The 71502-nt window shown below is 43.4% G+C and overlaps 2 protein-coding genes and 2 long non-coding RNA genes across 12 annotated transcripts in view; 1 reads left to right on the top strand and 3 right to left on the bottom strand.

The window, feature by feature from the left end:
• LOC134294808 (germ cell nuclear acidic protein-like) overlaps positions 1 to 10506 on the bottom strand; it is a 16238-nt gene extending 5732 nt beyond the window's left edge. Inside the window, exons 1-6 of one of the 3 annotated variants that reach the window (XM_062966545.1) lie at positions 10323 to 10506; positions 10159 to 10225; positions 3511 to 3575; positions 2124 to 2585; positions 1139 to 1289; positions 1 to 83 (exon numbers count right to left, since the gene is read on the bottom strand). The exon at positions 1 to 83 is cut by the window's left edge and continues 62 nt beyond it. In XM_062966545.1, coding sequence (XP_062822615.1) covers positions 1 to 83; positions 1139 to 1289; positions 2124 to 2585; positions 3511 to 3575; positions 10159 to 10225; positions 10323 to 10386 — 892 coding nt within the window. In that variant the 5' untranslated portion in view covers positions 10387 to 10506. Of the gene's footprint in view, positions 84 to 1138; positions 1290 to 2123; positions 2586 to 3510; positions 3576 to 10019; positions 10121 to 10158 lie in introns of those variants that run through there. The other 2 variants (XM_062966547.1, XM_062966546.1) reach the window with 2 other exon arrangements.
• Positions 10507 to 15221: 4715 nt separating this feature from the next.
• LOC134294809 (uncharacterized) lies at positions 15222 to 17342 on the bottom strand. The gene is made up of 2 exons (XR_010001495.1): positions 15896 to 17342; positions 15222 to 15786 (listed from the first exon to the last, which is right to left on the bottom strand). It is a non-coding gene; the product is annotated as an uncharacterized LOC134294809 (long non-coding RNA).
• LOC103280840 (uncharacterized) lies at positions 17230 to 64194 on the top strand. Of its 7 annotated transcripts, none has more exons than XM_062966541.1 (25): positions 17253 to 17329; positions 22962 to 24364; positions 28940 to 29010; positions 31311 to 31468; positions 31894 to 32121; positions 32614 to 32949; positions 35763 to 36161; positions 36776 to 36946; positions 38367 to 38524; positions 39818 to 39958; positions 41131 to 41269; positions 42183 to 42373; positions 42633 to 42758; positions 43339 to 43540; positions 44563 to 44716; positions 46125 to 46239; positions 47088 to 47348; positions 48661 to 48804; positions 49691 to 49933; positions 50022 to 50054; positions 50617 to 50817; positions 50899 to 51066; positions 51825 to 51968; positions 52102 to 52278; positions 58525 to 64194. In XM_062966541.1, the coding sequence occupies exons 4-25, from the start codon at positions 31345 to 31347 to the stop codon at positions 58720 to 58722; spliced, it is 4053 nt and encodes a 1350-aa protein (XP_062822611.1). In that variant the 5' UTR covers positions 17253 to 17329; positions 22962 to 24364; positions 28940 to 29010; positions 31311 to 31344; the 3' UTR covers positions 58723 to 64194. The 7 variants fall into 7 exon arrangements, with proteins under 7 accessions (XP_062822609.1, XP_062822611.1, XP_062822610.1 ...); XM_062966540.1 differs by lacking the exon at positions 58525 to 64194 and adding an exon at positions 52367 to 53372 and having other exon boundaries at positions 28943 to 29010; XM_062966537.1 differs by lacking the exon at positions 58525 to 64194 and adding an exon at positions 52367 to 53372.
• Positions 46090 to 47153, bottom strand: LOC134294810 (uncharacterized). The gene is made up of 2 exons (XR_010001496.1): positions 47064 to 47153; positions 46090 to 46515 (listed from the first exon to the last, which is right to left on the bottom strand). It is a non-coding gene; the product is annotated as an uncharacterized LOC134294810 (long non-coding RNA).
• Positions 64195 to 71502: the final 7308 nt, after the last annotated feature.

Raw genomic sequence — 71502 nt, 5'->3', positions numbered from 1 at the left:
GACTCCGGAACCGCTTGCAGTGCTGGGTCTCTGGGTCAGACAGCTCCTGCAAGAAGCAGCCTTGCACCCGGCAGGAGCCCCCCCTGCAAGAGAAAGGCCCAAAGGATGACTGTGTGTGTGAGTGCATGCAAGGGGGGAGGGGGCTGCCACGCTGGCATTTCAGGAGGGAGACGCCTTGTGGGCCCCAGGCACAGCCCCCTCCCCTCCAGAGCCCCCACCTGCAGGGCCCTCTCCGGGTATCCCTCGGGTGCCGGTAGAAAAAGGAATGCGCCTTCTAAGCCAAACAGCCCCAAACCCGGCCACCTTTCCTCTTGGAGGCTTTCCCTGAGGTGCTCCTCCACTCAAGGTGCCACGGGAATTTGCCCCACGGCTGCACAGTGTGGTGCCTGCTCTGCCGACCCTGCTTCCCGTTCTCCTGATTTGGTTGCCCAACACGGAGGTTGCCGTCTTCAACCAAGCACGGGCCCGGCATGCTCATCCAACGGCCCGCCCTACAAGCCCCCAGCCCCTGGCTCTGATTCCACCTGGGCGGCCTTGGGACCGGCCCACTCTGGTTCTCAGGAGCCATTTCCACCTCCATTCATCCACTCAGGCGAGGCAGGTCTCTCTGGGGGTCTTTGCGACCCCTCTTTGGTCTCAATGTAACTTTGTGCCACCAGCACCTCACAGACTCTTTATGAGAAAGTTTAAAAGCCTCAGCCCCACCCAGAGACCGCCTCCCCCCGGCCCCTCCTTGGTCCCTCTTGGGCCAGAACGGCTCAAAGGCCCTTCAGAAGAGAGGCCACTGCCTCTCCCCCTTTGCACCCCCCAGAAGCAATCAGGGGGACCCCTTCCTGCCCATGAACCAGAGGAGAAGCCTGGGCGAGGCAGGGACGGAGGGAGGGAGGGGTCTCGCTTGGAGAAATGGCTCTTGGTGATCAAGGCCAGGCTCAGGCAGGAGGCAATGGTTGCGAACCTCTGCTCAAAATCAACCAAGTGACCTTGGGCTGAGAGTCCTCCCTGCGCTTCTGGGCTGTTGCTGAGGCAGGTGGGAGAGGGAAAGCCACGCACCCAGCCCCCTCCTTGCAGAAAGGCCAGCTGGGGAGCCCCCAAAACGCCGCTCCTCTGGGTGGGAGGGGACGGAGGCAGGAAGGCTCACCTGGCGGGTGGCGTCCTGTGCCGCTGGGTGATGTTGGCAAGCACCCTGCCCTGGGGGGGCCCGGCCGGCGGCGTCGATGGGCAGGGCCCAAGAGGCCGGGGCTGCTCCCTCTTCACGGATGGGCAGGGGTGTGCGGGGGAAGGCCTCTCTCCTGCCGGGAACAAACCCAGGCAAGCGCTCAGCTGAGGCGAACCAAGCTCCGCGTCAGACCAGAAACGCCTGGTTAATGAAGCCTACCTGCATTTGCCACGGAGAAAGTACCCCCCGCCCAGCTCCTGCCTCCCCCCCCCTCCCAACACTGGCTAACTTTATTCGCCTTCTATGGCTGCTATGGTTTATTTTACATGACAACTGATATTAGGCACTTTTTATACATCTTAATCGTCTAATTGTCTGGGGTACATGCTTTAGTGTAGCTTATGTTATTAACATAATTATGTTTTATTTAAATCTTTGTACTTGTTTTTATTATCCTACTTCAAATTTTTATTTTCTCACTAGTTTCTGATGTTATTATGTTGATTTCTGTGAAACTTCGGCATTGATTGTTTGCCTTTTTTTGTATGTAAACTGCCCTGAGTGCCCCCAGGGAGAGAGGGAGGGCAGTTCATAAGTAAAGCTGTTGTCATTCTTAATGCAAAGGCTTCCAAAATCCCCCTCCCCGGGGCACTCCCTCCTGTCCCCAAGGCAAACTGAGGGGCCTCACCTGCCTCTTCCCAACGTAGGAGCAGCTCGTCCATTCAAAACTGCCAGAACAACAACAATAATGATAATGTTTCTGGACCAAGGGCTCTCTTGCCCCCTTTCACCAGGGGAATGGATCTCCAGCCAATGTGGCTGAAGGGCTTGAGAAGAAGAGGGAGCACAGCAGGCCCTGTTCCGTGGCACCATGGATCAGGAGCAGCACACGCACAGAGGCATGCCCTCCTTCCTTCCCTCCCTCCGGGCCCAGAGCATGAGTGGTGGGCGGGGGCCTCTCACTCACCAGAGGTGCCCGGGGTGCGGAGGCCACTCTTTTCGGAAGAGAGGAGCATCCTTTGCTTGATGCGTGTGGCCAGGCTGCCGATCTCTTCGTCGGAGCTCCCGGATCCCGACCTGGCGCTCATCGCCGTCCGCCAGCTGTGGGCTGCTGCGCCCGGTGCCCCGCTTGCGTTCCCTCTCCCGGAGCCCCCTTTGTCCTCCTCCTCCTCCTCATTCGAGGAAGAGTCGGGACTCTGCCTGTGAGGGACACGATCCTCCAACGAGGAGGCAGACGGGCCTTTCCTCCAACCGCCCTGCTGGAGGCCCGACCGCTGGGGCTGGCAGGGGTTCCTCGGCGTGAAGTCGACAAAGACCTGGTCGTCATCGCTGTCGCTGAAGGTGAGCGGAGGCGGGAGCGACACGGAGCGAGGGGCCCTCTTCTTCCAGGGCATTCCCGGCGTGCCTGCTGCAGAGAGAGGCCTTGGTCCTGCAGGGCGAGAGGAGGGGAGGGTTCAAGCGGACAGTTCCTGGAGGCAAAACCGGGTGACGAGCAGCCTTTAGAGAAAGGCGGGGCCTCAGGACCAGGCCAACACTCTGCACACGTCGCATGGCAACCAGGACCAAGAATGAGGCCCAATCTAGGAGGGCCCACATGGTGATCAAGGATTTATTGACAGCATTTCTGTATAGTTTCTCACAAAAGCCACAGAAAACAACTAAACGTATTCAAAGATAAAACTATAGTAAAATGCACTGTAAAAACTCCTAAAACGAGTCCTGAATCCAGTCTTGAAATAGTTAAAACACTTGTTTCAAGCCCTGAATGCCTTGTGCCAAAGATGCAGAAGAGACAGGCCTGGCCGGCCTTCCCTGGGGCGCGACAGAGAACCCACCAGCCTTGCTTCAGGCAGCAGGGCCTCTGGCAGAGGGAACCAACAACTGAATGGAAAACTGCTGCTGAATTTCTCCTGTTGTGGTCTAGACAGTGTCTTAACCTTCTGCATCTGCGCATGGTTTGGTAGCTGCACAGTGGCAGACAGGAAGGGGCTCCAAAGGGTCACCCTTTCTGCACAGAGAATCATGAGATTCTCTTTCTCTCTCTTTCTCCCTCTTCGGAAGAACTTAATAAGTCCTGCAGCCTTAAGAAAGCTCAGAACACTCTTGGGATCCATCTCAACCCGAATATTCTTTCTTTGAATTATTGCCATCAGGCAAACAGTACAGGGCGACAAAGACAAGGACAAACAGGCTGAGAGATAGCTTTTACCCTAGAGCTGTGTCTGCGTTGAAATCTGTGGTTTCGGACTGATGTGGCACTGGGGGCTGTAAGGTGGTGGTGGGAGTGCAGAGGGATTTACATTTACTTTCATTGTACAATGACAATAAAGTTATTCTATTCTCTTCTCACTTGCCTCTTTGGGCGGATCCGTACTTGTCAGCAAGGTAACTGAGGAAATCCTCCTTGGGCTCCTTCACTCTGGGAGAGAAGACACAAAACCAGGAGGTAAGAGGTCGACAGAGAGCAAGCGGCCACGTTAGCCACTTTGACTCTCTATAGAAGGGAAAAGGCGGGTTAGACATAAGGTAAATAAACAGATAAGCAGGGATGCCCAAGGGAACACCCTGCAGCCAAGAACCATCTTTTGGGGCTCACCTGCAGGTTGGAGGCAAAGGCCCAAGTGCTATGGACTGGTTCCCCAAGCCCACCCCACCTCCGCAGCCCAAGCCCCTGCCCCTCCCTCCCTCATCCCTTCTCTTCCCAGTAGAACAAGAGAAATGGGAGAAAGGGGTGAGAACCACAGGCTCATGGCGCTGTAAGAGACTACAGGAGCCATCCAGTCCAGCCCCATTCTGCCATGCAGGAACGCAGGCTCAAAGCACTCCTGACAGATGGCCATCCAGCCTCTCCAGAGAAGAAGACTCCATCACACGCCCAGGCAGCATCTTCTACTACTCTAAGGAAGTCCTTCCTAAGGTTAAGGTGGGATCTCTTTTCCTGCCGTTTGAGCCCACTGCTTCGAATCCTAGTTTCCAGGGCAGCAGGAGACAAGCCTGCTCCCTCTTCCTTGCGGCACCCTTTCACATATTTATACATGAAATGCAGAGATACAAAATGGGTGACACTTGACTTGACAACAGTCCATGTGAGAATGAGTCTTCATGGGCAACAAGTTGGGCACGAGCCAAGAGTGTGATGCAGCAGCTAAAAACGCCAGTGGGATTCTGGGCTGCACCAAAAGGGGTCTAGTGTCCAGATTGAGGGAAGAGCCAACCTTAAGACATGGGGACACAAAGTGGAGTCCACGACATGCAAGTGTGAGGAAGAGCAAACCACAGATCATTTACTACAATGCAGCCTGAGCCCTGCCACACGCACAAGAGAGGACGTTCTCGCAGCGACACCAGAGGCACTCAAAGTGGCCAGCTTCTGGTCAAAGGACATTTAGCATCATACCAAGTTTTTAACAACAGCAGCAAGTAATTCCATTGCTGAACAGCTTTAAGTACCTCCTAATAATGTTCAATGGGATCCATTGAGTCCTATTTATTTAATTTATGTACAGTAGAGTCTCGCTTATCTAACGTTCTGTATTATCCAATGGTCTACCTTTTAGTAGTCAATGTTTTTGTAGTAAATGTTGCAATATTTTGGTGCTGAATATGTAAATACAGTAATTACTGCATAACATGACCATGTATTGAACTGCTTTTTCTGTTGATTTGTTGTATAACATGATGTTTTGGTGCTTTATTTGTAAAATCATAACACAATTTTATGTTTAATAGGCTTTTCCTTAATCCCTCATTATCCAACATTTTTGCTTATCCAACGTTCTGCCAGCCCATTTACGTTGGATAAGTGAGACTTGACTGTATTTAAAACATTTATATTCCGCCCATCTCAACCCGAAGGGGACTTAGGGCAGAGCACAACAAATATACGGCAAACACTCCATGCCGGGACACAAAATAACTATAAATATACACAAACCTTAAAATCAGTTATATCTACTTTAAAATCAGCTGTTTAACCCAACTCAGGACACCATGCTGGCTTGGTCAGCGGAAGAGGTTTTTGATTATTGCCTCATGGCCCTGCCCCAAAGGCTTGGTCCCACCGCCAGATCTTTTCCATTTTTCTAAAGGACAGGAGGGAGGGGGCTGACCTAATCTCCCCAGGGAGGGAGTTCCATAGCAGGGGGGGGGGGGGGGACAAGGACCACGGAAAAGGAAGGCCCATCTCTCGTTCCCGCCAAACGCGCCTGTGACAGTGACGGAACCGAGAGCAGGGCCTCCCCTGAAAATCTTAGTCTCCGCGGTGGTTCGTAAAGGGATATCCGTTCTGATTAAGGAAAAACTGGTCCTTGTTTCCAGGGCAGCAGAAAGGAAGCCTCTCCCTCTCTTCCTTAGGACACCCTTTCCTATATTTATCCATGGCTCCTCTCATGTCTCCTCTCCACCTGCAGGCCTATCTCTTTAAGATGCTCCTCAGAGGGATTCTTCAGTCTCTGGACCTTTGATCCTTTGAGACGCCCTCTTCCTCTGGACACCTTCCCATTTTGTTCATTACTATATTGATGGGTTGCGGTGAGTTTTCCGGGCTGCCTGACTGTGTTCCAGAATCATTCTCTCCTGACATTTCACCCGCATCTATGGCAGGTGTAAGGTACCGATGTGGCAGAGGATGGAATCCCTCTGAATCCCACCGCTGCCACCAATTTGTACAGATGCTGAGGTGACAGGGAATGGAATCCCTTTTGAATCCCTCCGCTTGCCACCAATATGTACAGAGGTGAGGTGTCTGACAGGAATGTGTGACAGAGATGGAATCCCTCTGATCCTACACACACACACAGATACCACCAATTAATAAAGATGTTTTATGAGAGATGATGTTAATTAATTATTTGTTTGACTATCTTCTTCGCTGCCACCAATAGAGGAGACGTCAGGCAGATGGTACTGGTTCTTATAAGCTTTCTCTATTTGTTCCACTTCAGGTGTTGATGTTACTTAACTTAATATGAGAGTATGACAGAGGCTTGATTTGAATAAAATCAAAACAAGTTTATTGCAGGTACAGAGCTTGATGGTTTCAGATAACTTGGTAAAGGCACTTCGCTTAATGGTTACAACGGTTATGAGGTGGTTAAACTTTCAAAAATACTTCTTTCTTTAAGTTACATTAAACCCTGATCCTGCTGGATCCCCTGGGATTAATGTTCCCTAATCCACAGACTCTACAGATGACCCTAGACAAATCACCTAACTTGCCTAGTCTGGTCTAACCTAAATCTGACTCAAATCTTTCTATTTAAGCCAGTCTGATTCTCCACAGAAGAATCAGATCCACCACTGTGACTGGAAAATCACAGACTCCTAAAATAAATCCTTTTATTTTAGGCCTGACTCAAATTCTTCTGAGTCACCCTGATTCTCTACCTGAGAATCAGTTCCTTCACTGTGGATGGAAATCACAGACTGCTGGGTTTTAAAACATTCCCCTTTTCCTTTCCAAGCGGCGGTTGGCTCCGCCCCTGTTGCTATGGTAACCTGTTCTAGCATTCCAAGATGGCTACCTTCCCCCATACATATGGTCAACTGAAATACTCACCATTTTAAACTTAGCCAAACCTGACTGTTTAAACAAATCAAATAAACATTTCATCTATATACAGAATATAATTATACACTTCTTCACAGCAGGGATCCTCAGAGGTCGTGAGGTATACTAGAAACTAGTCAAGTGGGGTATATATATATACACAGTAGAGTCTCACTTATCCAACATAAACGGGCCGGCAGAACGTTGGATAAGCAAATTTGTTGGATAATATGGAGGGATCAGGGAAAAGCCTATTAAACATCAAATTAGGTTACGATTTTACAAACTAACTACCAAAACATCATGCTATACAACAAATAGTTCAATATGCAGTAATGCTATGTAGTAATTACTGTATTTACGAATTTAGCACCAAAATATCACGATGTATTGAAAACATTGACTACAAAAATGTATTGGATAATCCAGAACGCTGGATAAGTGAATGTTGGATAAGTGCGACTCTACTATATATACAGTAGTCTCACATCCAAGCTAAACGGGCCGGCAGAAGCTTGGATAAGCGAGTATCTTGGATAATAAGGAGGGATTAAGGAAAAGCCTATTAAACATCAAATTAGGTTATGATTTTACAAATTAAGCACCAAAACATCATGTTAGACAACAAATTTGACAGAAAAAGTAGTTTAATACGCAGTAATGTTATGTAGTAATTACTGTATTTACGAATTTAGCACCAAAATATCATGATATATTGAAAACATTGACTACAAAAATGACTTGGATAATCCAGAAGCTTGGATAAGCGAGGCTTGGATAAGTGAGACTCTACTATATATATATACTAGCTGTGCCCGGCCACACGTTGCTGTGGCGAAGTCTGGTGGTATGGGAAATAAAGTATTGAGGAATTGGTGGTAGTTAAGGTAAAGGGTAAACGTTTTCCTCTTGACATTAAGCCCAGTCATGTATGATTCTGGGGGTTGGTGCTCATCTCCATTTCTAAGCTGAAGAGCTGTCGTTGTCCGTAGACTCCTCCAAGGTCATGTGGGATGACTGCATGGAGCGGCGTTACCTTCCCACCGGAGCAGTACCTATTGATGCACTCACATTTACATGTTTTTGAACTTCTGGGTTGGCAGAAGCTGGGGCTAACAGTGGGGGCTCTGTCAGTTCCCCCAATTCAAACCTGCGGCCTTTCGGTCCAGAAGTTCAGCAGCTCAGCGCTTTAACATGCTGTGCCATCAGGGGATATTATTTCCTAAAGGTTGTGAATATGCAATATTTCTGATTGTTTTTTTTTTTTGTCTGTTGGAGGCAAGTATGCATGCTGCAATTAGGAAAAATGATTAGGATGTAATGGCCTTGCAGATTTAAAGCCTAGCTGTTTCCTCCCTGAGTGATTTGTTTGTTGGGAGGTGTTAGCTGGCCCTGATTGTTTCCTGTCTGGAATTACCTTGTTTTCAGAGTGGTGTTGTTTGCGATATTTATATGCTTCTACTGTCTGTGGCCCTGAGAGAACAGAGGATTGGCCAGACTTTGATGATGGGAATCCTTTGTTGGGAGGTGTTAGCTGGCCCTGATTGTTTTCTGTGTGGAATTCCCCTATTTTCAGAGTGTTGTTCTTTATTTAGTGTTCTGATTTTAGAGATTGTATTCTGTTTTATTATACCACATTAATTTTTTTATATTCTGATTTTAGTGTTTTTGAATACTTGGAGCCAGATTGTATTCATTTTCACGGTTGACCGCAACACAATAATAATAATAATAATAATAATAATAATAATAATAATAATAATAATAGCAAGGATAGTAATGATAGTAATAATAATGACTTTGGTAATACATAGTGCTTCACTGCCTTCTCAGCTTCCTTTCTGGAAGAATCCTTTCTTGGGAGGTGTTAGCTGGCCCTGATTGTTTCCTTTGTGGAATTTCCAATTTCCTTGCTTTATTTACTTTCTTTATTTCTTTATTACTGTCCTGTTTTTAGAGATTATATTGTTCTGCATTATTCTATCCTAGAAATTATTTCATATCAAAGTAGAATCTCACTTATCCAACATTCGCTTATACAATGTTCTGGATTATCCAACACAGTCTGCCTTTTCATAATCAATGTTTTTGTAGTCAGTGTTTCAAATTCATTGTGATATTTTACTGGTAAATTTGTAAATACAGTACAGTAGAGTCTCACTTATCCAACATAAGTGGGCTGGCAAAATGTTGGATAACCGAATATGTTGGATAATAAGGAGGCGTTAAGGAAAAGCCTATTAAATATCAAATTAGGTTATGATTTTACAAATGAAACACCAAAACATCATGTTAGACAACAAATTTGACAGAAAAAGTAGTTCAATACGCAGTAATGCTATGTAGTAATTACTGTATTTATGAATTTAGCACCAAAATATCACGATATATTGAAAGCATTGACTACAAAAATGCGTTGGATAATCCAGAACGTTGGATAAGCGAGTGTTGGATAAGTGAGACTCTACTGTAAATACTACATAGCATTACTGTGCATGGAACTGCTTTTTCTGTCAAATTTGTTGTATAATATGATGTTTTGGTGCTTAATTTGTATAACGATTACCTAATTTGATGTTTAATCAGCTTTTCCTGAATCCCTTCTTATTATCCAATATATTTACTTATCCTGCTGGCCTGTTTATGTTGGATAAGTGAGAGTCTACTGTATATTTCTAATCTTATATTATCTGCTCAGAACTGGATTATATGAGGCCCTTTCTTCACAGTTGTATAAAATGCACACTGAAGTGGATTATATGGCAGTGTGGAGTCAAGATAATCCAGTGCAAAGCAGATAATATAAGATTATAAATGGGTTATATAGCTGTGTGGAAGGACCTTGAGTCTACACTGCCATATAATCCAGTGCAAATTAGATAATCTGTGGAAGAAGCCTAAGTGAGGCCTAAATTTGCCTGTCCCCTAACTGAAACCTGGCTGTCCCTTGGTTGCTAGGCAACGAAGTGGGCAGAGATTAGCCCTCTAAACTGGCAGCAATTGGATAAAAACAATTATTGCTCTCCCTCTAATTAGGACTTTATTTTTCTTTTCTTTTTGTTGTATCAACCTAGAGGCGTGGATGATGGGTTGTGTTGTCAAATTTCGGGGTTGTGGGGCCTGTAGTTTTGTTGTTTTGTCCACTGCCCTGATGCCATCACTCTTTTATATATATAGATATATATATATGTGTGTGTGTGTGTGTGTGTGTGTGTGTGTGTGTGTATATATATATATCCCTGTGGAATGATGCCCAGGGTGGGAGAAACCCAGCCTGCGGCAAGTGGAAATGTTGCCATGAGCAAGCTTGAATACCATTGAATGGCCTTTTAGCTCCAAGGTCTGGCTGCTTCCTGCCTGGGGGGGGGGTGCTTGGTTGGGAGGTGTTAGCCGGCCCTGGCCTTCTCCGTTCGGAGGGGAGCCCTCCCAATCCCCTCCGAGGCCCCAGACCCACCTCCGGGCGCTGCTGGGGGTTTTGCTTCCGCTGCGGGGCGCCCTCGCGTTCTTGATCCGGGTCAGGACTGAGGGAGAGAGAGAGGGAGAGAGCGGCGCTCACCGGGGAAGGAGGGGGAGGGAGGGATAAGGAAGGAAGGCGCCTCTCTCCCTCCGGCCACTCACACAGCTCGAAGGCCTGGTCTTCCTCGTCGCTGGCCCAGCCAGGGAACGGGGCCTTCTCCGCCATGACCGGGAGAGAGAGAGAGAGGCGAGGACAGCGGACGGCAACTGCCCTGAATTTAAAATTCCCGCGTGCCCGGGCGGGCGGCACACGCGCAGGGAAGAAAAGTGGAGCAGGCTCCGCCCCCTGCCTGGAAGGCGAATCGGAGGCGGAGCAGGGGGAATTGTGGGAGTTTATTATGCCCACACACTAATATTAAATTGGGTTTTTTAAAAGAAAATAATATTTTGTTTTAATGCTTATGAGGTTATTCGATGCCTTGAATCCTGATGGGGAGAAAGGCCACGTGCAGGGAGGCGGGCCGGGCGGGAAACAATGAACCGGGGATGGTTTTTCAGTGCATTTTTTTTTCGTGTCAGTCAGGAGCAACCCGAGTTGCTTCTGGAGTGAGAGAATTGGCCGTCTGCAAGGACGTTGCCCAGGGGACAATGCCCGGATGTTTTACCATCCTTGTGCGAGGCCTCTCTCATGTCCCCGCATGGAGCTGGAGCTGACAGAGGGAGCTCATCCGCGCTCTCCCCGGGTGGAACTCGAACCTGGTAGCCTTCAGGTCAGCAACCCAACCTTCAAGACACGAAGCTTTTATCCCCTAGGCCACCGGAGGCTCCGGATTAAAGTGATTCATGGAGGATAGAATGGCTGGTGAGGTCCCCTGGGGTGCTCAAGCCAGCCAGATATTGTCTTGCAGAAGTGGGAATATACATCTGTGTCTGGCAGACACGCTACAATCCGGCTTTCTAAAGGCTGAATATTGAAACAAACGGGTGAGGCTTTTGACAGTAGGATCAGCCAGGCGTGTGGACAAAGGAGCGAGACAGTTTGGGTAATCTCCGCTTTCCGAGGGCGGAGGGTTTTACCCCAGTGGAATGTGGTTATCTTGCCCACAGGTGCCCTACCTTGAGTGGTCATATCCGAAGCCCAATAATAATAATAATAATAAAAAAAACCTTTATTTATACCCCGCCACCATCTCCCCGTGGGGACTCGGGGCGGCTCACAACGTTACAAAAGTAACAGCGCGAATACATTAAACAATATACACAGTTTAAAACACAAGAAGATGATAAAACAGAAGTTAAAACAAAGGTTTATACAACAGTAATAATATCAAACAACCACCAATGCAAATCCGTCAACTTTAAAGGTGGGGGGGGGGGGACTATAGCAGCAATATAAGATAAAATCATTAGATTAAAATACTCCGATGAAAGGAACCTAATAACATTCAGAATAGAATTATAATGAGGTTGGTCATCCAATAGCTGTCTCTCCAAAGGCCAGCCCAAACATCCAGGTTTTCAATTGTTTCTTAAAGGATGGTAGGGAAGGCGCCAACCTAATCTCCCTGGGGAGGGAGTTCCAGAGCGGGGGGGGGGGGGGGGGGACAGCCGAGATGGCCCCCTCTCTCTCTCTCGTCCCCACCAGACGTATCTGTGAGGAAGGCGGAAGCGAGAGGAGGGCCTCCCCGGAAGATCTCAGAGAGCGCGTAGGTTCATAGGGGACGACGCGGTCATGAAGATAGGCAGGTCCTGAACCATTTAGAGCTTTATAGGTAATAACCTGCACCTTGAATTGGGCCCGGAATATTATCGGCAGCCAGTGAAGCTGCTTGAACAGGGGGGTTGACCGCTCCAAGGGAAGAGCCATTCCTTATTGCTCATGCAAAATGTCTTGACTGAGTACTTTAAGTGTGCGTGATTAATGTGCCTTGATGACGAAACGCTGGGGTTGTGCCAAGGTGACAATTCATATTTTAAAAGTCCATATATGAGGTACTAGCTGTGCCTGGCCACCTGTTGCTGTGGAGAAGTATGGTGGTATGGGAAATAAAAGTATTGAGGAATTGTTGGTAAAAGGTAAAGGTTTTCCCCTGACATTAAGTCCAGTCATGTCTGACTCTGGGGGTTGGTGCTCATCTCCATTTCTAAGCAGAAGAGCCGGTGTTGTCCGTAGACATTTAATGATATAATTTAATGATATAATGATATATAATAATATTATACTATACTAATATTATAATATATTTATATACATGTAATATTAATAATAATATTATGTTGTAATACAATGTAATAATAATTATAATTCACTATTATAATTGTATATTTATATTACATGCAATATTACTTATAATATTGCAATATAGTTGTATAATATAATATATTGTATGTATATATACTTGTAAACCGCCCTGAGTCCCCTTCGGGGTGAGAAGGGCGGTATATAAATGTCGCAAATAAATAAATAAATAAATAGACTCCTCCAAGGTCATGTAGCATGACTGCATGGAGCGCTGTTACCTTCCCGCAGGAGCAGTACCTATTCATCTACTCTCTATTGACACAAAGACAGAGTATGACACAGCAAACAAGATCTATATGCTGGATTTTGTATCACAGAATCACAAGTCCAACACTTCCCAAGTGTTTAAGATTGTGTGATGTATTTTCGGATGATGTGGCAGATCCCAGTCGGGTGGCCTTTTGCAGCTGACAGATGGCGATTTTCTCAATATGTATCGTTTCCAAATGCTGGCTGAGATCTTTTGGCACGGCACCCAGTGCTGGGATCACCCTTACTGGTTTCTGCCAGAGCCTTTGCAGTTCGATCTTGAGGTCCTGATCATGGCTGAGTTTTTCCTGTTGTTTTTCGCCAATTTGACTGTTACATCAATAATCCTAATTTTTTTTCTTTTCCAGAACCGTGAGGTCTGGATTCGAAAGTCTCATAGTATCTTTGTGTGGTCATTTTCCACTCCCTTTGCAGGTTTGCGATACCATCAGTTCTTTACTGCTGGGAGGTGGTACTTGTGGCTTAAGTTCCAATGAATCATTTTGACCACACAGTTGTGCCTCTGTAGTCCATCTGCGATTTTCTTACAGCAGCTGAGATGATCAATAGTTTCGTTGGTTTCCTTGCACAGTCTGCATTTTGGGTCATTTGCTGAATTTTCGATCTTGGCCTTGATTGTATTTGTTCTGATGGTGGTTATTATTATTATTATTATTATTATTATTATTATTATTATTATTATTATTATTATTATTATTATTACAGACATGAGAACCAGCATTAGTAATGTTTTTACTAAAGTTAAGTAACTTTATTTTGTCTGTCTACTATTTGAAATGTGTTACCTTCAACAATAAAAATAAAAACCGTATTGGTGCATAAGCTCATGTTTAGCACTGGCTACCTTGTACTCTATTATACAGACCAAATATTCCTACACCAAACTGACTTTTATTCTATGTATGTACCATGGTTTGGAAGAGGCAAAGGATAGGGAGAGGGGAGGCAGGTCAGGTGTGGTTGTTGGGAGGACAAACAGAAAGACACAAACAAAAAGATACTGAGGGGAAGGGGGGAGGGGGAAGGGGAGGTGTGAAGTTGGCCCATGCCTGGCATATACCTACATATCTTTAAAACAAATACTTTTACATAATGAGAGATCTTGGAGGTGGGACACATTTAATGCCAATAGTCATTCATCTTTGAAGACGGCTGATTCTCTTACACCATCAGTGACTTGCCTCAATTCGCTTCCGAGGTGACGAAACTATATATTTCACCAATACCCATATACACATAACAGAGTAATTTTGTACGATATTTTGCTATATGTTTGTGTAACAGTAAATGGCCAGAGAAGCTAAGTTGTTGTTACTTCAGCCACTCAGATGGAATATTTTGGAATTCCTGTTGTGGTGAGCAACCCAGAGGTCTGCATGAAGTCTGAGCGGCCAGCCAGGAGAAAGACTGCTGGCAGGCAGGCAGGTAGGGAAGGAGAGACCCCAAGGGCCATTTAATCCAACCCCCTGCCAAGAAGCAGGAAATCGCATTCAAAGCACCCCGGACAGATGGCCATCCAGCCTCTGTTTAAAAGCCTCCAAAGAAGGAGCCTAAGACTCCCTTATCCAAGGTTCTGGATTATCCCAAAGCAGCTACTCTACTCCGAACTCAAGAACGGGAAACGGAATGTTGGTGGGCAGGAAAAGAGATTTAAAGATGGGCTTAAAGCCAACCTTAAAAACTGTGGCATAGACACTGAGAACTGGGAAGCCCTGGCCCTTGAGCGCTCTCATTGGAGGTCAGCTGTGACCAGCAGTGCTGCGGAGTTCGATGAGGCACGAACGGAGGGCTTAAGGGAGAAACGTGCCAAGAGGAAGGCCCGTCAAGCCAACCCTGATCGGGACCACCTTCCACCTGGAAACCAATGTCCTCACTGCGGGAGAACATGCAGATCAAGAACAGGTCTCTTCAGCCACCTAAGAACCCATCCTCAAGACAACAGGAACGGAGGACCATCATCCTCGAACTACGAGGGATCGCCTAAGTAAGCAAGTTCTTGGAATCTTCTCGTAGTTGACTACAGTGTGTTATTGTGGATATATTGATGCCTCACTTAATCTTAATTAGACTTACTTAGTCCTGCTTCCATTCAAGGCCTTTTCGTGTTCTTAGTACAGTAGAGTCTCACTTATCCAAGCTAAACGGGCCAGCAGAAGCTTGGATAAGCGAATATCTTGGATAATAAGGAGGGATTAAGGAAAAGCCTATTAAACATCAAATTAGGTTATGATTTTACAAATTAAGCACCAAAACATCATGTTATGCAACAAATTTGACAGAAAAAGTAGTTCAATACGCAGTAATTAATTCATAATTACTGAATTTACGAATTTAGCACCAAAATATCACGATATATTGAAAACATTGACTACAAAAATGGCTTGGATAATCCAGAGGCTTGGATAAGCGAGGCTTGGATAAGTGAGACTCTACTGTATTCTAAATGTTGGAGACTAGCCCGGAGGGAGGAAAAGGAGAGAATTCCAGGAGAGCAATAAAACAAGCATTTTATTGTTATCACAGCTGATGATAAGGCAAAATAGCAGATACAAATAGCCGTCACAACATGTGCGTAGCAAACAAAGAATTTATATCTCGGCTTATCTAAAATTGATCTATGGCTGAGGGTCTTCCCCACCTTCCACACCTATTTTGGCACAAGTGATACCAATGACCTAACTTGTTTACTCCGAGCTTTCTTCTCTCTTTGAAACTTCCTGGAGAAAGGCACCAGCTCACAGGAAGGGAGGGAGGGGCATATGCACAGGCAAAGCTACATAGGCAATAGTTTATTTATTTTATTTATTTATTTGCAGCATTTATATTCCACCCTTCTCACCCTGAAGGGGACTCAGGGTGGATCACATTACACATATAGGCAAACATTTAATGCCTTTTAACATAGAACAAAGACAAACAAACATAGGCTCCGAGAGGGCCTCGAACTCATGACCTCCTGGTCAGAGTGGTTCATTGCAGTTAATTGCAGCTGGCTTGCTCTCCCGTCTGCGCCACAGCCCCGGGCTAGTTTACTATTTTTCTGGCTTATGGTCCCTACATAAACATAAACATAGGCACATACTTATGGTGACTATGATTGTTGTACCAATCCTGGAGATCAGGAACAACGACTTCAAATGACAGGAAAGAAAGGAGATCCCACCTGAACATCAGGAAGACATTCCTGACTGTGAGAGCTGTTCAACTGTGGAACTCCCTGCTGCAGAGTGTGGCGGAGGCTCCTTCTTTAGAGGCTGGATGGATATCTGTCGGGGGTGCTTTAAAGGCGATTTTCCTGCTTCTTGTCAGAATGGGGTTGGACTGGATGGCCCACCAGGTCTCTTCCAACTCTAGGAGTCTATGCGATGGAGTGATGAAAAAAAAAAAAGCCTTGGTCGGGAGACTTCTCTGGGACTGACTCCAGCTCCCAGCATCCACAACCCTCCTGCCAAAGCCTTCTTTCTGCAGGGATGATGGGAGTTGTAGTCCAGAAGGGGGCACGCAGCAGGAGATTCCCAGGCTTCCCATGTCACTGTAGTCCTCTCTTTGGACTACAGCTCCCAGAAGCCTCTGCTGCCTCAGGCAATGGCCCGGGATTCTGGATGATAGAGTCTAAAGGAGCTTGGGAAGGACGAGCCTCATCCCAGCCTCCTCTCTCTCATTCTCTTCCTACAGATCAGGGGTCCCCAAACTTTTTAAACAGGGGGCCAGTTCACAATCCTTCGGACCGTTGGAGGGCCGGACTATAGTTGGCCACTGAGCAATAATAATTAATAATAATAATAAGAGCAATAATAATAAAAAGAGGGTTGGAAGAGATCCCTTGGGCCATTGCGTCCAATCCCCTTCTGCCTTTGTGTACCAAAAGCACAAGCAAAGCACCCCTGACAGATGGCCACCCAGCCTCAATGTTAATAATAATAATAATAATAATAATAATAATAATAATAATAATAATAGCAATAGTAATAATAAAGGGGTTGGAAGAGACCCTTTGGGCCATTGAGTCCAACCCCCTACTGCCTTTGTGCACCGAAAACACAAGCAAAGCACCCCTGACAGATGGCCACCCAGCCTCAATGTTAATAATAATAATAATAATAATAATAATAATAATAATAATAGCAATAGTAATAATAAAGGGGTTGGAAGAGACCCTTTGGGCCATTGAGTCCAACCCCCTACTGCCTTTGTGCACCGAAAACACAAGCAAAGCACCCCTGACAGATGGCCACCCAGCCTCAATGTTAATAATAATAATAATAATAATAATAATAATAATAATAGGGGTTGTAAGAGAAGAAGAGACCCCTTGGGTCATTTAGCCCAACCCCCTTCTGCCCTTGTGCCGTGGGGGCCGGATAAATGGCTTCAATGGGCCGCATCCGGCCCCCGGGCCTTACTTTGGGGACCCCTGCTACAGATCAATACAGCCAGGCCACGCCCCTCTATGGTTCGCCTGCCCGCTGCCGCCATGTTTAGACCGGGCGGAAGTAGAGAGGAAACGGAAGAGAAGTAGGTGACGCAATTCTCTCTGAGCTCACTTCCGGAGGAGAAGGGAGAAAGACAGGCCTTCCGGAGAGAGAGGGAGGAGGAGGTAAGGCCTTTGTGCTCCCAACTCCTCTTTCCTTCTTTTTTGGGGGAATGGCGAGGATTGGGGGGAAGGGGGAAGGCCTCTGAATGCCTGCCTTGATTGATCCCAACTAGTTTGTGGACCCGGCGGTGCCCGGGTTCTTAGGCGAAGGCCTTGTTTGTTTTGGGATGTTGAGTAATACCACTTAAGTTTGGTCCAGATCCGTCGTTGGCTGGGTTCTAGGCTCTCTGGATAAGGGTGAACTACAACTCCCATATGCCAAGGAAAGTCACCCCGAAAGCAGGCCTGTATGCACAGTTGGTCATGTTGGGTCTGTGTGCCAAGTTTGGTCCACATCTGACGTCAGAACTGGGTTCAGTGCTTTCTGGATGCAGGTGAACTACAATTCCCAAAATCAAGGTCCACTCTATGCCAAATTTGGTCCCGGTCCATTGTTGGTGGCGGTCACAGTATTTCTGGATGCAGGTGAACTACAATTCCCAAAATCAAGGTCCACTCTATGCCAAATTTGGTCCCGGTCCATTGTTGGTGGCGGTCACAGTATTTCTGGATGTAGGTGAACTATAACTCCCAAAATCAAGGTCCATTCCCACTAACCTCTGCAGCCTGTTCAGATGGTCATGGGGCTTCTCTCTGCCAAGTCTGGTCCCAGTCCATTGTCGGTGGGGGTCACAGTTTCTTTGGATGCAGGTGAACTACAATTCCCAAAATCAAGGTCCACTCCCACTAACCCCTATAGTATGTTCAATTCGTCATGGGGCTTCTCTGTGCCAAATTTGGTCCTGGTCCATTGTCGGTGGGGGTCACAGTATTTCTGAATTCCCAAAATCAAGGTCCATTCCCACTAACCCAGGGGTCCTCAAACTTTTTACGTGGAGGGCCGTTTCATGGTTCCTCAGATTGTTGAGAGGCCGAAGTATCATTTGAAAACATAATGACCAAATTACTATGCACACTGCACACACCTTATTTGTGGTGCAAAAAACCCTCCCAGCAACAGTTACTTATTTATTTACTACATTTATACCCCACCCTCTCTCACCCCGAAGGAGATTCAGAATGGCTTACAAGTTGTATGTACATACAATATATTATATTATTAGGTAAAAGTCAAGGTTTCCCCTGACGTTAAGTCCAGTCGTGACTGACTCTGGGGGTTGGGGCTCATCTCCATTTCTAAGCCGAAGAGCCGGTGTTGTTCGTAGACACCTCCAAGGTCATGTGGCCACTGGCATGACTGCATGGAGCGCCGTTACCTTCCCACCAGAGCGGTACCTATTGATCTACTCACATTGGCATGTTTTCGAACTGCTAGGTTGGCAGGAGCTGGAACTAACAGCAGCCGCTCCCGCTGCTCCCGGGGTTTGAACCTGGGACCTTTCAGTCTCCAGCTCAGTGCTTTAATGCACTTCACCACCGGGGCTCCTATTAGCATATTATTAGCATAGCACAATACAGTAGAGTCTCGCTTATCCAACGTAAACGGGCCGGCAGAACGTTGGATAAGCGAATATGTTGGATAATAAGGAGAGATTAAGGAAAAGCCTATTGAACATCAAATTAGGTTATGATTTTACACATTAAGCACCAAAACATCATGTTATACAACAAATTTGACAGAAAAAGTAGTTCAATAAACAGTAATGCTATGTAGTAATCACTGTGTTTACGAATTTAGCACCAAAATATCACAATGTATTGAAAACATTGACTACAAAAATGCGTTGGATAATCCAGAACGTTGGATAAGCGAGTGTTGGATAAGTGAGACTCTACTGTATTACTATATTGTACTATACCATTATACTGTAATATTATTAGTAATATTACATTTAATATATAATTAATATTAATATATTATACAATATTATGATATTTTTAAATTATTATTAGCCACCCTGAGTCCCCTATTGGGTGAGAAGGGCGGGGTAGAAATACTGCAATAAATAAATAAATATTATACTGTATTACATTATAATATCATTATCAATATTGTATGTATACACAATATATTATATTGCCATATTATTCATTTACAATATTTCATTTACAATATTAGTAAATGAAAGAACAATACAATATTTAAAAATAAAAACAATTTTAACCAACATACTGTAAACTTATCAGGATTTCAGTGGGAAGTGTGGGCCTGCTTCTGCCCAATGAGATAGTCAAGTAGGATTGTAGTTGTTGTGTGCCTTTAAGTCATTTCAGACTTTGGCCGAGCCTAAGTGTAAAACTGAGGGCGGGGGCCAGGTAAATGGCCTTGGAGGGCCGCATCCAGCCCCTGGGCCTTAGTTTGGGGACACCTGCACTAACCCCTGCAGTATGTTCAGTTGCTCATGGGGCTTATTTATTATTAATTTATTTATTTATAACATTTATATCCCGCCCTTCTCACCCGAGGGGACTCAGGGCGGCTTACAAAAATTGGCAAAATTTAATGCGCAAAGAATACAATCATAAAAGCAAAACAATACATATAGATCTATTAATAACACTGTTTATTTTTCTTCTTCATGTCAGGAGCAACCAGAGTTGCTTCTGGAGTGAGAGAATTGGCCGTCTGCAAGGACGTTGCCCAGGGGATGTTTTTACCATCCTTGTGGGAGGCTTCTCTCATGTCCCCGCGTGGAGCTGGAGCTGATAGAGGGAGCTCATCTGCGCTCTCCCCGGGTGGGATTTGAACCTGGCAGCCTTCAGGTCAGCAACCCAACCTTCAAGTCACAAGGCTTTTATCCCCTAGGCCATCAAAGGCTCCATTGTTAAATACATTATAAAAACCGTAAAAACATAGATATATAATTAATTCGATACACCCAAGATCCTCATGCTTCATCCTTAAATCAGGGCATGTCGACTTTATCATTTACTCATCAACAGCTTGGGCACACAACCATGTTTTCACGGCCCTTCTGAAACCCAGAAGGGTAGGAGCCTGTCAGATATCTCCAGGGAGGGTGTTCCACAGCTGGGGAGCCACCACCAAGAAGGCCCTGGCCCTCATTCCCACCAGCCGTGCTTGTGAGGCAGGTGGGACCGAGAGCAGGGCCTCTCCAGATGATCTTAGTGATCTTATTGGTTCATAGGAGGAGATCCGTTCGGACAAGTAAATTGGCTTCTCTGTGCCAAGTCTGGTCCCAGACCATATACATATATTTAATCACTATCAAGAGCAGGGGTGATGAGGTTGTGTGGTAAGCCCCTGACTGAGGCTTCAGCAAGCTAAAATGAAAAACACGGTGCAAATGTTGAGAGTTTTTGAGGAGGTCCAGTTTGGCGGTTAGAGAAAGGACCGTAAAAGGACTGTAAAAGGACCAATATACTTGGAAGCCTTGCTTTAAAAAAAATTGAAAGCAACTACACAGATTGCAGGGGTTTCAGATTCCCGTTTGCTCTTCCTTTTCCCTCTGCATGTCTTCTCCAAATCTCTTTGGCCTGTTCCAGTTCCTCTTCTGTGTGAGGCCAGACATCTTTGACCTTCAGTGCCCAATCTGACGATGCCAGGAGTCAAAGGGGATGGACATCCAGTCTTGCAATTTACAGGGTTATATTATTACAATTATCATCATCATCATTATTTCTATCTTGCTTTATTTCTCTTGAAAGTAGACCCAAAGCGGGTAACGATAAAAGCAACACAAAAACACACAAACATTGAAATAGAATCCAACATTACCACTATTTTAAAAAAAAAACAGCTTAAACCTACAAGGAACGTGCTATAAGTCATCTCAGCAAAAGGGAGCAGTCCCAGCCAGTCATCTCCTTGGAGATTAAGATAGCAATGCAAGACGTACTGAAGCACCTGCTTGAAGCTTTCAGTTGGGCCAATAAATTTGAGAGCAATAAGCAGGATGTATAGCTGGCTGTATTTCCAATAATCGTAAGAGTCCTCTCCAAAACTGAGGCAAATTGGGCCGTGTGATCTGTAATTATTCTAAGAGGGATGCCATGGTATTTGGGAATGTGGTCAATAAATTCACTGGTTAATTGGGGGGGGCACTGGTCTGATGGTGCAAGCTATACAATGCGCTGCTTAGGAAACAAGCCTGGCACTACCCAGATGACGGTCTCAGCTCAGCTGACAGGTGATCTTCAAAAAAATAAACCCTGCAAATGGGCCTTTTGTGGTTGTAGTGAACTTGATGGATTCCTTCCTGCCCCTTTAGCCGTAACACAAACATAGTCTTTAACACATCATCATAGTTCTGTCCACAATATGGTCCCCTGAGCAAATCCAGGATTTTTACAAACCAAAAATGTCCTGCTGTCTTTACATTTTTAACTTTTCCCATCATTTCCTTTCTCTGAATTGGCTACAAATTGTCCTTTCTAAAATTGGCTGAATTGAGCAGAACTAGACAGACAACATTTCTCCCATCCCAACCCCAGATATTACTGGACTCCAGTCCCCATTATCCACTGTCTGTTTGTGTGGGAAGGGTTGAATACAGCAACATCTGGAGGGCAGCAGGATTCAGACCCGCTCTGGGGGTGTAGAATCATAGAATAGTAGAGTTGGAAGAGACCTCATGGGCCATCCAGTCCAACCCCCTGCTAAGAAGCAGGAAATCGCATTCAAAGCACCCCCGACAGATGGCCATCCAGCCTCTGCTTAAAAGCCTCCAAAGAAGGAGCCTCCACCACAGCCCGGGGGAGAGAGTTCCACTGCCGAACAGCCTTTTTCACAGTGAGGAAGTTCTTCCTGATGTTCAGGTGGAATTTCCTTTCCTGTAGTTTGAAGCCGTTGTTCTGCGTCCTAGTCTGCAGGGCAGCAGAAAACAAGCTTGCTCCCTCCTCCCTATGACTTCCCTTCACGTATTTGTACATGGCTATCATGTCTCCTCAGTTTATCCTTGTGTATCCACCAGTTTCCACTCTATCCTTTCTCTCATGTACTAATGCTAGACCCAGTACTCTCCATCCTGTCCTTCTGCATGCATGTCTCTGTTTTTGTTGCCTAAGTATAGAATTTTGCCTTTGCCTTTCACTTTGTAGTTGTTTTATGTCTGCATTTGTTCATACATAATTTTTGTATGACGTGGCATAATTTTTGTATGACTGCAATCTATCAAAGGAACTTTGCTGTCTGCTGTGCTGTCAATATCTCCATGTATTTTGCTTTAGAAACAGGGGACAAGAACCATACTGCAGTGATAAAGAAGACCAGGAACGTCTTTTTTCTGGCTCAGTAGAAATCCACACAAGGCAATGAAGTATTTTTCTCCCAAGACTGATTGCATGGGGTAGTCTGTTCATTCATCTGAGTTGTGTTGTCAGAAAGCAGAGGGTCTAGAAAGGAAATGTTTTTCCAACCTTAGCTTCATTTTGTGCTGGCCATATTGTAAGATCTCATTTTTTTTACAAAGGTTAGGTTAAAGTGTTAAAGTGCAGTGCAAAAAAAATCTCACAAACAGAATATTGGGTCACTGTACCCTTTGTATCTGGGCAGGGGTTGTTCTTTATTGAGCAGGTGTTACAATATTTCTCACCAAGCAACGGACTCTTCTCAAGTGGTCCAGTCTTTCTCTTCTCTTCCCCTTGGTTTGCTACATCATTAGGCTATTGTGCTTGATGTCCAATGAGCTCTTTCCACGTTGAAATACTGTTTTTCTTCTCGTTCATCTGGCAGGTAACCTCTGAACAAATCTTGCAAAGAACACCTTGTGAGAGCTCTGCCCTAGGGATGCTCTAAGTCTGAAATGACTTGCAGCTACACAGCAATGACAAGACCAAGAAATAAATAGAAGAAAAATATATTTCAGGCTACATACCTGTCTAATCAAGGGGGAAAGGGAAGCCTGTGCTGTGAAAAAAAGGGCTTAGGAAAGAGACCAGAAGACAGCAGCAATACAAAGACTGAGAAGAAGAAATATTATTCCCTTCAAGAGTTCATATCTGTACCCTTCTGGCTAATATTTGAATCATAAATTTAAAGGAATGGAAAGCCTTCTGCATCCCTATTCCACATTACGCTCAGGGGGAAAGTTTCATCAGTGTATGGAATGTGGAAAATGTTTCACTGGGAGAAGTTATCTTACTGTACATGAACGGACCCACACTAGGGAGAAGCCCTTTGAATGCATAGAATGTGGAAGGAGATTCAGTCGAAGTGACAATCTCTTTACTCATCAGAGGACCCACACTGGGGAGAAGCCATATAAATGCACGGAATGTGGAAAGAGCTTCAGTCGGAGTGACAATCTATATTCCCATCAAAGGCGCCACACAGGAGAGAAGCCATATAAATGCATGGAATGTGGAATGGGCTTCTGTCGCAGTGAAGATCTGTGTTCACATCAAAGGACCCACACAGAGGAGAAGCCATATGAATGCACTGAATGTTTAAAGAGGTTCAGTTCTAGTAGCAATCTGTGTTCCCATCAAAGGACCCACACAGGGGAGAAGCCCTATAAATGCATGGAATGTGGAAAGAGCTTTGCTTCTAGCACCAATCTGTGTTCCCATCAAAGGTTCCACACAGGGGAGAAGCCACATAAATGCATGGAATGTGGAAAGAGCTTCTGTCTCAGTGGAGATCTGCGTTCGCATCAAAGGATCCACACAGGAGAGAAACCATATCAATGTATGGAATGTAAAAAGACTTTCAGTTCCAGTAGCAATCTGTGTTCCCATCAAAGGTTCCACACAGAGAAGAGGCCACATAAATGCATGGAATGTGGAAAGAGCTTCTGTCTCAGTGGGGATCTCCGTTCGCATCAAAGGACCCACACTGGAGAGAGGCCATATCAATGCATGGAATGTGGAAAGAAGTTCAGTAGGAGTAGCAATCTGTGTTCCCATCAACGGATCCACACAGGGGAGAAGCCACATAAATGCTTGGAATGTGAAAAGAGCTTCTATCACAGTAGAGATCTGCGTTCGCATCAAATGACCCACACTGGAGAGAAGCCATATCAATGCATGGAATGTGGAAAGAGCTCATTGGACATCAAGCACAATAGCCTAATGATGTAGCAAACCAAGGGGAAGAGAAGAGAAAGACTGGACCACTTGAGAAGAGTCCGTTGCTTGGTGAGAAATATTTCAGCCATTGGATAAACAAGAGAATATTTGTCGAGTAAAAATACTGTGTTAACAATTCTATTCTTACTGGCACCTACTATCCATGTTTTAATTGTATTGTTCCATTTTTTAAATTATTTTAGATGGAATGCTAAAAGGGAGGGTCTGAAATAAGTATAAAAATTTGGGTAATATCATCATTTTATATGCCTTCAGCCTTGTTGTAATGTCCCAATTCCATTTTTTCCAATCATTAATTTGTTTACTTACTTTTTTCCACAATGGATTATATTGTTTAAATTTTTAGGCATGTGAATGCGTAGATATTTTAACTTCTTTCCCCCCAGTTTCACCCCTAGATTAGGCTTCTTTTAACTCCTTCCAATTCAGGTTTTTATATAAAATTTCTGATATTAAAAGTTAGGCCTGAGATCTTTTCAAAATTTTTGATTACTTTTGTTACTGCCTTTACTGAGTCCTTTATAATGCCTATTAGGACTATCGCATTGTCTGCGTATAAATTAATTTTTATTTCTTCTCTATCTCTCTTATACCCTTTTATACTTTTATCTGATCTAATTAGGTTGGCTAGAGGTTCTATTACTAGGGCAAAAAGGAAATCAATTGAAAAATTTGGCAGCACTAAAAGTTTTCCAAACAACACTCATTTACACAAATCTGTTAGCAATGTGTGTATTTTGAAAGCTGTTTCTCTTTCTTGCACAGTTTTCTCTATTAGTTTTGGCCCAAGCTGCAATTTTGTCATGTTTGCTGTATTCTTACAATCCACTATTAGGAAATATTTTGATAAAACCTTTGAGGTGGGGACTGTGCTTCTGAACATACTGGAATATTCCGTGTATTTGTTAAGGATCCGATAATCACAAACCAACCTGAGGTCCCCAGTCTTTTTGGCAACAAAGAACACAAGCGCCGCAGTTGGAGAGCTAGATGGGCGAATAAACCCCTTAGCTAAGTTCTCATCGAGGAACTCTCTTAAAGCTTGCCTTTCCGGTACAGTCAAGGCGTACAACCTTCCTGCTGGCAATCTTGCACCCTCCGCTAGTTTAATGGCGCAATCATACGGCCTATGCGGTGGCAACTTGTCCGCTTCCTTTTTACAGAATACGTCTGAGAATTCCCCATACTCAGCAGGCACTCCCTCCATATCAGGCTGAGTAGGGTTCAGAGTAAAACATTCCTGCCTCTTAAAGGTCAGCTTACGCGTCACCCAGTCCACTTGTGGATTTACTACAGCTAGCCAATCCATTCCCAGGATCACATCGTATCTGGGTAAGCTCGTAATATCCCACACAAACGTTCCCGTTACTCCCTGTACTTCCCACATTACTGCTGAGGTCTCATGGTTAACCACCCCAGTCTCCAATAGTCTCCCATCCGCTCCTTCCACCCACACGTCGCATGCTTTGCGCACTATAGGAATGCCATGCTTCCTAGCAAATTCAATATCTACATATGAGACGTAGCCCCTGAGTCCAGCAGTGCCAAAGTAGAAACAAGTTCTTTTCCCCCAACAGATAACGAAATGGGTACAAAAACATGCTTCTTCCCCTCAGTTGACTGCTTTAAAAGCCCTAATGCGTTGGACTCACGTCGCACTAGGGCTGGCCTTTTCCCGAAAGCTGGGAAGGTTTCGCATTACAATTTCTGGCAAAATGCCCAGCAGTTCCACAATACAAACACAACCCCAGCTGTCTCCTACGGTTCTTTTCTTCTATAGACAGCTTTTTAAACACCCCAAGCTCCATAGGCTCGTCCCCCTTTACCACAGGTGCCTTGGGTTCATACATAGGTGGCGCACACATTGCTTTAGATTGTTTACGGGACTCGAACCTGGCGTCCAAACGCAGCACTTTAGATACTAAGGCATCCCAATTTTCTGCCGGCTCCAAGCGTGCCAATTCGTCCTGGAGGTAATCATTTAAACCAGCAGTAAACAAAAGCATAAATGCATTTTCCCCCCAGTCTAGCTGATGACGGTACAAATTAAACTTATTTAAATAATCCAAAACAGTCCCCTTTCCCTGTTTCAACCGATACAGAGCCCAACCAGCATTCTCCGTACGGAGAGGATCCCCAAAAGTGTCAATTAGTAGCTTTTTGAAATTATTCAAATTGTCCTTGACTGGGTCATTTCCCAAAATCAAATTAGTGGCCCATTGTCCTGCAGGACCAGTCAACAAACTCAAAATAAATGCCACCTTGCTAGTGTCCGTAGGAAAAGCTTGAGCACTAAGCTGGGAAAAATAAAGCTCAATTTATGCCAAAAAAGTTGGCAGTTTGCTTCTCGACCCATCAAAGCGTTCAGGAGTTATTACATGTCCTTTAACTGACTGTGCTACTTGAGTAGCATTAAAAGCCATTTGTAATTGCTCAAAACGAGCCTTTAACTCCTCCATCGTCTTCTTGACGTAATTTACTACTGCAGTAAAACTTTTTTATGGGCGTTGGGCAATCTGTCAAGGACAGAACGCCACAAGATAAAAGATAACAGAGTTTATTGGAGTTACAGAACTCAAAATGCCCGTAAAAGACAAGGGCTAGGCAAACACTGGCCTTAAAAGTAAAAAGAGGCAAGAAAAACGTTCAAAAGATAAACCGGATTAAACCGGAGTTTAATCCGGGTAAAATCAAAACAGCTTGCTTCAGCCTGGGAATAAACAAAACAGAAACTGGTGAACAAAGAGTTCAAAGGAATGCAACTAATTGGCAGCAGATGCTTCTCTGCTGCCAAAACTATGTTTTGAGTAACTTTAAAGGTTACTCCTCCACACAGCAGGCAGGTTCCCGATACAAACACAGCAGACGAGGGCTTAAGCATTCAGCGAGGTCCCAATCCGTTCCGAAGGTCGTAAGGTAGATGCAGACGTTTGTAGTTCACCAGGTCCAATACAGGTAGGAGTATCCGAGGCCGTAGTCAAGCAGTCCGTATGTCCAGTACAAGCAGATGGCGTCCGTCAAGAAGACGACGGAAGGTCAAAGGTAGTCAGCAAACGAATCACACCCGTCTTCAGGAAAACTTCCCACACAGATCCCAAGCGTTCGTCCAGATTACCTTGCCCAACGCAATTTGCTATTGCTCCCAAACCCCATTTTATGCCAGTTACAAGTCCTCATCGCTATCAGCTGCCCTCCTTAGCCCGGGCGTTTCCTCATCACTTTCCTCATCAGAACTGGAACACCTTTGACTACGCCCCACAGCATCCCCAGCTGTGGATCCCGTCCCATCCCTCCAGCTTGCCCATGGGTCTAATCCTGAAGGTCCCCAATCACCTTCCATACTATCATTGCCAGTGGCACCCAAATCCTCCCTTACACGAGTCCATTCCATGTCATCCTCTTCCGAGCTAACCATCTCTTCCTCCATTCTCTCAGTAAACCCTTCAAAAGAATCCTCGTCAGATGGTTCTGCAAAGATATCTCGCAGCCGCTTTCTTTCTCGCTCCTCGAGAGTATCTGACTCTCGAGGAGTCTTACGCCCACGTCTCCCAGTAGCAGAGCCATGAGGCTCAACCATAACAGGAAAGCTATGTACACTGTCAGCAGCTCATTAGAGGAAAAGCAGGATATAAACGTAACTAAACTATCAAATGAGATATTTAATAAATAAGTGGACATTTGCACATTTGTTGCATTTCAATGGCACTACTGTAGCCAACATTGGATTTAGCCCATTATAGTTTTCTTGCTCCATTAACATTTTCTTGGAAACAAATTCTACTGATGTAAATATTTTCCATTGGGACTAAGTCTGGGCTTGGACCTTCATATCAATCTCGTAGTACTCTGCGTTTATTTGTATTTACTTAGAATTAAGTTGTATTAATGTGAATATAACTTATCTCTTATTATTCTGAGCAAATATGATTTTCTTGGAAATAAGTTATAAAAGTTATATATAGTGTTTCTATTATGGATAATTTTGGATTTATACCATTGTATCATTCTTCTGAATAGATTTATTTTTTTAGCAAAATAAGTTATACTGTATTCACATCAATGTAGTAACTTATCTGTGGCCATGATAATGATTGTCACTTGCTTTAAGATTGCTTTTGTAGGATGGGTTGTGTGGAATTTGTACATTCTAGCCTAGACATTTGTACACACACACACACAAAGAAATGAAAAAGGAAATAAAAATGCACTGTCAAATAATTACTACATTTCTACTTTGAACTGATCCCTCATTGAGATTTACTTCTAATAAACATGTTTAAGATCCAAACAAAAGAAAACTATTATATTCATTGTAACTTATATTTTAATAGCCATGTAAAAAATTGTTCAGTACGCAGTTATGTTTATTTTAAAAGTGGGTTTTAAGAGGTTTGGAGAGGGGGTGTAGGCATCTCACTGCCTTCCCAGAAGGTTATGGGAGGGCATCTAGATACCCAGTGGCAAGTGCAAGTTTTTCAGTCTGGTGTGGGGACAGAAGCCCATCCAAATCTGGGTTTATTATACCTGGGCTGGAGCAGACTTTTTTCCTGTGTGTAACCAGCCAGAAATGTGCCTAGGAAGATGTCTTACTAATTTCTTCCTTTTTCTTCCGTCCTTCCATAGCAGACGCCAGCCAGATTCCAATAAATTGTTCAATCTGCAAAGAGGAGGACTGAGACTGTATGGCACTTTTAGTAAGTAAAACACTGTACACTGCAGGGTGGATCCCTTCCTACTCAAAATGGAAAGCATATCAATTAGTTTAGAGGCTGGAAGGCCATCTGTCAGGAGAGTATGGATGGTGCCCTTCTGCCTGGACAAAAGGATTAGATGGACCTTGGGGGTTCCCACCAATGCTAGGATTCTATGAAAATGTATTGGTATTGGCTTCTATTGGTTAATATGTGAGACACTCAATGAGAGAGCTGCTGTGACTTTTTTTAAAAAACTTTTTTTTGTCAAAACTTTAAGAATTCCCTAAAATCAGTAGCTGTATTAATATTTTGGAACATTGGGAGGAATGATCCTCTGTTATCTTGTGTCATTGTATAGAAAATTCAAAGAGATGGCTCTTGCAGTTTTTAACAATTGTTTTTTTTTAAAGATGAAAATTCCCCAAAAATCTGTGGATAAGTGAAATGTTCTAAAATTTGGTGGTCTAACAGTTTCACTCCAATAGCTGTAAAATGGGGGAGAGAGGGGCCCCTGAAGTTTCCCCAATTAAAGTAATTAATGAGAAATTACAATAATCAGAAAGTAACGAAATGTCATTGCTCTCATTATAGTAATGAAATTTTCACCAATTATACTTTAGAAACACTTTAGAATTGAAATGCCAGGTCTCCCTAGTTTTGAAATGCCCTTTGAACCATTTTTATGGATTGCACATGCCTAATATGGTTGTAACACTGTTTATCATGTTTTATATATTGCTGTTGAAATTTCTGTGTTTGCGAGTTTATGTATTTTTATTAGTATTGGATCATGTTGAATGCCATCAAATCGTTGCCGAGTGTTAGCTGCTCTGAGTCCCTCAGTGAGGAAGAGAGGGCAGGTTATAAAACAAAGTAAATAAATAAAATAAAATAATAACTATAGCAACAAGTCTTTCCACTACATTGAAACTATAAAGATAATTGTCCTATATGTCACAAAATAATATTTACAAGTATGATGAGGCTTGGATGTAATAGTTGCATGGATACTAAATTAATCTGACATTTCAAAGAACATTGTTCTTCTCTTTTCTCCCTTCCAGAATTTTTCTGGCTACCACTCTGGCCTAAGCAAAACCATATCTCTCTTGCACCAATGGGTTCTAAAATTTTAGAAACCAGCTGGACTTCAACTGCTATGCTTGCTTTTTTAAAATTGATGTAACAAGACAGCTAGGTTGTCCACCCATAGATTAATAAACAGGAAAACTTTAATGGGATTTTTTATAGGGACAGACTTTTGCAAACAGTATTTCGAATGTCTAAGGAAGCACTAACACAGGGAGTTGCAAAGGTCAGAACAGTCCATTCCACTGTGTACCTTTCTTATATAGAAGAACATAACAGACCTTGCAACCCTGATCTCTCTAGAGAACTGGTCTTTACTTCTTCATTCCACACTTCAATCTGTGCTGAGAACTGAACAAACCAAAGGCTTTAAAAAGTTGAATCACATTTTGTGTATGACAAAAAAAATCATTTCATATTTATCATCCAATTCAGTCAGAAGGGCTTTAGTTGTAAATTTTGCCATTCACATGTAGGGATCTTTTGCTGCTGCTTTAGGGACAGAAGGCCAAGAATAATGGGGAAAATTTAGTGTCAGAAATGGGAAAAAATTGGGCATAACTTTTAAGAATTCCCTAAAAATCAGTAGGTGTGCAAATCTTTCCAAAATGTGGGGCGTGTGATGCCCTGTTTATTTTGTGTCAATGTAAAGAAAATTGTATTTTTTAAAAATACAATGGAACAATGGCTTCAAACTTCAGGAAAAGAGATTCCACCTGAACATCAGGAAGAACTTTCTCACTGTGAGAGCTGTTCGGCAGTGGAACTCTCCCCACCGGACTGTGGTGGAGGCTCCTTCTTTGGAGGCTTTTAAGCAGAGGCTGGATGGCCATCTGTTGAGGGTGCTTTGAATGCGATTTCCTGCTTCTTGGCAGGAGGTTGGACTGGATGGCCCATGAGGTCTCTTACAACTCTAGTATTTTAGCTTCATATTGGTCATCTTGAACACCGATTCCTTTTGGGAGAAGACTGAGGCAAAAAAGGTCTTCCACCAAAGTAGTACTTGGGTAAGTTACTTTTTGGAGCTTAAGGTCCCTTCCACACAGCCATATAACCCAGAATATCAAGGCAGATGATCCACAATAAATGGATCGGTGAGAAACCCATCTCATCTCACTTGTTGAAGGACACTTGTTAGAGTATTATCATGAATAAGAGAGCTACGTTCACCTGGAGACAGATGTACAATATTGTTCATGTTCTCATTTCAGGTTATTAAACCTCATAGATGCTGCCAGCCATCAAATGTCCAGCGTCATCATCAAAGAAGGCCACCGGCTCAAGCAATGGGGGATTCTGGGAGAAGGTACCGGGGCCCACCTGGTGAACAAAGAGAAGACCAGGCTGCTCACCAAGGAGGAACTTGTGGGTCAGTGGATGCTTTCCAACATTGGCTTTCCAATGGGTCTCCATTGTCAAGATGGACCTCTTCTACACTATATGAGTGGCTTCATCCCATGGGCTTCTAGAATATGTAATTTTGTGCACTATTTGGAAATTGTTCCACAGTGAGCTTTAGTGTCTCACCATACTACAAATCCCAATATTCCCATAGGATGTAGCTTGGGAAAGAGGTGTCCAAGGTTTTGGATGGACCTGGTCTAGTCTTCTCCAAGCGTTGTCATATACTACTAAGAGTCTAGGAAATATGGACTAGTGTAGACGGGGCCTACATCTCCCAACTTTGCTCACAACTAACTCGGCCACACGAAGACTGGAGCAAATCTCCTCCAAAGTTCCGGCTGATAATACAGAGGCATCTGTACTTCTTTCATGTCTTCATTGCTATTCTAGGACCAGATGGAGCCATCAAGGCGCATGAGGTTCTGCGTCAAGTTGCCACCACTGGATTGATGGTGCCCAGAGATGACGCGGTCATGCTGTTGGCCAACCACTCCACGAAGAGCGTGCCTGCAGACCATTTCCTCCATCCTGACACTGGGAAAGTGCTTCCCATCGCTGGGAACATTGGCTTCGATCCCATCAGCTTTAAGCTCATACCTATGGTGGACTTGGCATCTGGTAAGAGTCACTCTTTATGGTCCTGCTGAACCACATTAACTGGTGGGTGGCTCCTAAGATTTCATTTTTTTCATTATGTTCATGGGGAGGAGGTAATTTCCTTCCTTCCTACATTCCTTTGCCCTCTCACCTCCGCTGTCGGTTTGCAATCCTTATACTACGCCGCACTCTCAAATCCAAACGCTCAGCTCTATCTAGGGAGTCCATCCCATCAAGGTCAGTTTGCTCGTTAACTCGCTGACATTCATTAGTAAGCTGGGAATCTTCCAACCTCCCATCCTCCATTATCAAGTCACTGTGCACCTGACTGGCTTCACTGGGTTCAGGATCATCAACTCCAAACCTGCCTGTGGGAAACAAGCCTTTCGGGGATATTTTGAACCTGAATCTCTCTTTCCTCATCAGAATCTATCAGGTTCTAAGTTCCAGCTGAGTCACAACACAATCGATCAAAATGTGCCATGCTTTCGTACAATCTGTGTCTCTCCGCAGGTGAGCTCCGTAACTCCGCGATGCCCATCTTCCCCTACGTCCCGTACCCCATCTGCCCCAGCACCGGCCTCCCGGTCAAAAGCAACATGCCCGTCCTGCAGCCGGAGAAGGTGTTCCAGCTGGGGGGCTTCATGCAGGACCCAGCGTCGGGGATCGAGGTGCCGATCCTCGCAGTGACCCTTCACCCCCAGACGGGCCAGCGGCTGACCTTGGGCGGGACCTACCTGAACCCTCTGACGGGAACGGTGTCCCCGCTTGAGATCGGGGCGCCCATGAGAGACCCGGAAGGAGGCAGGATCGTTCCCATCCTCGGAGTCGCTTTGGATAGCCACACAGGTGAGAGGCGGAACCTCCAATCATGTGCCGTTTGGTTGCTTCACCTGGTTTCACCTATGCAGACAGGATCGGTTTGTCACGTTCTGCAAATCCCAAACATTGGGCAATGACCCACAAGGACCTACCTATCATATATAGTAGATAAGAGAGAAACCAATCATTTACTGTATATACTCAAGTATAAGCCTAGTTTTTCAGCCCTATTTTAGGACTGAACCCCCCCCCCCTTGGCTTATACTCAGGTGAGGGTCCTGGTTGGCTTATATTTGGGTCAGCTTATACTCGAGAATATATGGTACATTTATTATTTTTCTCTATTATTATTGGTATTATTACATTTATTATTTTTCTCTATTATTGTTGCTACTATTACAGTAGAGTCTCACTTATCCAACACTCGCTTATCCAACATTCTGGATTATCCAACACATTTTTATAGTCAGTGTTTTCAATACATCATGATATTTTGGTGCTAAATTCGTAAATACAGTAATTACTACATAGCATTACTGCGTATTACTTTTTCTGTCAAATTTGATGTTTAATAGGCATTTCCTTAATCCCTTCTTACTATCCAACATATTCGCTTATCCAACGTTCTGTCGGCCCGTTTATGTTGGATAAGTGAGACTCTACTGTACATTTATTTTATGCTATTTTTATTATTATTAATAATACATTTATTATTTCACTCTAATCTTATTATTACATTTATTATTTTACTCTATTTATTATTACATGTATTATTTTCCTGTATTTTATTATTATTATTATTATTATTATTATTATTATTATTATTATTACATGTATTATTTTATTCTATTATTATTAAAATGATACATAAGGACATTTACATTGAAGAAGATGAGTATAATGATTTGTTCAGAGTTGGACAGTCTTATCTTAAATTTGAGCTTTATGTAAATATTCAAAAACATTTAACCTATTGATGCCGCAATTAATGTAATTTTATTGGTATCTGTTTTTATTTCTCGGCTTATACTTGAGTCAATGTTTTCCCAGTTTTTGGTTTTTTTGTAGTAAAATTAGGTGCCTCGGCTTATATTCGGGTCGGCTTATACTCGAGTATATACGGTACTTTCCGTAAATGCTCTTTTGCAAGTAGAGTCATCCATAAACTTTCCGTCTTTTCCATAAAGATAACTTAGGGAGAGAATTACAGCTTTGACGGACTGTTCTTAAGAGGGGCTCTATTCATTAATTTAACGATCAGAGCTGATTGGATTCTCTTGGAAGCAGTTCAGCTGCTCAATTAATATGATAGAAAACACATTTATCTATGTCTGTTGGGGGTCTTCCAGCTCAGAAGCTTAGTAAGCAGTTTCTTTTTTGTGCTGCTTAGTTTCATACAAGGATTGAGAAAGTGGTTTTGTGGACTAAAACTTCCTATATATACGTGGGTCATTGTGGATTTAGGATTTCTAGATAAGGGATAATACAAGTGATAAACATAAATACACAACATATAATCCAACAATAAAAATAAATAAATATAAAACTAGTAACAATACTCCATGAAGTTTTGTAAGTAAATCAACTATGCTAACTTTCAACGAAGACTACTTATTTCTGGTCTCTTGAGAGGATGATTTAAAAGCAATATATTTTATGGGAGAGTAGATAAATTTTTTGGGGGCAACTGAAATAACTCTTCTGAAGATCTGTTATATACTTTATACATTGGCATATCTTTGTTTCTAGCACTTCAAAGACAAAGGCAGGGATTATCAGTCTAACAACTGAGAAACCTAAATGGCCTTGCATGAATACTAGTGGATATTTACCACTAAGGAGTAGATTGACAGGGAAGGCAGGGATTATCAGTCTAACAACTGAGAAACCTAAATGGCCTTGCATGAATACTAGTGGATATTTACCACGAAGGAGTAGATTGACAGAGAAGGCAGGGATTATCAGTCTAACAACTGAGAACCCTAAATGGCCTTGCATGAATACTAGTAGATATTTACCACTAAGGAGTAGATTGACTCAATTTACTCAGGAAGATCATACTTTACAGAAAGGTTATGATTATTTCCAATAGCGTGGATGCCAATTGAACTCGCTTCCAAATGGCTATGGAGATGCTGGTTTTCCAAAAGGTTATGGTCTCTAAAAAGGCCATAGGCAAGAGGCCTCATAAGGCCGTAGCTAAGCAAAGAGACCTTCAAAGATGATCTAGATGATCTCATAAGACCATAGGTAAGCAAAGAGACCTCCAAAGACCATCTAGATGGTCTCATAAGGCCGTAGCTAAGCAAAGAGACCTTCAAAAACCATCTAGATGGTCTCATAAGACCATAGGTAAGCAAAGAGACCTTCAAAGACCATCTAGACGAACTCATAAGACCATAGGTAAGCAAAGAGACCTTCAAAGACCATCTAGATGGTCTCATAAGACCATAGGTAAGCAAAGAGACCTTCAAAGACCATCTAGATGGTCTCATAAGACCATACGTAAGCAAAGAGACCTTCAAAGACCATCTAGACGATCTCATAAGACCATAGGTAAGCAAAGAGACCTTCAAAGACCATCTAGATGGTCTCATAAGACCATAGGTAAGCAAAGAGACCTTCAAAGACCATCTAGATGGTCTCATAAGACCATATGTAAGCAAAGAGACCTTCAAAGACGATCTAGACGATCTCATAAGACCATAGTTTGGGGGGCCCTGCTGTAGACTCTGCTGTGTGAGTTGCGTAGTCAATGGACACCAGAGTTCATTAAATGTTAAAATATTGAATGAAGATTCAGTGAAGATTCATATCACCTATTTTGTCTGTGTCTGCAGGGGATGTCCTTCCATTGGGGGGGCTGCAGGGCCCCTCGGAGACCCTCCTGCAGGTCGGGGATTCCTTCGTGGAGCCTCTGAGCGGGAAGGCGGCCCGGGCGCAAGGCCTGTGCCTCCAGCGAGGAAAGGCGGTCCCCCACGGAGGGGGCTTTGGGGCCGTCTTGGAGGGCAACGTGCTCCTCTCCCAGATCCGGGCAGCCAAAGCCCTCCAGGATTATAAAGAGTCCCTTTGGGGGGATCGGTGCCCGGCCGGAGATGGACAACGGGCCCTCAAGGCAGCGGAGGAAGATGTGGTGAAGGCCCTCTCCTGCAAGATGCAGCACGTGGTGCACTGGATGCAGAGGATGGAGAAGCAGCAAGAGTGGGCCTCCCACATGAAGCGCACCGGGGGAAAGCTAGGTACGTTCTGGAAGGAAATGTGTATACGAGGGCTATCCAGAAAGTAGATTACGTTTTGGAATTAAAAATGATCAAAGTATAGGAGAAAATATTTACCATACGCAGTTAAAAGCCAGACTCAAATACCACTTTTCAACATAGTCCCCATTGAACTGTAGGCACTTCTCATAGCGATAAAAGAGTTTGGGAAGTCCTTCCCCACCAAATTTTGCCACTTGGCTTGCATCCTCAACCAGGCAGGTATCCCTTCCCACAGCTGCGCATGTGCATGTGCTCAACTTTGCTGCATATGGTCAATGTTTTCTCCTATACTTGGTTCATTTTTAATTCCAAAATGTAATCTACTTTCTGGATATCCCTCGTATATGGATGTGATGACACGCTCGTCCTGGATCGCTCTTCTAAGGTTTTGCAAGAAGCACACCTTTCCTGTCCCAAAAAAAGGTCACCATAACCTTCCTGGCTTTCAACTGCATATGGTAAATGTTTTCTACTGTACTTTGTTCATTTTTAATTCCAAAACGTAATCTACTTTCTGGATAGCCCTCGTATATGAATGTATATGATGACATGCCTGACTCAATTGCTTTCTATTTCTGTTTAAACTCAACTAGGGATGGTGAGATATCCCAGCACAGACCTGTGGGTCCCGGCCATTTTTGGGATGGGGATCCCGGATCCGGGGGGTTCCGGCTTGACCGTTCCCATCCTGGGAGTGGAGTGCGACTGGAGAACTGGGCAGCCGGTTCCTCTAGCCGGGACCATGGAAGACGCCGACGGAAAAGGTGGGGAACGGAGCTGTGATGTGGTCTCAGAGCCTCTTATTCAGGTTATCGAAGGGGGAGCATTTGCCATCGGTGAGGAGCAGACCATGGGAAAGATACCTTTGGAGAAGAGCAGCGGAGATGAAGAACACTATGTAACACGATTTTTGTTCCTGGGTTATCAATGTCATTTCCTAATTGCACCATAACAGTACAGTGTGATAGGGCTCTCCATCTGGAATGTGATTATTATCATTGTCATATATATATATATACATACACACACACACACACACACACACACACACACACACATACATATCTATATATATAAAGGAGTAATGGTGTCCGTTCCTCCCACTAAACAACAAAAGTACAAGCCCCAGAACCTAGAAATTTGGCAACACAACCCACCATCCTTGCCCCTAGGTTCCGACAACAAAAATAAAAATAAAAATAAAGTCCTAATTAGAGGGAGAGAAATTATTGTTTTTATCCAATTGCTGCCAGTTAGAAGGCTAAGCTCCGCCCACTTGATCTAGCAACCCACTCAGCCCCGTGTTAATAAAAGAATAAAAAATAAAATAAATACAAATAAAACAATAAAAAATAATAAAAAACACTAAAAATTAATACAATAAAATACTATAACAAAATAACTAGAAATAATACAACAAAATAATAAAATATAATGAATAAAAAGATAAGTTACAATAAAATTAATTAAAAATACAAATAATGTCAAATAAAAATTCCACAACAATTTTTAACCAATACCACCACCACTTTGCCACAGCAACGCGTGGCCAGGCACAGCTAGTATATATATATATAAGCTTTGCCCGGCCACACGTTGCTGTGGCTTATGGGAATAGCCTTGCAGCCTCAATGCCTGGCCGTTTTTGGAAGTAGCTGGAGTAGCACCTTTTGTGACCCAATTTGGTGTGATTGGGTTCAGTGGTTTTGTTGTTTACTCCATAGTAAAACGACCATTACATTTTCTTTTATATAGATGGTGATGATGAAGATGATAACATTTTCAGGCTGTGGGTCATATCACGCTGCACCACTATGGCACTATTATTCCTCTCCGCTAGCCTTTCCCAAAAATAACTTTTCCTAGCTCTGCCCATACAATTGTCTGCAACACGATTATGAAATAAATTATCGGAAGGAATGCAATATAATATGTTGCAAAGTGATGCATTATGTGCAGCAGAATGCTAGATTTCTCAACAAGTTTCTGTATATTAGAAAAACTTTGCATGCTGTATAAGTAAAACTCATTGATAGTCCAGAATAATGGTTTGTTGGAAGCAGGAACCTGAAATTAGCAAGTCCATGATTTCCTCTTGCTTAGGATTCCCATATGTTACAGAGATAGTTAACTCTAAATTTCAAACAAATCTGTGAGCCAGTGCTTTCTTCTCATTGCTTGTAGGTCTCGTTCCTCTTGCCATTGGCTTCCGAACCATTGACCCCATAACAGGGGAGACGGGTCCGGTCATCGGGGCTCAAATCAATCCTTGGACCACGGCGGTCATCCCCATCGTCCAGTCCCTAGGAAGCTTGCCAAGGGGAAGCCCAGACCCAGAACTGGTAATGTCCAGTCTTGTAAAGCAGAAGTGTTGTGACTCAGCCTTTGCCTTTGTGTGATCCTGATGTGCCTTTGCATGACTCTGATGAAGATTCTGGATTATATGTGCATAATGATGGGATTCAGGATGAATTTGAGGATAACTCTGATGCTGAGAATTATTATGTCAGAAATGAAGAGCAGGGAGTTGTTCCCATGGGAATAAATCATGATGTTGTTTCTAATGAGGAATTTCAGGTGCAGGGAGTAGACAGGGAGGATAGCACTTTGCCGCCTGATAATGAGCTCAGTGACCTTGACTCTGGGAATCTCGATCAGGCTACAAGACTGGAATTTAGAGGGTTGCGGAGAAGCCTTTGCATAACCAATAAATGAGAATTCAAAGGGCAAAGGAATGCCTTTATGTCATGCTTTTAAAACAGTCTGCTCGCAGAGAGCTCTCTATCAATGCAACTCCATCACTTGATCTAGAAGCAAGTCTGCTTTCCTGTGCCAAGTTTGCCTTCCTGTAATATCTTCTGGATATATTCTGTTTGGTGGGACTTTGGCTTCCATGAAAAGGACCTTGTTTTATGCTCTATGTTTCTATGGACTTATTGCTTACAGCCTTGGTTTTGTGCCTATCTTTTGGAACTGTACTTTTACCCTTTTATGAACTACCTTTTGCTTATTTTCTAAGTAAACTACAGAAGAAGAGGGCTGGGCTGTGGCGCAGCTGGCTAGTAACCAGCTGCAATAAATCACTACTGACCGAGAGAGGTCATGAGTTTGAAGCCCGGGTCGGGTTAAGCCCCGACCATTAAATAGCCCGGCTTGCTGTTGACTTATGCAGCCCCGAAAGACAGTTGCATCTGTCAAGTAGTGAAATTTAGGTACGCTTTATGCAGGAGGCTAATTTAACTAATTTACAACATCATAAAACTGCCAGCAAAACACGAGGAAAGGAATGAGGAAGTACAGCCACCAGTGGACAGTGAAGCAACAGCTCCCCCTGTGGCTGGAATCGTGAAGCTGGAAAAAAATGTTAAATGCCTCTGTGTCTGTCTATATATGTTGTTTGTCTGTTGGCATTGAATGTTTGCCATATATGTGTTCATTGTAATCCATCCTGAGTCCCCTTCGGGGTGAGAAAGAAGGGCGGAATATAAATACTGTAAATAAATAAATAAGTAAAGACTACTTCCTGTGTGTGGCTTGGTGTCTTTAGCAAGGTGAAGCTAACCTGAGGTGCGACAAGAAGGAGGGAGGAGATGTCCCTTCCCAATTGGCCAGACTCTGGACGTCTTGTTTTGCAGACGGATGCCTTGGAGACGGAGGTGGCAGCCAAGCAACGGTTCTGGCGTGGCCAAAGAGAAAAGGAAGAGGAGCTCCTCAAAGAGTTGGACTTCTTGCGCCTGGACATCTTGGAGGCCGCCAAGGAAGGGAAGATGAACAAGGTGCCACTTGGGTTTGCGTCAGTGTTGCTTGGTGGCTTCCGTGTCTATAGCACATTTATTTGTTTGTTTATTTATTTATTTATTCGGAGTATTTATATTCCGCCCTCCTTTCTCACCCCGAAGGGGACTCAGGGTGGATCACATTGTACACATATAAGGCAAACATTCAATGCCATAGAATATAGAACAGAGACAGAGACAGATGCAGAGGCAATTTAAAACATCTCCAGCTTCCTGAGGGTATGCTTGATTCCGGCCACAGGGTGAGCAGCTGCTTCATCATCCACTGTAACGGCCACTTCCTCATTCCAATGGCGGCTGGATGATTTTTTTTATGGTGTCGTAAATTAGCCTCCCCACATATAGGTAAAGGTAAAGGTTTTCCCCTGATGTTAAGTCCAGTCGTGACCGACTCTGGGGGTTGGTGCTCATCTCCATTTCTAAGCCGAAGAGCCGGCGTTGTCCGTAGGCACCTCCAAGGTCATGTGGCCGGCATGACTGCATGGAGCGCCATTACCTTCCTGCCGGAGCGGTACCTATTGATCTACTCACATTGGCATGTTTTCGAACTGCTAGGTTGGCAGGAGCTGGGGGTAACAACGGGCGCTCATTCCGCTCCCGGGATTTGAACCTGGGACCTTTTGGTCTGCAAGTTCAGCAGCTCAGCGCTTTAACACACTGCGCCACCACCAGGGCCCCACATATAAGTGGTACCTAAATTTCCTACTTGATACATGCAACTATCTTTCGGGTTGCTTAGGTCAGCAACGAGCAGGGACTATATATTATTTTTAATTGTCAGGTGCTCACCCTGACACGGGCTGGCCTTGAACTCATGACCTTTTGGTCAGAGTGATTTATTGCAGCTGGCTGCTCACCAGCCTGTGCCACAGCCCGATTCCCTCTGGGGATGAGCTTCAGTGAAATTAATAGATCTTGTAACATTCAGAATACAATCATTCCATGGGAGCAGCCAGTTGCAAAGGTTCCAGGTGTGCCAAAGCTTGGCAATATTTACTTTTGGGGTTCACCACTCCCGGAATCCCTCCAACCAGCGTAGAAGCACATTGGGACTTTCCGCACGCAAAGTAGATGCTCTACCGTTGTGTTACAGCCCTTCTTGCTCACGTCCCAAAGCTTGACTGTGGTCATTCTCTTCTAAACCATTGCAGTTAAGATACAAGGACAAATTAAAACCCGCCGAAGAGATCTATCGCTCCCTGGAAGAGTCCTCAAACCAAGAAGCTCAACGGAGAGCCAACAGACAACTGAAGGCACCGCGGGACTCCAAACCATCTCTGCAAATGAGAGGTAAGGAAACACCTCCTGCGGACTGGTATTTGGAGGGTAGAAGAAGGTAACATATGTCATCCATATTCCAAACTTCCATTCATTGATTTGTTACACCAGCCCTGCTTTTGTTTCATTGACTTCAAGACGATGGACATTGCAGGGTGCATCTACACTGGCATTGACATCGCTTAAACTGCTATGGCTCAATGTCTGCATTGGATTCTGTGGACGATCTCATAAGACCATAGGTAAGCAAAGAGACCTCCAAAGACCATCTAGATAGTCTCATAAGACCATAGGTAAGGAAAGGGGGCCCCAAAGGCCATCTAGATAATCTCATAAAACCATAGGTAAGGAAAAGGGCCCTCAAAGGCCATCTAGATGGTCTCATAAGGCCGTAGCTAAGCAAAGAGACCTTCAAAGGCGATCTAGACAATCTCATAAGACCATAGGTAAGGAAAGAAACCTCCAAAGACAATCTAGACGATCTCATAAGACCATAGGTAAGCAAAGAGACCTATGATCATAGGACCATAGGTAAGGAAAGTGACCTCCAAAAGATGATCTCATAAGGCCGTAGCTAAGCAAAGAGTCCTTCAAGGACTATCTAGATTATCTCATAAGTAAGCAATGAGCCATGACAGTTCAAGTGGTGTCAAACAAATGTGTGGATTCAGCCAAAATCAACCTGCTTTGAACTTTAGATGAACTCTCCAAGGTCCTGAACCTTTTAAATGGATGAGCTTCAGAACCTTGCTGTCTCCTTTCAAGCTCAGGCGAAGTAAATACCGTATATACTCGAGTATAAGCCAACCCGAATATAAGCCGAGGCACCTAATTTTACCACAAAAACTGGGAAAACTTATTGATTTGAGTATAAGACGAGGGTGGGAAATGCAACCTGGCTTCATATACTGTTTGGTGGCCCCAGTCAAGAAGGACGAGAGAGACCAGGAGGCCAGAGTCCAGGTTTTGCTGAGGAAGACGCTGGAAAAGCTGGTGCAGTTTGTCCGAAAGGTCCAGCTGGACGAAGGACGGATCCAGATGCAGCTGAAGGAGGTGGAGCGGCAACGGAGCAGCAGCCTCCAGATTTTGGAAACGCTTCAAGAGACATCTAGGAAGGTGAGCTCCACACTTGGGCCCCTTCCTCTACTCTCAATGGGCTTTGACACACATTCAAACCCAAGTCCTGAATACAGTAGATTTACTTCTCAGGTGATATTGAAGCTTCACTGGGAGAGCTGTTCAGCAATGGAACTCTCCGCCTCGGAGTGTAGATGAACTCTCCAAGGTCCTGAAATTCTTTAATGGATGAGCTTCAGAACCTTACTCATTGTCAACCGTTTGACCATTTCCTCATCTCATTTGCTGCACTTTCCAGACAACTTTGCATCTCGTGGCTGCATTTGAGGAGCACATGGCAAAGCACCAAGCCAATGTTGAGAGGGCCTGCTGCAGGCTGGAATACCTCCGATACTTGTTGGAGACGGTGGCTCTACAGACAAAGGTATAGAGTTCCTCTGAATATAAGGAATGCCTTGAAAACATGCTTACAATGATGACCCGGGCATTCACCCAGTAACAAAACTAGAAATAATATTTAAAAATACTCCCTTAATGGTTGAAAACCCAGGTAAGAAAAATCCCAGATGAACTTTTTTGTTGGCAGTGTGGGACTTATTATGTACTTAGCTCATGCTGACTTGCTCTTTGCAGAAAACAATATTTTCAGAACCAAAAATAATATTTCTATGCAGACATAAAATGCTGTGACTGAGGATTCATTCTATACAAAATATTCATGTGTTTAATTTGTATGTGTTCAATTTTTTTTGCAATGCTAAGGCATCCTGGGATTTGTAGTTTGGGGAGGCACCAACCCTCTTTGGAAGAGAAGGCTTGTAAAACTACAGCTCCCAGAGTTCCACAGTGTAGAATCATGGCAGTTAAGGTGGCGTCAAACTGCATTAATTCCACGATATAGACTGAACAACTTTTTCAAGACAACACTTTCACCTTGAAATCCTCCTTGGATTGGAAGGTTTGGAGACCTTGCCAAGGTTTCCCATCTGTTTTCTCTTCTGCAGGATCTCCATTCTGGCTCGTCCCAGTGCTTTGTGAATTATCCCAGTTGGAGGTTTTACGGTGCGGCTGGTGCTCCGCAGGGGACCTGGGAGGTCATCAATCGGAAACTCATCCCGTTGCTCAGATCTGTACTCGAGACGTTGAAAGAGAGCAAAAGGAGCCCTTTGTCCCCCGAGGTGCTGGTGGGCCTGGGCTCTGAAAAAGGTGAGCCCTCATTCGCCTTGCAGACTGGAAGCAGGCATATCCTTTCAGCTAAGCAATGTGATCTTGCAGACTGTGCTTTCATAGACTTTAAAGGCGCATCTCAATGCACTTTGCCTTAGCTCATTGATATGAAGTCTTGGGATCTGTAATTTGGTGACGCATCGGCACACATTGGCGGAGAAGGCAAACCCCAACTCCCAGGATGGCATAACATTGTGCCATGGGATCCAAATTGGTGCCAAACTACAACACCCCTGAAAGACAGGAAACAATCACCTCCCAACAAAGGATTCCCCCAGGCAGGAAGCAGCCAGGCTTTGAAGCTGCAATGCTATTCGGTGCTAATCAAGGTGGCCCGTTGCAACATTCGCACTTGCCTCCAACAGAGTTCTTTCTCCCACTCTGGACATCATTCCACAGATATATACAGTAGAGTCTCACGTATCCAACATAAACGGGCCGGCAGAACGTTGAATAAGCAAATATGTTGGATAATAAGGAGGGATTAAGGAAAAGCCTATTACACATCAAATTAGGTTATGGTTTTACAAATTAAGCACCAAAACATCATGTTTAACAACAAATTTGACAGAAAAAGTAGTTCAATACGCAGTAATGCTATGTAGCAATTACTGTATTTACGAATTTAGCATCAAAATATCACTATGTATTGGAAACATTGGCTACAAAAATGCGTTGGATAATCCAGAACGTTGGATAAGCAAGGCTTGGATAAGTGAGACTCTACTGTAAACCTGACTTGCCTAGTTTCCAACAGACCTCACAACTTCTCAGGGCGAAATGTCAGGAGAGAGTGCTTCTGGAGCATGGCCATACAACCCGGAAAACTCACAGCAATCCACTTTCTGGTCCTGCGCCAAAGTACAAATCCCTGGACTCCTTGGCAGCAAACAGTATTGATTCTACAATGTAGACGCACCCATTGTTATCCATTTCTGCTTGTGTTTGCTTGTCCATCTTGTGTCTTTGTGGTTTCCAAAACCTTCTCCTTCTTCTCAAAGGCTACTCCTCCAGAAGCACCTTGAAGGTCTCCGAAGTGACCGGCGAAGCATTTCGGGTCCAAACAAGGCAGGAAGGGGTCCCTATTGCTGCAGCACTCTCTCCTTCCGTGGCCTCGCCAAAAAGGTCCCAACTCCTGCAAGAAATCCAGGCAAGGTAAGAGGGATGGATGGATGGATGAAGAAGGTTCTCTATCTTCCTCTTCTTCCCCTTATTATAATATCACTCCTACATCTACGATTTCTACGTTGTACTTTGCATAACCCTAAAATAAGCCTATGATCCTATACCCATAATGTTGCAATCTGAATATAAATAACCGGGAGAAATGACAGAAGGAGAAGACTTGAACTTGCGAGCCAAGACAGGAAATAATAATAATTGTAATGAAGTATGAATTTTTGGTTTACAGATGTTATGTTTAATTGTGTGTTTGTGTTTTAAAAGGGTAAGTATTACAGTTATTGCATCTCAGCACTCAGAGGCTGGTTGCCATGGAGAAGTAGGTGGAGCCAACTGCCGTTTTTTTGAAAAAGTGCAGAGATTAAAAAAGGGATTCAGTCTGTGCTCTGATGAGGCACAGGGAAGATTGATCCTAGGTTGAAGGGATCAAGGAGACTCAATTGTTCAATTTTGAGTCCGTTTAAAATAAGTTTGGTGACTTATTTAATGTAGTCTGTGTCCTGGTAAGGAACAGAGAATCTGTGATCGTATATCACAGGGTGACTGCGGTTTAAAAGTAGCAGAGGAAGAAGTTCTAACTACTTTAAGTAAAAGAGATGACACTTTAGGGAGTTTGTCATACCTCATTCTAGTATTGTAACTGTTAATAAAAGTGCCTCTAAGTGAGAAACATCTTTTGTAACCACTAAGCTCTGTGCCTGAATAAACTTGTTATTGTTCCTCCAACATCTAAGCCTCTGTCACATATATTATAAAGCAAGTTGCGTTACCATCTAAAGTGAATAAGAAGAAAGAAAGGGAATTTTTTTTAAAAAGGTCTCCTCTCTGAGTCTTTTGGTGGTTGCATCTTTACAAATTGGTGGCAGCGCTCTTAGCTGTTCGCAAATTGGTGGCAGCGGTGGGATAAAAAGATTCCCCCTGCCTGAAAGAACCTCAGTCGTTATAAATTCTTCGTAATAATAATAATAATAATAATAATAATAATAATAATAATAATAATAATAATACTTTATTTATAGGCTGCCCTATTTCCCCGAGGGGACTCAGGGTGTCTTCCAAGCAAAAAAGTAAACATTCATCCTTATGGCAACATTATTTCCTCCAAGAGGCATAAAGCTAACACTTAATTTAAGCCCTACCAAGTAGCCATGAGATCATGCCAAACACACCTGAGCTTCAAGGTTTTCTCACGGATTCTCTCAAAACATCTAATTAGTCTATTTTTCACTCCCTCCATTCTCAAACCTAATCTCGCTTCTCGGGAAAACTCCTCATCAGTTGCATGGAGATTTTTTTCTGAAGTACATTTCCAGTAGCTGATCCTTTTTCTACCCATGGTTCTTATGTTTACATGATATTGGTGTGGTTTTTGTTCGGTTAGGATCGTCTTAGAGAAACACGGCAGTGAAATGTTGCACCTTGAGCTGTCCTTAATGGCCGAGGAGATCCACATGATCACTTGCTTCTGGGAATCATCCAGACCGAAGAAGAACCTGGTGAGATACATTTTTTTTACCAAAATGGGTGTTTTGATCACAGAGGTTAATGTGGAAGCTGAAGAGGAGAAGCATTGCCATCATCATCCCATTTGTATGTTAACGTTTTTGGTATGATATTATCTTACCTCTCTTGACTTACATGTGTTGTGGCTCAGCCTTTGTGTGACTCTGATGAGGATTCTGGGGTGCAGTTTCAAGATGATGGGATTCAGGTTCAGGATGACTTTCAAGATGACTCTAATGGGAATTATGGGATTCAGGTGCAGAGTGTTCCTGTTGTGGGACATGAGGAGCAGGGAAGAAATTATGTTGTTACTGATGATGGTTTTCAAGTGCAAGAAGCAGAAAGGGAGAGCGGTTCCCAGCCTTAGTTTGATAACACTAAACACGCCCTTTGGCCTTGAAAGCGAAAGCCGCTTCGCTAGTCGTCTGGAATTTCGGGGTTGCGCAGAAGTCTCAGAATAGCAAATAAGAGAGAGGTCAAAGGGCCAAGAAATGCCTTCATGTTATGCTATTAAAACAGTCTTCTGAGAGGGAAATCTTCACCAAAGCAATTTCCTCGCTTGAATCAAGAACCAAGTCTGCTTTCCTGTATTATCTTGTAGCCTGGATGTATCCTCGTTTCTGGGACTTTGGCTTCGTTTTAAGGACTTTTTTTCATGCCTAATGTTTCATGGATTTATTCTACAGCCTTGTTTTTGTAGCTATCTTTTGTAACTGAACTTTTGCCTTTCATAAACTATCTTTTCCCTATTTCCTAATAAACCACAAAAGACTATGATCTGTGTGCAGCCTGGTGTCTTTAGCAAGGTGAAGCTAACCTGAAGAACTTGTAATTCTTCCAGGGCACGAACTTAGAAGGATCCAAGGAGTGGGACAGGCTCTTGAAAGAGCTGGCCGAATATCATCGCCACTCGGAAGAAGAGCTGTGCCGGCAACACTCGGAGGACGTCAAACATGCCGGATTCGGCCCGGAAGGGATCGCCTTCCAAGATGGAGCTTTGTTCTCTCAGGAGGAGATCCTGCAAAACCTTGTGTCGCTCCATTTGGATCTACAAAAGGCCGACTCCTCCCTGACGATGGAAGCTTCAAAAGAAAATAATAATGTGGGTTGTGATGGGAGCGTTCGAAGAGTTTCCCCCTTTCCGGGTGTAGAAGGGATGGGAATCATCATATCTAGCCCTCTGACCCATGATCTCTTCCTTATTTATTTTTCTTGTATGAGTTTGTCCCCTTATTTAAAGATTTAAATGCCTTTCTTGTGGCTGTTGTCTGCCTTCAAGTCATTTCCTACCTATTCTATCCCTAAGGCAACACCATCACAAGGTTTTCTTGACCTATTTTATTGCCTTCCTCTGAGGCTATGAAAATGTGACTTTCCTAAGGCCAGCCAATGGGTTTTATATCTGAGTGCAGATTCGAACCCATAGTCTTAGCTTGCTGGCTAACATTTACTAATATTTATTTATTATTTATTTATTTATTTATTAGCGACATTTATATCCCGCCCTTCTCACTCCAAAGGGGACTCAGGTCAATTTACAAGTAAATATACATACAATATATTATATTATAAGACTATATTGCAATATTATTAGTAATATTGCATGTAATATAAATATACAATTATAATAGTGAATTATAGTTATTATTACATTGTATTACATCATCATATTATTATTATTATTACATGTACAGTAGAGTCTCACTTATCCAACATAAATGGGCCGACAGAACATTGGATAAGCAAATATGTTGGATAATAAGGAGGGATTAAGGAAAAGCCTATTACACATCAAATTAGGTTATGATTTTACAAATTAAGCACCAAAACATCATGTGTGATGTATTATTATTATTATTATTATTATTATTATTATTATTATTATTATTTCTGTCCCATTATTATTATTATTATTATTATATTTTGTGTCCCTATCCCTTTTGCCTTTAGTTACATCTATCACTCCAAGAAAAAAGTTCCGAACATATTTATATATTTATTCTTGTCTATGACCAGCATTAAAACATTTTTTTCATTTCATTTTTATCTCTTCTTTTTATCATATATTTAGATAGATAGATATTCTTTTTCGTTTTTTTCAAACATAAAACTTTCAATTAAAAATATTTCAACCCCCCCCCCCCCAAACATCCAGCATACGATAACTAAAACATAAGTTTGGGCATTTGAATACCATTTCCAAAAGCAGAGTTAAGACACAATATGGAGAGTTAAAAACAGGATTGCAAATTTCTATATTTGAATTATGGTGATATAAGCCGAGATACAATAACAGAACCTTTTAAGATTGTTTATGAAGTTGAGTTCAACTTTCAGATTTAAAAATGTTCCTCCCTTTTTGCAGATGGGTTTAAACTTCACATTTATTCATAGGATTTTATCTTCCTTGGTAGGAAACCCAGATTGCAGAAGCCAAGCTCAGTCCAGCGGGATCAACTTCCCAGAAGGATCAAGCCATGGCAAGGAAGGTGGTGAAACAAGAAGCCCTGAAGCAAATATACATACACAGGGTTTTGGACCATTACAGCAACCTCCAGGTAGATCCATACAGGTAGATCCGTATAGGTAGATCCATACAGATCACAGCATTTTTGGCTCAGGAATGTTACTTTTGAACCTAAGTGTAATGAAGTATGAATTTTTGGTTTACAGATGTTATGTTTAACTGTGTGTTTGTGTTTTAAAAGGGTAAGTATTACAGTTATTGCATCTCAGCACTCAGAGGCTGGTTACCATGAAGAAGTAGGCGGCACCAACTGCCGTTTTGCTGAAAAAGTGCAGAGTTTAAAAAAGGAATTCAGTCTGTGCTCTGATGAGGCACAGGGAAGATTGATCCTAGGTTGAAGGGATCAAGGAGACTCAATTGTTCAATTTTGAGTCCATTTAAAATAAGTTTGGTGACTTATTTAATGTAGTCTGTGTCCTGGTAAGGAACAGAGAATCTGTGATCGTATATCACAGGGTGACTGCGGTTTAAAAGTAGCAGAGGAAGAAGTTCTAACTACTTTAAGTAAAAGAAATGACACTTTAGGGAGTTTGATTTACCTCATTCTAGTATTGTAACTGTTAATAAAAGTGCCTCTAAGTGAGAAACAACATTGTAACCACTAAGCTCTGTGCCTGAATAAACTTGTTATTGTTCCTCCAACATCTAAGCCTCTGTCACATATATTATAAACCAAGTTGCGTTACCATCTAAAGTGAATAAAAAGAAGAAAGAAAGAAAAAATCAAAAGATCTCCTGAGTCTTTGGTGGTTGCATCTTCGCAAATTGGTGGCAGCGGTGGGATAAAAAAGATTCCCCCTGCCTGAAAGAACCTTAGTCGTTCTTAGTCCTTTACAAATTGGTGGCAGTCGTTATAAATTCCTTACACCAAGGAACTCAGTCCTGCTAATTCATTCTTCTCTTCCCTGCGTCTTAAGAGAAAGGCTTGTCCAGAAGAGGTTTTGCAAGCCCTGGAACCCTTCTGTACAGGGGAAATGGTGGCCCGGGATGTGGTTCAGTCTGTTGAAAAGCAGCAAGTGGAGAGAGCTGTGGCTTTCCTCCAGAAGCAGAGCCAAGAGGAGGAAGACTTGTCCGCTTCTTGCAGCGAAAAGGATGAAGCAAAGCTCAGAAAGCTTCAGGCGCTGATCCGGATGGAGTTGCAAACCCAGATAGAGGAGAAGGTACCAGCACTGGGTTGTGTTTGTGAAATGTGGGATTTGTTTTACAACTAGCTTGGGTTATTTGAAACAGTCATTTTTTTTTTACAAGGTTGTGGGTCAACTACAACTCCCAGAAATGAAGGTCAGTTCCCCTCTCCCAACCTCTCCAGTATGTTCATTTGGTTATGGGGGTCTCTGTGTGCCAAGTTAGGTCCATCATTGGTGATTAGAGTGCTCTTGGATTGCAGGCGAACTATAAATCCCAGTACCTACAACTCCCAAATATCAAGGCCAGTTAATAATAATAAAACTTTATTTATACCCCACCACCATCTCCCCACGGGGACTCGGGGCGGCCCGACCAGCATAATTTACAAAAACAACAGCATAAATACATTGCACAATATACAAAAAATAAAACACAGTAAAACAATAAAACAGGAGTTAATACAGCGGGATACATAGTTCTCCCAATCCCTGGGATTCATGAGGAGCTTGCAATGTCTAGTTTCTCTCACTGCTATACCACACTGCCTTTCCATATAAGCTTTCCCTTATCCATTATGTGCCATCTTGTGTCAATTCCTCCAACTCTAAAATACATGTGTCTTCAGACTGGGGAAGATGGGATTCCTGGTGTAAATCCATCCAGGAAATGGATTGATTTCTAAAATCCTTGTATTTTTCTCTTTTTCCATGTGTAGTTGGAAGCCAAAGAAACAGAAATCGTCTTGGAAGCCATGAAACCCAACACAAGCCTCTCTGCCCATTTCATTGTGTGTTTCCTTCTGAGTCGCCGGCACTTGAGGCAAGCCGTTCTGGTGTTGGAAGCCAACCTTGAGCTCCAGGAAACCGGACTAAAGACTCAAGGCGATGGGAGCTCCGTGGAAGACTTGGCCCTGGATGTAAGGACATTTGTGGCCTTATAGATATTACAGAGGTCTCAGAAGGCTGCCGTTTTGAACCCTGGCTTTCTTGTGTCCCAGGACCCATTGGTGGATCAAAATACAAAAGCAGTTGTCCACCTGTTGAAGGAGAAGAAGGACTATGTCTACTCTGTGCTTCAGTTGCTGCAAGCGTCCCAGATGCTCCAGTTGAGAGAGAGGCAGTTTCAGGAGATGGTCCAGAAACTGAAAGCTCATTCTTCAGACCAGGTAGCTCCAGATACAAATTAATCAAGTGGTTATGGGCCCAGGTCATGTCCAGTTAAGGCAGTGGTTCTCAACCTGTGGATCCCCAAGTGTTTTGGCCTACAACTCCCAGAAATCTCAGCCAGTTTACCAACTGTTAGGATTACTGGGAATTGAAGGCCAAAACATCTGGGGACCCACAGTCTGAGAACCACTGAGTTAAGGGAAGGACCAGTTTTTCCAAGCTAGAGTAGATCCAATTTCTAGCAGTTCCATTCATAGTTCAGAAGAAGCTGGAGATCCTGATGAAACCTGGAAGCATTTGTAGAGTTCTGGCCTTATTGATGCTGAACTTGACCATAGAATCACATGGGAAGAGCTAAAAATGCCCAAAAGTCTTCTCCTAAGGAATCTCAGTGGTGTCCAATCTTTAGTCTTCCATGTGTTTGGACTCCAATTCCCAGAAGCCATGGGCTTTTCCAATGGGAAGGAATTCTGGAAGCTGATGTCCAAAACACCTGGAGGACCAATGGTTAGGCACCACTGCTCTGGGTCCTCCAACATGACTTTATGGTCAGACGCACTAGAACACCTAGAGATTCCTAGAGAGAACATAAGTGCATAAATACTCAAATCTACCAAGGTTAAATCTGCCAATATGGAAGACCAACTGTAGAATGTGAAGCCTTTCAGCCCTACTTTAGGTATCCATGCCTTCTTTTTCATACTTCGTCTTCCTTACACTCCTTTCTATCTCTTCCAATCTGGACTTGGACCTATAGCATCTGGAAGAGGCAGACCAAATGGTCAGAGAACTTCAAGAGTTCAGGCAACGCAAAACGAAGGAGCTGGAGGAGAATCTGAGAACTTCCCTAAAGAGCCCCAGAACACAAGAAGGTCGTTCAAAGAATCCCAATGATCTCCAGGTAGGATGGCAAGAGGTTTCCTTCTTACCTCTGAAATATACAGCATTTGGCATTCCTTTGCACTCATACTTTGCACTGACTTTTATAATAAACTAAAGATAACATAACCAGAATGCCTTGTCTCCCCATGCAGAGTGAAAGGCCCCTGTTAGAAAAAGATCATAAGCGAGAAGGAAAGGAGAGATGGCAGAGTTTCCAACAAACCTGGTTGGTCGAGCTGGAGGAAACGTACAGGGGCCAGATATCAGAGGAGAAAGCAAGACTCCAAGATCAGTTGGAAAAAGGAGAACTCAAGAAATGGTCAAAACAGGTGAGGAAGGTGACCAAGAGCTAAGGAAATCCTTAGAAGGGAACATAGATGAGGTCCAGATGTTGACCCTACATCTCCTCCTTGGTAGAACCTGCTGAGAGAACATGACGAGACTGTGACTTTCTTAGACAAGGTTTTCCAGCAAGAGATGCACAAACGTAGAGAGAGGATGGAGAAAGAAAGAAGGAGACGCTCCCATCCACAGGACGGAGGTCCTCCAGCTTCTGGATCTCCACAAGAACGACAGCAACCCAACCTGGTTGAGGAGGACAAAGTCTTCTCTCTCTTGACTGAATGTAGGTCTTGATTGACACTTAATAGAGAGCTAAGATGGGCTTCTTGGCTTCTCATCAAACATTGATTCATGGTCCCTATGTCTTCTGTTGATACTTTGAGTCTACAAGGTGATACTCCATGATGGCAGATGATGTAATAGAGTGACTATACTTTAGGGAGATGTTTTCGATGGTATGAGGTTTAAATTTCTGCACTTGGATCCTCTTTGGACCACTTCCAAATCCATGATCCCATGCAGACTTTTCCTCGATGCACCATTCCATTTTGAGAAGCTCTCCTAAACCAACCAATGGTAATAGGGGAAATGCAATCCAAAATAGGCAAAGAAGCAGTCCCAAAACTGGCCTACTCTAAATGAATTCAAGTCTCCAGGGCCAAATGAACTGCATCCAAGAGTATTGAAGGAACTAGCAGAAATCATTTCAGAACCACTGGCAATAATCTCTGAGAATTCTTGGAGAACAGGAAAAGTCCCTGCAGACTGGAGGAAGCAAAGGCTGTCTCTATACCAACAATTACCATCTAGTCAGTTTGACCTGAATAACAGGAAAGATTTTGGAGCAGATCATTGGAAGGTCGTCTGGAATCACTTAGGAAAAAAAATGCTGTAATCACTAAAGGGCAACATGGGGTTTCTCAAAAACAAGTCAAGCCAGACTAATCTGTATTTTAATAGAGTTACAAGCTTGGTAAATGAAACAAAAAGCAGTGGATGTAGCACATTTCAATTTCAGTAAGACCTTTTGGAAAGGCCTCCCATGGTTTTACAAACAATTAGTAAAAAGTGCTCTAGATAATACTACTGTTAGGTGGATTTGTAATTGGTTAAGCGACAAAGGGTGCTCACCAATAGTTCCCCTTCATTCTGGAAAGAAGTGACCGGTGGAGTGCCACAGGGTTGTGTCCTGGGCCTAGTACTGTTCAACATGTATATCATATTTTCAGATGACACCAAAGTAGCAGGGATAGCTAATACTCTAGAACAGTGGTTCTCAACCTATGGGTCCTCAGATGTTTTGGCCTTCAACTCCCAGAAATCCTAACAACTGGTAAACTGGCTTGGATTTCTAGAGTTGTAGGCCAATACTACTACTACTACTACTACTACTACTACTACTACTAGATAAACAAATAAACAGCTCAAGGGGAGGTCACAGGGGCTTACATGTCTTTACACCAACGCTCAGAGCATGGGAAATAAGCAAGACGAACTCCAACTCTTAGCACAGCACCACACATACGATGTCATAGGCAACACTGAAACCTGGTGGGATGACTCCCATCACTGGAATGTAGCCATTGAGGGCTATAACCTCTTTGAGGGCTTTATATGTCAAAAACAGTTACGTTGCAGAAGAAATGCAAGACTGTAATCCGGGAAACCAGCTTGAAAGCATCTGGATAAGAATCAAGGGAACCGGGACTCAAAAAGATCTTGTCGTGGACTACAGTCAGGATGAAGGACTTGATGAAGCCTTCTGTCAACAGCTGACCAAACAGGCACAAAGAAGAGATATAGTAGTCATGGGCGATTTCAATTATTCCCATATCTGCTGGAAAACAAACTCAGCCAAGAGTACAAAGTCCAACAAATTCCTCACTTGCCTTGCAGACAATTTTATGGTCCAGAAGGTAGAAGAGGCAACAAGAGGATCAATAACTCTTGATCTAATCTTAACAAATGTGGAAGACCTGATCAATACAGTTGAAGTGGTTGGATCCTTAGGGGCAAGTGACCATGTGCTCCTGGAGTTTACAATACAAAGGAATGCTGAAACTAAGACAAGTCAAACATGAATTCTCGACCTTAAGAGAGCTGACTTCCAAAAAATGAAGGAATTACTGAGCGGCATTCCATGGACGCCAATATTAAAAAACAAGGGAGTTAAGGATGGATGGGAGTTTTTCAAAAGTGAAATACTCAAGGCGCAAATGCAAACAGTGCCAACAAAGAAGAAAAATAAGACAAGTGCAAAGAAGCCAGAATGGATGTTCAAAGAACTTCTAACTGAGCTAAAGCTCAAAAGTGACATGCACAAGAAGTGGAAAAGGGGAGAAATCACCAAAGAAGAATTCAAACGTATAGCCAACACCTGTAGGGAAAAGGTTCGCAAGGCTAAAGCGCAAAATGAGCTCAGGCTTGCTAGGGACATAAAAAACAACAAAAAAGGCTTTTTTGCTTACGTTGGTAGAAAAAGGAAGAAAAAGGAGGCGATAGGGCCTCTGCATGGAGAAGATGGGGTGATGGCGACAGGGGACAGGGAAAAGGCAGAACTGCTCAATGCCTTCTTTGCCTCGGTCTTCTCACAAAAAGAAAGCCATCTTCAACCTCAGCAACATGGAATGGACGAAGGATTGGGGGAAATCCAACCTCAAATAGGGAAACAAGTTGTCCAGGAACACCTGGCCTCTCTAAACGAATTCAAGTCCCCAGGGCCAGATCAGCTACATCCAAGAGTATTGAAGGAATTAGCGGAAGTTATTTCAGAACCATTAGCAATTATCTTCGAGAGTTCTTGGAGAACGGGAGAAGTCCCAGCAGATTGGAGGAGGGCGAATGTGGTCCCTATCTTCAAGAAGGGAAAAAAGAACGACCCAAACAATTACCGTCCGGTCAGCCTCACATCGATACCAGGCAAGATTCTGGAAAAGATCATCAAGGAAGTGGTCTGCGAACACTTAGAAACAAATGCGGTCATTGCTAATAGTCAACACGGATTTACCAAAAACAAGTCATGCCAGACTAATCTGATCTCTTTTTTCGATAGAGTTACGAGTTGGGTCGATACAGGGAATGCTGTGGATGTAGCCTACCTGGATTTCAGTAAGGCCTTCGACAAAGTCCCCCACGACCTTCTGGCAAACAAACTAGTAAAATGTGGGCTAGACAAAACTTCGGTTAGGTGGATCTGTAATTGGCTAAGCGAACGAACCCAAAGGGTGCTCACCAATGCGTCGTCTTCATCATGGAAAGAAGTGACAAGTGGAGTGCCATCAGCAGGGCTCCGTCCTGGGCCCGGTTCTGTTCAACATCTTTATTAACGACTTAGACGAAGGGTTAGAAGGCACGATCATCAAGTTTGCAGACGACACAAAACTGGGAGGGAGAGCCAACACTCCAGAAGACAGGAGCAGAATTCAAAACGATCTTGACAGACTAGAGAGATGGGCCGAAACTAACAAAATGAAGTTCAACAGGGACAAATGCAAGATACTTCACTTCGGCAGAAAAAATGGAAATCAAAGATACAGAATGGGGGACGATGCCTGGCTTGACAGCAGTGTGTGCGAAAAAGACCTTGGAGTCCTTGTGGACAACAAGTTAAACATGAGCCAACAATGTGATGCGGCTGCTAAAAAAGCCGATGGGATTCTGGCCTGCATCAATAGGGGGATAGTGTCTAGATCCAGGGAAGTTATGCTCCCCCTCTATTCTGCCTTGGTCAGACCACACCTGGAATACTGTGTCCAATTTTGGGCACCACAGTTGAAGGGAGATGTTGACAAGCTGGAAAGCGTCCAGAAGAGGGCGAGTAAAATGATTAAGGGTCTGGAGAACAAGCCCTATGAGGAGCGGCTTAAAGAGCTGGGCATGTTTAGCCTGCAGAAGAGAAGGCTGAGAGGAGACATGATAGCCATGTACAAATACGTGAAGGGAAGTCATAGGGAGGAGGGAGCAAGCTTGTTTTCTGCTGCCCTGCAGACTAGGACACAGAACAATGGCTTCAAACTACAGGAAAGGAGATTCCACCTGAACATCAGGAAGAGCTTCCTCACTGTGAGAGTTGTTCGACAGTGGAACTCTCTCCCCCGGACTGTGGTGGAGGCTCCTCCTTGGTGGCTTTTAAGCAGAGGCTGGATGGCCATCTGTCGGGGTGCTTTGAATGCGATTTCCTGCTTCTTGGCAGGGGGTTGGACTGGATGGCCCATGAGGTCTCTTCCAACTCTACTATTCTATGATTCTATGATTCTACTACTACTACTACTACTAATAATAATAATAATAATACCTTAATTGTATACCACCCTATCTCCTTGAGAGACTCAGCAGTTTCCAATACAATAGGGAACATACAAGCTAAAATAACATATAATTATAGAAAAATAGATATCTAAGACTTATAGTCATATAACAAGGATTTAAAACCAATGACAAAACTTCATCAAAATCCAGACATAGTGATCAGGATTCAGCATTGAAGTGTTATAAAGTGCTAGGTGTGTCAGATGCTACAGTACAGGGTGGGTAGGGGGTTGGTGAATTGCTAAGGATGAGCATAGCCAGCAGGCCTAAGGGGGCTCTACTCGAAGATCTGATACCACCAGGTTTTCAGATCCTTACAAAACGAGCTAAAGTAGGGGCTTGTCTGATCTCTCTGGGAAGGGCATCCCAGAGCCAAGGAGCCACCACCGAGAAGGCCCTCTTCCTTGTCCCTACCAACCGTGCTTGTGATGGCGGTGGGAGCGAGAGGAGGGCCTCCCTGGAAGATCTTGAAGCACATGCTGGTTCGTAGGGGGAGATATCACGGAGACAGACTGGGCCCGAGTCATATAGGGCTTTATAGATCAGCACCTGCACCTTGAATTGGGACCAGCAGCTTATCGGCAGCCAATGGAGCTGTTTTATTAGAGGTGTTGTGTGCTCCTTGTAATTAACTTCAGTTTGGAGCCTGGCTGCCGATCTCTGAACCAGCTGGAGTTTCTGGCCTGTCTTCAAGGGCAGCCCCATGTAGAGAGCATTACAGTAATCCAATCTGGATGTAACCAGGGCGTGGACCAACGTGGCCAAGTCAGACTTCTCGAGATATGGTCACAGCTGGTGCACAAGTCTTAATTGTGCAAAAGCCCTCCTGGCTACTGCCGATACCTGAGCATCAACTGTCAGCGATGAACCCAGGAGGACCCCCACGCTGTGGAACTGTGCCCTCAAGGGGAATGTAACCCTGTCAAGCACAGGTTGCCATCCAGTATCCTGATTAGTCCCACGACTGACCAAGAGGACCTCTGTCTTGTCTGGATTGAGCTTCAGTTTGTTAGCCCTCATCCAGCCCATCTCAGCTGTCAGGCACTGGTTTATGGTTCGGGGGGCTTCCTTGGAGTTTGGTGGAGTAATAGAGTTGGGTGTCCTCCACATAGAGATGGCACCAAACTCCAAAACTCCAGATGACCTCACCCATGTCAAAGACCAGGGGTTCGAGCAGGCATTCCCCAGCTTCACCAACTGGGTACGATCCTCCAGGAAGGAGCGGAGCCACTGCAAGGCAATGCCCTCAAGGCCATTCCCGAAATCCGTCCCAGAAGCTTACCATGGTCGATGGTATTGAAAGCCGCTGAGATATCCAGGGGAACCAATAGGGACACACTCCCCCTGTCTAGCTCTCTGCGGAGGTCATCCACCAAGGCGACCAGAGCCGTCTCTGTACCATAGCCAGGCCTAAAACCGGACTGTGGCGGGTCTAGATAATCAGTCACCTGGGGACCCACAGGTTGAGAACCACTAGAATACAGGATCAGAATTCAAAATGGCCTTAACATGTTTGAAAGCTGGGCCAAAACTAACCAAAGTTTCAACAAGAATGTAATGAAGCAGCTTAAAAGACTATGGGATTTTGGGCTGCATCCAAAGGTGTCAAAATTAAGGGAAGTCATGGTGACCTTCTTTATGCTTTGGTGAGACCTCACCTGGATAACATTGTGTCCAGTTTAGAGCAGCACAATGAAAGCTATAACATGTCCAGATTCCATTTCTGATTCTACATATCAATTGAGAAATGGTTCTGACTGTGACCAACCGGACGTCTCTACAAAACTTACAACAGTGGCATGGAGGCCTTGGACCTTTCTCTTTCAGACACCCAACAGGAATGTAAATCTACTTTAAAGATTTTCTTGTAATTATTTTTCTTGATAGCCCTTATGTGTGAAGGAAATGTTTTCTTTTTCCACCAGGGCCCAATAGCCTTTGAGGACGTGGCTGTCCATTTCTCCCTGGAGGAGTGGGTTCTTCTGAACCCTGATCAGAAAGCCCTGCATGTGCAGATCATGGAGGAGATTCATGGGATTGTAGACTCTCTTGGTAAGGTTGCCACAATGATAGGGATTTCTGTTTCAAAATGCAGTATTATCCTAAATCATCACAGTCACTGAGGGTCCTTAAGGCAGGGCTAATGTTAGAAATATATGACATAAGAGTAGTAGTAGTAGTAGTAATAGTAATAATAATAATCCAGACTGACAAAGTTCTGGAACACAACACACCAGACATCACAGTTGTGGAAAAGGAAAAGGTTTGGATCATTGATGTTGCCATCCCAGGTGACTGTCTCATTGACGAAAAACAACAGGAAAAACTCTGCCGCTATTAGGACGTCAAGATTGAACTTCAAGGACTCTGGCAGAAACCAGTGCAGGTGGTCCCGGTGGTGATGGGCACACTGGGTGCTGTGCCAAAAGATCTCAGCCGGCATTTGGAAACAATAGACATTGACAAAATTACGATCTGCCAACTGCAAAAGGCCACCCTACTGGGATCTGCATGCATCATCCGAAAATACATCACACAGTCCTAGACACTTGGGAAGCGTTCAACTTGTGATTTTGTGAAATGAAATCCAGCATATCTATCTTGTGTCATACAATAATAATAATAATAATAATATATAAATATATAAAAATATTATTATTATTATTATTATTATTATATCCCACTTTTCTCCCTCAAGGGACCCAAAGTGGCTTACAGCATATTAATAGCATACATATGTCAGTACAAATGCATATATAAAACAAATCAATCAATCAATAAACATAAAACATCTTAAAATACAAAATTTAAAAGCCAGATATATTCATGTGTCATTTTACCGAGTTATACTGCACTTTGTTCTAGTTGATATACTTATGGCATTTTCTTGCAGTTGAGCCTATATTTCTTCTAAATTTCTTCACTAAACAAAAAGGTTTTTAGCTGATTCTTGAACGAATCAGCTAAACATGGACGTTGAAGTCCCCGACCACTATTAGCCGCTGGGACTGAAATGCCAGGCCCGAAACCAGGGAGACTGTTGTGCAGCAGGGTGGTCGGGACACAAGCAGAATCCCCAATCTGTCCCGGTTACCCACTTTCAGATGGACACATTCGAAACCAGTAGATAGCGGGATGGGGCATCTGACCAGAGAGATGGAATGACGATAGACCACTGCAAACCCTGTGGACAAAGAGATAGATGAATCACTGAGCCTTTAATTAAGTATATCTTAAGTACAAGATAAACACAACACTTCTTACCTCGCTGCGAGTGACTACAATTCTGACCAGTGTTGAATCATCCGTTCCCGCTCCTTTCATGGCATGATAAAGTCTCTCTGCAAAATAGGCTGGGCGATTCAAGGCACACTGCACTGCAAGGAAACAGATCTGCATTAATGTCCATGTTAAGATCCATAGCTCACACCAGCTCTGATTCTAGCAGCAACTTTCAACCTTATGGTGATCCCAAAGCAAACCTATCACAGGTTTGTTTCTTGGCGAGATTTGTTCAGAGGGAGGTTGCCTTTGCTTTCCTCTGAGACTCAGAGTGACTTCACCCACTGGGTTCCTGTGGTTAAGTAGAGATTTGTACTCTCCCAGAGTCTTAGTACAACATTCAACCCACTACATCACACTGATTTAATTCAAACTGCAATTTTTTCTCAACTTATACACGTTCGCATTTGTCATCCAGAATGATGTTCACATCATTCATCCAGAAGGAATGATTGTGTCTTAATGTTAAGCAAAACGCATAGTTAAGCGAATTCTGTTTTGAAAAAAAAAGTCTTAAATATGCAAAGTAATGATATTTGCAGTTGCCCTCTTATTCTGTAGACTTGGTTCCACTTGTCTGGTATGGGGAAGAACTTCGGCTTAGAAATGGAGATGAGCACCAACCCCCAGAGTGTGAGTAGATCAATAGGTAGGTGGGAAGGTAATGGCGCTCCATGCAGTCATGCCTATGGCTACATGACTTTGGAGGTGTCTATTAGAGAGAACAAGATCCTGCAGATAGTACCTAGGAGAGCTTTTCCCCAGAACCCATAAACCCAACAGAACTGTTTAACACAAGATAATTCTCAAAAGAAAAAAAGACAGGTGCTACAACATTATCATCATCATCATATTTATTTATACCCTGCTTTATCTCCCCCAAAGGGACTCAAAGCGGCTTAGCATAAAAGGATCACCATAACCATTTAAAATATACAAATATACAAACATTAAAACAGGATTAAATACAAGCAGTATTAAAAATATTTTCAGATATTAATTGTTTTATGAATGAATGAATGACGGGCTTATAGAGATAACAATACTGTGTAATATAAGAAACCTTTCCCCAGAAGATTCCACTATCTCTCTTCTGGTCAGCTTGCTCCAAAGATCCATGGTGTGCAGGACCCATAAGCTGCTTCATGGTATAGGGTAAGAAATATCCCAACTATGCTTCTGCTTTAGTCTGAGTTCCGACCCAATCCTGTTATGGTAGAGCACTACAATGTGAATATTTAACTCAAAATATTAAATTACTCAATTTCCCACCCAAAAAATAGCCTTTTACAGTCTGCTGGCAAAAGTGTGATTAACTTCAAGAAATCATTTGCTGTGTCTATTTCCAGAAAATAAGAGTGGGAAAGAAGGAGGGATGAGAAGGAGGAAGGGAAGATTGGGGTTGTTGTATGTCTTTCGGGCTGTGTGGCCATGTTCCAGAAGCATTCTCTCCTGACGTTTCGCCCACATCTATGGCAGGCATCCATAGATGGCATCTATGCCTGCCATAGATGTGGGCGAAACGTCAGGAGAGAATGCTTCTGGAACATGGCCACACAGCCCGAAAGACATACAACAACCCTGTGATCCCGGCCATGAAAGCCTTCGACAACACATTGAAGGGAAGATTGATGGACTTGTCCTCAATTTCTCAATGGACATTCAGTTTATAGTAGGCCATTGTATTTTCTTTGTAGAGTTACTGATAGCAAAGAAGTGGTATATTTGTAAAAGGTTTTGATATCAAGCTATATCTGTCAGTTGGTTAAGACTTGAGTGTATTGATTCATCTGGAAGAGTGTGTACATTTCTTTGATGGAGAATTAAGTTATCACAACACTGTTTCTCTACAGAGGGACATGAAAGGGACAGAAAGAATCAGCTGATATGATTTTTGTAATCTGGAAGTTTTATAAAGCAAGAAGGAAAGAAAAAAGGGGTTAAAGTGCATCAACTAAAAGTGTGCAGCAAAGTGATACTTAGTGTTCTGCTTCAGTGAGCAGACTGTTTATTTCAGTTAGGAAATATGTCTAGATAAAAACAATTTTATAAACATTGCTTTTCTTCCTATTCTCCCTGTAAGTTTCACACAACATATAACACTGGTCTTTGAAAAGCCAATTGTATTGAATAACAATTTGGGTGTCTGAAACTTTCATGTTTATGCTAGCAGCCAGAGGATATCTCAATTTTGGTCTAAAAAATTCAAATGAAAAGTGAGGCATTGATGTGTATGCCATTAATTTGTTTCATCAGTAGAGGTAACTTTATTATTCCAGTCAAGCTAGTGCAGGTTGGACATGAAACTCCTGACATGCAGACACCGTAAAGTCTCCAAACTCATCAAATTTACTTTGAGTAATTTATACCATCCAAAGTGTATCTAAACTGACCAGAAATGTGAAAATGTGCATCTTGTCTGTGCAACCTCTCAGTTCTCCTCCCCCAAAATTAAAATATTGGTAGGATCCAAAATAGACTAACAATAAGTGGGAAGTGATGATTCCCAGGCAATTATTTGCCTCCAAACCACCACAAGTCCTTCCAAGCTACCTGAAAATACATTTTGCATTTTCCCCTTTCAATTTATTTTTGTTCGTTTCAGGAGCAACCGGAATTGCTTCTGGAGTGAGAGAATTGGCCGTCTGCAAGGACGTTGCCCAGGGGACGCCCGGATGTTTTTGATGTTTTTTTACCATCCTTGTGGGAGGCTTCTCTCATGTCCCCGCATGGAGCTGGAGCTGATAGAGGGAGCGCATCCGCGCTCTCCCCGGGTGGGATTCAAACCTGGCAGCTTTCAGGTCAGCAACCCAACCTTCAAGTCAAGAGGCTTTTATCCCCTAGGCCACGGGGGCTCCTTCCCCTTTCAATAATAATAATAATAATAATAATAATAATAATAATAATAATAATGCGGTTTTCTGGCATTGTATATTTCTGCCGCTTCTGTGACTGTTCATTTGGGTTTTGATGATTCCGTAGCCCACTTGTCGATGGATGTCCAGAATCAGCAGCATCCACCGCAGTCCTTTTTATCCTGGGCGACGACCGAGCCAGTATAGACTTCGTTTGGGTTTGATTCTCCATAATGCTAATGGGTTAGGTGCTCTTAATTCTGCTCCTCAGCTGAGACCTCTCTGGCTTGGTTGGACCTGCCGGTAGTTACACTACCGCCAGCACAGCCCTCAGTCATCATTGGAGCAGTTAAGCCCCCCCCACCTTGTTTGCTTGTTTCTTGTATCTTGTTTGCTGTGTCATACAACGTCGTTGTGTCAATAATAATAATAATAATAATAATAATAATAATAATAATAATAATAATACTTTATTTATATACCTCCCTATCTCCTGGATGGGACTCAGGGCGGTTTCCAATCATAAAAACGACACAAACATTACATAACAATATAATAATACATTATTAAGCAAAGTAAAAATACAGTTATAGAAATAAATAACACTTACATGACCTGATCAAGGGGACGGGAACCATAAACCCAATATATTAAAATGTATCATTTTAAGTTAGAGAAATCTTGTGCAACCACCCTAAGTTCCCAAAACTGCTTGGAATGTCACAGATTGCTTCAAGCAATGTGATATCACTGTTGGTGTGCTATGAGTGCACCAGTGAAGCCCATGATAATGTGTGCGTGTGTGTGCAGGGGGGGGGGGGGGATTGATCCATCTCCTGTGAAATTCATGTAAAGTTTTTCTGCACAGATATCTCACACAACTTGAAAACTCAATAATATCTTTTTTCTATTTCTCCACAAAAAAGAAGTGCTGTGTAGATATTATGCTTCTGACTATGAGTCTCAGAAATGTCCCATCCAGAAATATGGGTGTAACGGAAAGCCTTATTTTATTGGTGATTTTTGTTTATGTTATTTAATGTTGATTCAGTGATAAAGGTGGGCAGGAGTTAGCTACTGATGATTGCCTATGTGTCACCATGGTAACGTAGCTGCTTCTGTAGAAATGTAACCATTTTGAAGCTAGCACGAAAGGGGCGGAGCTAACTGGATGAGAAAAGGAGGGAATGTTTTAAAAAGAGGAGTTAGTTATTGGAGTTCTCTAGACGGTGAGCTAGAAAGAAGATGTCTGAAGTCAGTTAGGTTTAGGTTTCCAGTGAGACAGAGCTGAGGAAAAGGAATACTGTTGAGACAAAGTTTCAGTCAAGTTGTTAATGTTAAAGAATGAAAGATATTGTCTATATTATGTACAAATGAAACTGAAGAGGTAAACCTATCCAACAAGTTACGTTTTTGGACTAGAGAAACCATAAATAAATAATTCTTTGTTTTTAATAAGGATAGTGTTCCTGAGTGGTGAATTGCTCTACTTAGAGTCAGTGAAAGATTTGTCTCACATACTTCCCCTCAGTGTCACATCCTCTCATACATACACCCGCACAGACTCAAGTGTTTATAGCTGGCAGTGGCTGGGATCCTGAAAGAAGGATTGCCCCCTGTCATAGTGGGATTTGAGAGATCCCATATTTAAAAGGTGCGGCAAAGGTGTGGGATATTAAGAAAAAGATTCCCTTAGCCTAAATGTAAAGGGCTTTGGGCAGGGTGACCCACATTTAATGGTGGCAGTGGTTGGGATCTTGAAAGAGAGATTTCCCCCTGCCTGTTTGAGAAGCCACTCTTGTGCCTTTTTTCGAAGTGAACCTTGCAATGGGCTTTGTGCTCCAACAATAATCAGTTTATCATGATAGCACCAGCAACATAACTAGGATTTGGCAATCACCCAGCTACATTCTACTTGCTCCCCTGATATACCGCTTCTGTCCTTTCCCAGCCCATGGTCCACTGCTGCTGCTCCTGTACTGCTTTCTCTTAAAGTTGGCCCTCTACCTCCTATTCACTGTTTCCAACTGCATTACTTTATTTTCTGAGGGCCCTTCCACACAGCCATATAACCCAAAATATCAAGGCAGATAATCATAATCCACAATATCTGTTTTCACCTGGGTTATCTGAACCCACACTGCCATATAATCCAGTTCAATTTGGATTTTATACAGCTGTGTGGAAGGGGCCTGAGTCTCCACAATCCTCGATGATATGGTCTGCTTCCCTTTTCATTTCCCCTGCTCTTCTTGCTACTTTTCCTTACTTTGACCTGACAAGTTTATCAAATATTCTGTTGCTTTCCCCTTTTCTTTCTGCCACATTTAGTTGTGAGTGAGCTTCAAATCTAGAAGGGAAAGAAATTAAAAAGTCATATATACTTCAATCCATATCAGATACTTGATTGCACAACCAATAAAGAATAGCATGTTGTTTCAAAGAGAGGATTCCCATTTGGTGGCAATTTGTGAGGCCCTGGATTTAAATCCTGATGGAGAAGACTGGGTAGTAACAATCACCATTATGAATCAGGGGCAAAAATAATCAAGAATCATTTGATCCATGACTATAAAGCTGGAAAAGCAGGGGAGAATTCACCTTTTTCAGTGACCCTACCTCATTCACAAACAATTATTGGGTGTTTGAGAAAATGCACAGCTTTTTAATTCACACATTTTAACATATGAAAAATTTCGGGGGGGGGGGGGGTTGAACCCCTAAAACCACCCCCTCGCTACAGGCCTGATGCCAGCCATTCCACACAATCAGAAGCTTTAAATATATCTAATGTGAATATCCCCACTTTTATCTTTCTCTCTTGAGACACACAGATTTTGTTTAGTACTCTTCCTATCAAATTTGACATTTGTCTTCCTTTTACAAACCCACTTTGATCTATTTTATATATTTGTACAAGCATTTATTCATTCTGTTGGCTATTATAGCTGATAATATCTTTATGTCCTGATTAATAATATGGCTCATTTTCTGAAGCTCTAAAGAATAGGACACAGAGCAAATAATTCAAAGTACCAATTGGATACCAAGTCATTGTAGGTTTGCAATGTCACTCATTGGTGTTATGCATCATTCTGAGTTTAAGAACATAAATCAGAAGAGGTATTTGAATTTGAAACAAGGAACAAACCATTCAGGAGTGAGCAAAGCCCAAATAATTAGGCAAGTGCCCTTTTTCTTTTCCTGAAGATGTTCTTAATTTCTTACATTAATCAGCACGGTAAACAACCTAACGAATCTTTAGGGAGTAAGATAAGAGAATTGTTTTCTTTTGCAGGTACAGCATTCCAGTTGCTGGTTTGCTAGTTATTTCTGTGAGGGCTTTGGGGAAAATCATGGTTCTGCATAAACACTAATAACCTTAACATCCCTCCTTGGGGATTATTGTTCCTTTAATGTGAGGGAAAGGAGAGGGGGAAAAGCAGCATTATAAGAAATAAAACTGTCATTGCCCCACCATATAAATAAATGAATAAAGATCCAACTGAGCAATGATTTCAATGACATTTATTTTAAGTGCCTGCAAAGCTGTATTTTTGAATTCTCAGAGGACTGGTATGCCAGACAAAAGGCTGCGGTACAGAGAAATCCCTTAGGAACGAAGTGGAAACACTTGTAATTTGCTGAATTCTGTTTGGAGTTTCCATTGTGTTCTCTAGACTTTGGCAGGGATTTGACCCACGTAAAAACACAACAAGGTGAAAGACACCTCCGAGGGGTTGCTCCCTCTCTCCCCTTCTCTCTCTTTCAGTTGAGATCTGGCAGATAGCTGAAGGAGTGAGATTACTAGAGTGGATGGGACTACTAAAACTTACATTCTTGAACCATAAGAATAGAAAAATATAGAAAGACAACATGATATGAAAAATGTAATTCAGAAATGTCATTTGTGTGTGTGTGATGCCTCCTTCCAGGATGTCACAAACATTTTTTTCAAAACAGAGATCAACCTGATGCTTTCTGTCTCCTATTACTGCTCTAAGCATTGTTTATTAATAAATTTGTTTATAACAAAAAAAATTTATTGTTATTAAAGGCTACCCCTTTTCTCTGTGTATGTATTCTTATTGTATGCCTTCAAGGTGTTTCCAACTTATGACAACTCTAAAGTGAGCCTTTCATGGCATTTTATTGGCAAGAATTTTCCATGGCTGAGCAGAGTCAAACACTAGTCTCCAGAGTCATATTCCCAAACCACAACACTATAGGAATTATCTATATCAGGCAGAATGCAGTACAGCCAATGCGTTATGTGACCTTGCAGTATAAAACTGGATAGAAATATGTGGGCTGCTCTAGGACAGTGGTTCTCTAACTGTAGGTCTCCAGATGTTTTGGCCTACAACTCCCAGAAATCCCAGCCGGTTTATCAGCTGTCAGGATTTCTGGGAGTTGAAGGCCAAAATTTATTTTATTTATTTATTTGCTATATTTATACCCAGCTCTTCTCACCCCGAAAGGGACTCAGAGTGGCTTAAGGACTATGGCAAAATTCAATGCCTCATTATACATACAAATAATATAATATTTCAAATTATAAAACAATTAAAACACATAAATGCAATAAAACAGATTAAAAACATAATTTCCAAATCACGTCTCTCCCCCCCCCCCCAAACAGGCCAAACATAAGCCTGCTAGAAAAGTGGTCTTATGAGTTATTACCATGGGGTAAGGCGATTTTTTTTTCCATGTCAGGAGCGACTTGAGAAACTGGTGTGAGAGAATTGGCCATCTGCAAGGACGTTGCCCAGGGGACGCCTGGATGTTTTGATGTTTTTATCATCCTTGTGGGAAGCTTCTCTCATGTCCCCGCATGGAGCTGGAGCTGATAGTGGGAGCTCATCTGCGCTCTCCCCGGGTGGGATTCGAACCTGGCAGCTTTCAGATCAGCAACCCAACCTTCAAGTCACAAGGCTTTAATCCACTACGCCATCGGGGTAAGGCGATATAAAGTGCTAGTGTAAAAGGTAAGCCCGGGGCTGAGCAAGGCAGCAAAGCTGGGTGGCAAATACTCAGGCCCCAGGGTCTCTCCTGCAGCAGGGCCCAACAACTCTCCCAGGCCTCTAGGTCAGACCTTTTATGTCCTCTTCTTGGAGGCTGCTGGGTCAGCTGGATGGAATGAGGGTGTGGCTGCAGGTCTCCTGTGGGTAAGCCTAGGGCTGAGCAGGCAGCAAAGCTGGGTGGCAAATACTCAGGTACCAGGGTCTTTCCTGCAGCAGGGCCCAACAGCTCTCCAAGGCCTCTGGTTTCCAGCTCTCCAAGGCCTCACAGTCTGGTTTCAGGCCTGGTCACAGTACCGAGACGGCTTTGGTCGCCTTGGTGGATGACCTCCACAGGGAATTGGACAGGGGGAGTGTGACCCTGATGGTTCTCTTGGACATCTCAGTGGCTTTCGATGCCATTGACCATGGTATCCTTCTGGGATGGCTCTCTGGGATGGGCCTTGGGGGTACTGCTTTGCAGTGGCTCCAGTCCTTCCTGGAGGGCCGTTCTCAGTTGATGAAGCTGGGAGACTCCTACTCGGACCCCTGGCCATTGACCTGTGGGGTCCCACAAGGTTCCATTCTGTCCCCAATGCTTTTTAATATATACATGAAACTGCTGGGAGAGGTCATCCAGAGTTTTGGAGTTGGGTGCCATCTCTACGTAGATGACACTCAACTCTATTACTCCTTTCCACCGAATTCCAAGGAAGCCTCTCGGATTCTGGACCAGTGTCTGGCCACTGTGCTGGGCTGGATGAGGATGAACAAGCTGAAGTTTAATCCTGACAAGATAGAGGTCCTCCAAGTAAGTCGCTCGACCAATCGGGGCATAGGGTGGCAACCTGTGCTTGACTGGGTCGCACTCCCCCTGAAGGCGCAGGTCCGCAGTTTGGGGGTCCTCCTGGAGTCATCGCTGATGCTTGATGCTCAGGTGGCTAGGAGGGCCTTTTCACAACTAAAACTTGTGCGCCAACTGCGACCGTACCTCACGAAGTCTGACTTGGCCATGGTGGTCTATGCCTTAGTTACCTTCAGGTTGGATTAATGCAATGCACTCTACGTGGGGCTGCCCTTTAAGACGGCCCAGAAACTTCAATTAGTCCAACGATCGGCAGCCAGACTGTTAACTGGAGCAACTTACAGAGAGCGGTCAACCCCCCTGTTCAAGGAGCTCCATTGACTGCCGGTCATTTTCTAGTCCCAATTCAAGGTGCAGGTACTCACCTACAAAGCCCTGAATGGCTTGGGACCTGTCTACCTTTGCAACCGCCTTTCCCCCTATGAGCCTACACAATCTCTTAGATCCTCAGGGGAGGCCCTCCTCTTGTTCCCTTCACTATTGCAGGCTCGGCTTGCTGGAACGAGGGAGAGGGCTTTCTCTGTGGTGGCCCCCCAGCTTTGGAATTCCCTCCCTAGGGAGATTAGATTGGCCCCAACCCTGTCTGCCTTCACCAAGCAGCTGAAGACATGGCTCTTTCAGTGTGCGTTTGTATCCAACATGATAGACCCTTATCTCTAACACTTTGCCTTCTAGCACTTTGTTTCCCTTCCTATTTACCCTATCCCACATTATTCCAGCCGATGCTCTGTCACTGTCCATGCACTGTCCATTATTATTATTATTATTATTATTATTATTATTATTATACATTTTATTAACTTAGGGGAAGAAGGGGCTATATGAATCCAAGCAATAATGCTCTTCCATGTTAACTGTAGGAGAAAAGCAATCAAATGGCAGTGCCACGCCATTCCTCCATAAGAGATAGCTCAGATCTCTGTCACTTGCCTCCCACATGATATTTCATATATACTTCCTTTTTGTGTGAAGAGAGCCATAGATCAGTTATAGAGTATATACTTTGCATATATAAAGTCTGATTCCCAACTTTGACAAATATTTCTGGGAAAGATCCCAGCTTGAAACTCCAGGCAGCGAGAGCTGCTACTAGTTATTATTCAATACCGAGTTAGATCCACCAAGAACTTAGTTCCTGTGGTGTTACTCTGTGGAAGTTAACATAGGTTTAGTACTGAAAAATATATCCATATCTTGTCATCCATAAAAACCTTTTGGATATGTTCTTGTGTAAGCTATCATGACTAGAACATATTGGGTGTAACAATCTGAGCTTGTTCCTTTTTTTTTTTTTTTTTACATTTTCTGGTTGTTGTTTTTGGGTTGTAATAAAAATAAGAAAATGGAGAAAAAAACCTCTGGTAATGATGAGTGAGAATTCTGGTTTATAGTTTATGAGTAGTGCTGATACTTGAGTCACAACCCCCCCCCCCCCCAACTTTAGTTGCTCTTGGGAAAACAACAGCAAAAATAAAGAGAAACGATTGCCAAGAATTAATGCAAAAGCAAAATCTGGAGTTTGAGATGGCAATGTCCAAACAAAGCAGAGTCTAAAGCAGGTATGGGCAACCTTTGGCCCTGCAGGTGTTTTGGACTTCAACTCCCACAATTTCTAACAGCCTACTAGCTGTCCAAAACACCTGGAGGGCCAAAGTTTGCCCATGTTTGCTCTAAAGACATTGAAGCTGGTTTTTGTTTTCTGGTTTTGATGATGGTTTCCAATTTCTGGTTTACTATGATTTACTATAGGAGCCCCCGGTCATACAGCAGGTTAAACTGCTGAGCTGCTGAATTTGCTGACCAGTGGTTCGAATCTAGGGAGCAGAGTCAGCTCCCGCTGTTAGCCCCAGCTTCTGCCAACCTAGCAGTTTGAAAACATGCCAATGTGAGTTGATCAATAGGTACTGCTCCAGCGAGAAGGTAGCGATACTCCATGCAGTCATGCCGGCCACATGACCTAGGAGGTGTCTACAGACAACACTTGCTCTTTGGCTTAGAAATTGAGACGGACACCACCCCCCAGAGTTGGACATAACTAGACTTAATGTCAACGGAAAACCTTGATGGGAATCAAAAGCCATGGTTGGGATTCAGGTGTATCAGGAATCCAATTTTTGTGTTTGACACAAATAAGAATCCTTATTCTTCTGTTAAGCTAAATAGGTTGCAATTACCATCAGAGTATATCTGCAGCCATGCATCTCTGGGGTTTACAAAAACAAAACAAAACACTAAAGGTGAATCTCCCCTGTAGTATTAATGCAATGTGACAACACTAACTGCCATGGCACAATGCTATGGAATCACAGAGGTTGTAATTTTACAAAGTCTTTTGCCTTTTCTGCCAAAGAGTACGAGTGCCTCACCAAACTATAAATCTCAGGGTTCGATAGCATTGAGCCATGGCAGTTAAAGTGGGGTCAAACTGCATTAATTTGACAATGTAGATGCCGGGAAGTCTAAATTCAGTGTGGAAAACATGAAAAAAGTCACATATAAATGCCTTTCGCCATGACAATTTTTCTTCAAATATACCTACCAGGAGAGTCACACATTCCATCACAGCTGAGTACAACACAGGGATGGAGACCCTATGCTTCCTTAGATAAGGAAGGAAATTATCACTTCACCTTGTTTCATATCAAAATGTATGTCCGCAACCCAAAATAAATAAACACAATGTGTTTTATAGCTACTAACCACCAGGTTGTACAGTACTATTATTCAGCTTGCCAAAGGACTTGGGGAAGGGGCACAAATAAAAGAAGGTAGAGTTCTGCTATCATACCTTATGGAATCATATATCTCAAACTTCCCTGATCTGGTGCCCTCCAGTGTTGTACTACAACATTTCCTATCATTTCCAGCCAGTAGGACCATTGAGAACATCTGGAGATC

The sequence above is a fragment of the Anolis carolinensis genome, unplaced genomic scaffold (assembly GCF_035594765.1).
Source record: "Anolis carolinensis isolate JA03-04 unplaced genomic scaffold, rAnoCar3.1.pri scaffold_23, whole genome shotgun sequence".
In the NCBI taxonomy this organism is placed as follows: domain Eukaryota; kingdom Metazoa; phylum Chordata; class Lepidosauria; order Squamata; family Dactyloidae; genus Anolis; species Anolis carolinensis.
Note: the sequence above shows the minus strand (reverse complement) of the source record. Positions and strands in the feature narration are given on the sequence as shown.

Coding starts and splice junctions, on each gene's coding strand:
- LOC103280840 (XM_062966539.1), top strand. CDS start 31,345: ATGTCCAGCGTCATCATCAAAGAAGGCCACCGGCTCAAGCAATGGGGG. Junction 36,162..36,775: donor GCGCACCGGGGGAAAGCTAG/GTACGTTCTGGA, acceptor AAACTCAACTAG/GGATGGTGAGATATCCCAGC. Junction 50,818..50,898: donor TGGAAGACTTGGCCCTGGAT/GTAAGGACATTT, acceptor CTTGTGTCCCAG/GACCCATTGGTGGATCAAAA.